Source organism: Abramis brama (genome assembly GCF_963993115.1).
Source record: "Abramis brama genome assembly, chromosome: 7".
NCBI classification, from domain to species: domain Eukaryota; kingdom Metazoa; phylum Chordata; class Actinopteri; order Cypriniformes; family Leuciscidae; genus Abramis; species Abramis brama.
Genome location: NC_139969.1, coordinates 20,380,776 through 20,452,864, shown reverse-complemented (window position 1 = coordinate 20,452,864; position 72,089 = coordinate 20,380,776). Strand labels below are relative to the sequence as shown.

Sequence of the window (72,089 nt, the reverse complement as noted above, 5' to 3'; positions counted from 1 at the left end):
ATTACACTCCGCTTCATCGTTCAATGGCTCTGTGAGTTGTTTATTTGATGTGAGTTTTCTTATTGAAAGATGTTGTTTTGTCACTCAAGGCTATCCAGTATGGACACACTTTATCTTGTTTCACCAACCCAGAGTGGATACATGAATCCAGCTGATGGGTGACTCAGTTCATGTGTCTCTCCCAAAGCACTACACATCCTTTTATCCAAGCCTTGCTTAATCCCAACAAGAAGAGAAGGCCTCTGAACTGTACTGGGCTGCTGATGATAGATAGTGGGGATGATAAAATAATGCGAGCATGATGCCAAGAGCACATTTAGCCCCATAGAGGCCGTACACAAATGAGAGGGGAGGAGGATATGAGAGGGTCCTGATGGATGAGGCTTAGGGGGTGGACCAACATCAGGACAGTGATGGAGGGGGAGATGTGAGCCACAGCAGGTTCAGGTAGCGTTGTACGAAGTAAAATAAATAAGGGGTGTTTGCCATGGTCTGTGCATCTGCGGGTGACCACCCATGGTTATCTAATCCCAAAAGTCAAGACTTATATCGAGGGCTGCGCACAAATCAACAGATGACAAATGAGTGTCACCTGCAGTGTTTTTTGCTCAGTGACAGTCTGTGATCTGTTTCCTATTATACTTGTCAATAACAGGAAGTATAATAGAAATTAAACATTGCAAACACATTCGGGATGCATAAAATATCAGCACCTTATCAATTATCGGCCAATGTTAGAGTTTTTTTTTTTTAAATGCATCAGTATCGTTGATATTTAATATGAATTTTTTCATGATAATTCACCTAGTTTTTACAATTAGATTACCTTTACTGCCATCTAATGCTCATTTAATCTTTAAAAATATTACTGTTAATTATATCCTTATTAAAATGAATGTATAAAATATTTATTTTAGATACTGTACATTATAATGCTGTGATGCCTAAATTAACTTGTAGCATTTAAATTATTGATTTAAGTTTTTAGTGTTTTAGTGAATTTTAATATCGATTTACCCATAAACTACATTCCAGCAAACAATTATGTTTTTACATTTTTTACCAAATATTCTCAATAAGTTATAAAAAACATTATTTTCTAAAAGTGAACAAAAAAGTGAAGTCTTTTCTAGAAATGTTCTTTGGTTATATCATGAAGGTCAAGGAAAACATTAACATAACAACTGCTGTAATTGTATTTTTTTATGCCAAGCATCATTTAGAGGAATTGAAAACATGTACAATAAACATTCAAAAATGTATGTTACTCTTTTAACCAAAGTGACCTACAGTACATTCCACATGAATTGAGCCCATGACCTTGGCATTAGTACAGTGCACAATCAGTGGAGCTACAGAAATCAAGGGTATATGTTCATGAAAATATATGAAGTCTGAATAAAATATGATTCAAATTAGAAATTCTGTTGAAGACAAGCAATCTTTTTGCACAATAGTTTTCAATGTCACCGATCACAATATTACCATTCTTTTCCAGATTTCTGTGTTCATGATGTATAGGAGCAGTGTTTATTGAGAGCGGCATGTTTGATATTCCTGTATTTTATGAGTGGACAAAAAAAAAAGTCAGTTCTGTTCTCCTGCAATTTGAGGTTTTGCATCTGTTACTACAACAACAGGAAACCTTTAAATTTGCCTGCTGGCACAAACCCTTCACCCCTGACATTACGTTAACCCCTTCTTTACAGTTCAGTGACCCTGTGTTGACTTATAGACAGCTTCAGAGAAGTGACATGGGAAGACTGCTTATGACTAAATGTCATATGGCGTCATGGTTAGTAACATTTTAAATATCTGTGAAAAATATAGAGATATCAGTGAGCTGATTGCAGCAAAAGAGGCAAGCAAATGCTTTCAGAGAGCGACGTAGTCACAACTGAGCTGTGCTAACCCTCACAACTGTCAGGAAACTGTTTGGCAAAGAAGATGGAAAACTAGATTGAGGCTTCTGGAGGAGTATAAAGATTGTGATATAAAAGGTGATGCGGGTTAATTTGACTTTTTGCTTCTCCGTTCACCTGCAGTCATTCATAGATTCTTTTGAAATGGTAATAAAATAATCAAAGAGCAGGAAAATTTCAGGACACAGTCTCGTTTCCTGACAGTATTAGGTGTCCATATAAAGCAACTGCCTGATTGCAAGACAGATTTCGGGTTCCCCACCCCGCGGTCCCCTTTGCCTCCTCCCAGCGCACTCCTGTCTTTGAGCAGACCACCACCCTTCCTCAAATCTTCATCAATCTGCTTCATTCCTGATGAGATTATAGCCAAACTTTGATCTCTCCCCTCCTGAGGATTCAGCCTCACTTTGATGTGTTCCCTTCTTGTTAACGACAGAGCCGATAGTAGATGACAGAATCCCTTCTGGGTGAGAGAAAGAGATTGAACGGCATAGAGGAGGGGAGCAAAAGTATAGGAGCCGGGGTGGAGTGGACATGGATGAGGGATGCTCTCTGGCTTGGCATAAAGGAAGAAAACAGGACAGGCTGTCAGAGTAGATTGATAGGTGCTCCTCTGCTCTCTTTGAGCCTCCACCTCACCCACCCCCCATTACCCCAGGCTCCATAGCCATGCCTGTGCATTGAGCTTTTGTGGAGATGAGAGATTGGTGCCCTCATTTATTTCCTCTTCTATAGGAGATGTTTTAAGTGGTCCTCCGGGGTAATAGAGAGAGAGGATTTTTTTCCTCATTCCCTCTTCTTGCTCGTACGGGCCCATTGCAGCGATGCGCCGGGAGAGGAGCAGGTTTATTAAGCTATCCGTTACTAGTATCCAACCTCAAATTGAATTCAATGATGGCAGTGAGGATGTAAATAAAACTCAGGCAATACCGTGTACATTTATTTGAAAGGGAGTGAATTGTAGGCGATGTAGATGTGTGAAGATTGGAATGGTTTCACTCAAAAATTTTCATTTCATCATAGCATATAAGCATCAGGCTTAATTTCCATAGCAATATAGTGACATTAATATCAATATCCATCCAATTTCTATATTACTGTAACAAACATTTTATATTTCTTCTCATATTTTTTGGCCTTGTCATACTGTTACATTTAATATGGGCCTATATATCAGTTCCCTTTCGTGGTCACTACGAGTTACGTCACTTAGAAAGCCTCTCATCTTCGAGTATACAAAATGAGCCAATGGCAAGAAAATGCCATGGGTCTGCGGAATTTGCATAGCGTAACTCCGCCCCACCTTGTGGGTATATAAGGAAGTACGCTGGCAACATGCAGTTATGTTTTCGCTTCGGAGCCAAGAGTTTTCTTCACTCCACAAGCCATTCTGAATTATCTTCGCTCTACGAGACGAGCAGCTCTCCAGTGTGTTGGTGCAACGGTTCCAGCGAGATCACATTGCCTGCTGCTGATCTGTGCAGTGATCTGCCGACAGTGTGTGTGCTTCTCCCTGGGCGCTTCAGCACTCTGCTGAGCTTTTTCCTCTCTCTAAAAGAGCTGCACGTGGCACGTCTTTTTCAAGACGGCTCGCCCGTGTGTTTTCTGGATGTGCGCGCGTGATCCATCTGCCTCGTGGATGAGTCATGTTTTCATTGCGGGAACATGACCATTGCGATGTTTAGATCGAGACTCAATGATCTCCGTGTGGGTAGAGTACCCTCTGCCACACCCCAATCTATCTCTTCCTCGAGAGGGGATACTTTGGCTGGTGGCCAGGGTGATCTGAGGGCTCAGTGTGGCATAATACCGACGAGTCATTCTTCGGGCCACGCCTCCCTCCACATTGCAAACCGTGGAGCTTCCATGTGTGCCTGGTTCCTCTCGGGGACCCAGTGTTTTCATTCGGTGCTACGGCGGATGATGTCATGTCACTCACAGCATCACAAGGCTGGCTTGATTCCTCTTGAAATGAGGATTCTACTGCGTTGCCTCCCTCGGGAGTGCCAGCGTTAGCCGAGTCAGATCCAGAGCTGACGGCCATGCTTTCCCAGGCAGCTGAAAGCATCGGTTGGAGTGACGCCGCTGTGTGCAGTGCTGTGTGTCGCCTTCGAGGTAGTGCTGACCTGGGAGTTCTGTCAGACCAGGCCGCTGTGGAACGCTGGTCCTTCCCTGGCCAACACTGACAGAACGCGGAAACTCGACCACGCCCCCACACAGGGACGCTATGCCTCCCATGTCCGGGCTAGTCGATCCGCCGCACACTGTACTGACCTCGCTCTGCGGGCGGCATCGGTACCTGTGTGATCCCTGGGTCAGGTGATGTCCACAAGTGTGGTCCAGGAATGGGCTCAGCCAGGTTGATGTGAGGTTGTCTGAGAACTCGTTTTCTCAGCTCCCCCATGTCCCAGGCCCCCGTGGAATGCTGGTCCTTCCCTGGCCTCCTCTGTCAGGACGCAGCAAATGACTGCACCCCCACACCAGGATGCTACACCTCCCCTGTCCGGGCTGGTCATTCCGCCTCGCTGCCCCACCGAGAGTATGTCTGGTTCGCATGACCCCGCTGGTACAGTTCTTGGGAGCCTGGTTAGAGCTTCCCAACCTGTTCCACTGGGTTTCGAGAGCCATCAGGCTCAGCTATGCGATTCAGTTCGCACGGTCTCCTCCCCGCTTCCGGGGAGTCCGCTACACCTTGGTCAGTGGCAATTGCCCCGATCATGCGTACGGAGATCGGTTTGCTTTCGGAGGGGCGGGCATATCAGTACGCCGTTCTCCACATATCAGTATGCCAGTCTCCTCGCGTCTTCTCCAAAGTCATCGAGGCAGCCCTTGTGCCGCTACGGCAACCTGGACAGGACCCCAGCGCCTTTCGCATGTCAATTGCCTCGAGTTGCTAGCGGTACGTTTGGCTCTGCACCGCTTCCGTGTGTTGCTCTAAAACCAACATGTACTAGTCCGCTCAGACAATACCGCAACAGTAGCGTACATCAACCGACAAGGTTTATCTGCGCTCCCGCCGTATTTCGCAACTCGCCCGCCACATCCTCCTATGGAGTCAGAAGCATCTGAGGTCACTTCGAGCCATTTATATCCCGGGACACCTGAATCGAGCTCTCTGACGAGCTCTCACGGTTTTAGCCTCTCCCTGGAGAATGGAGACTCCATCCCCAGGCGGTTCAGCTGATTTGGGAACAGTTCGGCGACGCACAGGTAGATCTGTTTGCCTCCCACGACTCTTCCCAATGCAGCCTGTTTTACACCCTGACCGAGGGCACACTCGGCACGGACGCACTGGTGCACAGCTGGCCGCAGGGCCTCCGCAAGTATGCGTTTCCCCTAGTGAGCCTTCTTGCACAGACCCTGTGCAAGATCAGGGAGGACGAGGAGCAGGTCATTTTGGTTGCGCCTCATTGGCCCACCCGGACCATAGTTCTCCGAACTAGTACTCCTCGCGACAGCACCTCCCTGGCCAGTACCTCTGAGGCACCCTTTGGCACCCTTGTCCCGATCTGTGGAACCTCCACGTGTGGCTCCTGGACGGGACGCGGCAGGTTTGAGTACCCTACCACCACCGGTGGTTGCTACCATCACTTCCGCTAGAGCATCGTCCACGAGACATGCCTACGCATTGAAGTGGAACCTTTTCTTCACCTGGTGCTCTTCTCGCCGAGAAGACCCTAGAAAATGCCCGATCAGTGTTGTGCTTTCCTTCCTGCAAGATGGGTTGGAGCAAAAGCTGTCTCCCTCCACCCTCAAAGTGTATGTTGCCGCTATCGCCGCACATCACAACGCAGTCGAAGGTAAGTCCATGGGGAAGCACGACCTGGTCATCAGGTTCCTGAGAGGAGCGAGGAGACTGAATCCTCCTCGCCCTCCTCTCGTACCCTCTTGGGACCACTCAGTGGTTCTAAAGCGCCCTGCAGAGTGCTCCCTTTGAGCTTTTGCAATTAATGGAGCTTAAGTCCTGTCAATGAAGACAGCGCTCCTGGTTGCATTGGTCTCCATCAAGAGGCTAGAGGACCTGCAGGCATTTTCTGTTGACGAAGCATGCCTGGGATTTGGGCCGGCCTACTCTCACGTGATCCTGAGACCCTGGCCTGGATACGTGCCCAAGGTTCCCACCACTCCCTTTCGAGATCAGGTGGTGAACCTGCAAGCGCTGCCCTCGGAGGAGGCAGACCCAGCTTTGGCACTGCTCTGTCCAGTACGCGCCCTCCGTGCTTACGTAGACAGAACGCAGTGTTTCAGGATCTCAGACCAGCTCTTTGTCTGTTATGGTGGGAAGCTGAAGGGAAAGGCTCTCTCCAAGTAAAGGTTATCTCAGTGGATAGTGGACGCCATTGCTTGGCATACCAGTAGCAAGGTCGACCATGCTCCCTTGGTGTGAAGGCACACTCCACCCGGAGTGTGGCTTCCTCTTGGGCTCTAGCGCATGGCGCCTCGCTAACAGACATCTGCAGAGCTGCAGGCTGGGCGACACCCAACACATTTGCGAGATTCTACTATCTCCGAGTGGAGCCAGTGTCCTCTCGTGTACTAGCTTCAACTAGCCGGTACTAGGATCTGCTCAGGTGTCTTCGCTTGATCGCCATTCCACTCCTCGGACTGGATACATGCGATATTCTCCTCTGGTGAGCTTTCCCGAGAAGCCCTGAGTTCCTCCAGTTATGCCACCGGCAGCTTTCGCGTTGGCTAGGTGCCTCCATGTGCATTGGGCGACCCCCACATGTATATTTCCACTGTAAACCTCTCTGATCATGTGTCTTTCCCTTGGCAAGCCACCTTGCCATCCCTGGGGTTGAAACATTCCACCCTGCGGGCTGGACAGCCCAGTGTTTCTCCATATGCAGCCCGCTCGCAGGTCATATGTGTATTCTGTAAGTCCCCCCCCTTCGGGCAGGCACTATTTGTATATTTCCACTGAGATATACTTCCCAGTGTACCTTGGTATTCCTGTGTTAAGTAGGAGTCCCTCGTCCGTGCTAGTCTCATGACAGGGAGCTCAGACTTACGCAGGGCACTGGAAGACAGCCGAGGTGGCATGATTAGACTGGGAACCCCATTGGTCGTCACGATGTAACTCGTAGTGACCACGAAAGGGAACGTCTCAGTTACGTATGTAACCCTCGTTCCTTGAGTAGGGAACGGAGACGATACGTCTCCCTGCCACTTCCGCTGTACCGCTGGAACTGAGTTCAGTCTCGGCTCCTCAGTGAGAAAACATAACTGCATGTTGCCAGCGTACTTCCTTATATACCCACAAGGTAGGGCGGAGTTACGCTATGCAAATTCCGCAGACCCATGGCATTTTCTTGCCATTGGCTCATTTTGTATACTCGAAGGTGAGAGGCTTTCTATGCGAAACCCCATTCGTCGTCACGACGTAACGTCTCCGTTCCCTACTCAGGGAATGAGGGTTACATATGTAACCGAGACGTTTCATTGCTTTGAGGCCTATATGATTAGCAATACTATTAGAATATGAATACATGACTTTGCGGTATGTAGAATACATAAAACGAGACTACAGTTTCGCTCTCCTCATGTTAATAATAATACAAAAATAATAATACAGTACAATAATATTATTGCAATAATACTTCTTTATTGATTTAATTTGTATAATTTAATTAATAATGAAAAAACTAAAATATTATATTTGGGGATATAAAAGTAATAATAATACTTTATTGTATTGTGTATTATTATTATTAAATATTTTTATTTTATTTTACAATACAATAGTATTTTGCAATAGTATTATATTTCTTTATTGATGTTTAATCCTTATAATTTAAATAATAAAAAATATTATTTTGAAATATTATTCTCATGGTAATAATAATATTTTTGTTTAATAATATTTTTATTTAAATTAATATTATTAATAATTATATATATATATATATATATGGTCTCATTTGTTAACATTAATGTATTAACTAAGATGAACTAACAATGAGAAATACATTTGTTACAGTATTTATTAATTTTTGTTAATGTTAGTTAATAAGAATACAGTCGTTTGTTGTTTGTTCATGTTATGTCACAGTGCATTAACTATGTTAACAAATACAACTTTTGATTTTAATAATGTATTAGTAAATGTTGGAATTAACATTAACTAAGATTAATAAATGTTTTAGAAATATTGTTCAGTTTTAGTTTGTTAACTAATGTTAACTAATGAAACCTTAGTAAAATGTTACCATATGTGACCGTGGACCACAAAACCAGTCACATGGATAATTTTTTTGAAAGTGAGATTTATACATCATCTGAAAGCTGAATAAGCTTTCCATTGATGTATGATTTGGGATAGGGCAATATTTGGCCGAGATACAAAAAAAAAAATCAAAACATTGAGAAAATCGCCTTTAAAGTTGTCCATGTTCGCGATTGTGCTGCATTCACTCACAAAAATAAATGTTTTATATATTTATGGTAGGACATTTACAAAACATCTTCATGGAACATGATCTTTACTTAATATCCAAATGATTTTTGGCATAAAAGAAAAATCGATAATTTTGACCCATACAATGTATTGTTGGCTATTGCCACAAATACCCGTGTGACTTGTGACTGGTTTGGTGATCCAGGGTCACATATATGAATGTATATATGAACTTTAACTTGCATATTATTTGTTTCCTTTTTTTTTCCTATAATTGTTTTTGTTGTATAGTCATATTGAATGTTTTCCTTCCTTTTTTGTCCTTAGCTGCTCACATGCCTGATTCATACAGCATCCACATGCAGACATGATCACATTGCTGACAGCTTCATGGATTGTCCTTAATTTACTGTTACTAGAAGAAGGTAAACTTGATTTTAGACTGATTTTCCTTCAGGGCTTAATCTGTCTTTTAGCAGTACATCAACTCATCAAATACAGCTGGGATTTTATCATTTACCTTGGATTTATGATATAAAACCACTCTGAAACAGAGAATCTGTTATTTTCCACCCAGATAGCTAGGTTAACAGCACATACTGTAGAAGCAGCTGCCAGTCTATCCAGCCTGTTCAGATGGATGTACATGTTCTCCAGTCCAGAGCACAATGATCAATATAAAACTGGTGGAGCTCTTTTGTTTGTTTCCATCAGTAAATCCACAGTATTGAAAATGCACTACTGTTTGCTCTCTTAAATAATCAAACAATCCTCTAAAATAAAGTATTTTTGTTAGCTATCTAATGACGATGTTTTATCAGGGGAGTTTTCATGTATTAGCGGACTTATTCCATTCATTCCTTTTCTTGGCATCACAGCATGCCTAATGAGGTGTGTGTCTTTTGAGAGTTGAAAATTCAAATGTGGAGCCTAACACAATGTGCCCAAGAAAGTGGGACAGCCGTGCTTTATGGCAGCCAATTTAAATGTATTTTCCACTTATGGCCTTTCCCAGTGGGATGTGATGTGAAGCATATTACTTTATTACGTATGTCATTGCTGTCAAACAAAAGCATTTTTTAAACAAAAAACCTGATATATTATTAATTTGACAAACGTAGATTCTTAAAAATCTGGATAATCATTCAGAGAATAGTCTCAACCCATGTGATATACCCTTGAAACAATATGTTTTAGTTGGCACTCAATGAATACAGAGCAAAAATGTTCTCTTTCTTTCTTAAAAGCCCTTAAGACGAAGTATGGTCTCATTTGAAGTGATGCAGGTGAAGCCATCGGCCCCATGTCTAAGAGCGCCTTGGAGCCTCTGAGAATGAGCGGTGTGGAGAAGATCAGACCAAAGCAGAAGTGGCTGAAGTACCATAGATGATTTAGAGGGCCCTCAATATCTGAAATAATCATGAATGAAGGTGAGTGTGGAGATTAGATCATTCATGCTTGAAATGAACCATAGATCTAAATGCAAGACTGCAGTTGCTTGAAATCTGGGACAGAAACTCCAAATGCCTGAAATTGGATTTTTTATTTTATTTTTTATAATATGCTGATGGTCAACATATCTGCTTGGGCATTGTTCAGTCTTCAAAAGTGTTTAAGTGTTAGGAAGTAAAACAGCACCAGGTCCATTTACAGTTTTTTTTATTATTTTTTTATTTATTTGGAGGATGTTTTTGGGTATCTTGCTCTGAAGTGAGTGACTTCTATCCATTTTTAATGATTGGGGAATACGAAAGTACCAAAAATGTGAGAATACCAAAAATACCAAAGTTAATCCTTTAAATGTTCATTTATAAATCTTAAAAAACAGCAGATACTTAAATACAAATATGCTGTATCCACTTCATTAATGCACAATGATGCATCTGCTGTAGGTGTCAAACACATTCAAGCAGTTAACCATTACATACAAATGTATTTGACTCTAAAATTAGTAGAAAATCAATAAAAAAATATGCTTTTCTGAAAGCAGTTCTCCAGAACACAAATGTGGTACATGGTGCATCATGACAGAAAAATACATTACAGTGACTACTGTGATGTGACCAAGAAAACTCTTTACTGGTTCACTCTGCTTTATTATTAACCATTTTATTGCTATTTTATATGCATCATGTGGTTGCAAGTTGAAGAAAATTGGTTTGTTATTGGTTTGTTAAGCCAAATAGTGAAAGCGCATAGATCGAATCAAGAACTCAGATCCACGATGAAGAACAGTATCAATTGTAGTTTGAAAGCATATCTATTCAGTAAAGTTTTTCTGTAGTTATTTCAATTCTGCATTTCCATCAAAAGGCAAGAGATGATCTGCAATAGCCAGTATTTAATTTTCTCTGTTTTGTCGGTTTCTTTACAATCTTGTCCTAGAAAGGTCTTTACAATGAGTTATACTCAGGAGAAGCGATTGCGTCGTTCTCCGTTCGCAACAAGGATTATTAATAGGTAACTGGACTGGTTAAGAGAGGCTCTTGAGCTAAATCAATGAAGTGCTTGAGAAGGAAGCTATGCAAGAAGACCTAATGGCCACTTGTGATCAAACTTGAAAGGACTAGCACTCAACATGAAAAGGTCTGTAATCCTGTTGGAACTAGTGCAATTTTTATATCTCCCATTTCTGAGCAAAAAGCCTGTTTAGTACACTTAAGTCTTAGACTTGGTAAAGTGCCTCTAAGACGAAAATGGAACCATTTTCATATTGCTATGTGTTAGCCACTAAAGTGAATTCAGTGACATTTGGGCGATTGAATTGAAAACAGAGATACACTTACATTTGAAAAAAAGAAACATCTACAAATGCACAAGACCCTAAAATAGACTAAAAGTAAAAGTTCAGTTAAAAGGGCCAAAACAAACATTTCAGAGGGCAGGAATATTTTAAAGAAAAGGTTCCTGCTAATGGACTTTGCTTTTAGATGCCCCCATCGGAATGCGGGTCCAATCTTGTGGACACGAGGGAGATTCCATACCACCGTATGTCTTCTAAGTAGTCTGTGATCTGTACTCATCCCTTTTTTCATGTCCATTGAATTATAAATATGGGCATCATCTATGCTGGAGCCGAGTGACCTCAAAGTCCAATGCCTCTGTGGGGTTGTTCAGCTGAGAGGGCCGAGAAGTGGAAATCACATTCTACAGGCAACGCTGGAGCACATGAATTATTCTGATCATTTTAGGGGCAGGAAAATGAATACTGAGGGTGAAATGAAATGTAGAAAAGCGGATGAGATGCGGCAGACCCGATGATCTCTCATTTCTTCTCCTTCGGACCCCTCCATCCCCCCTTCGAGTAAACATAAAGTCATAGACTTGGCAGATAGAGGCATATTGGAAAATCTCAATTTGACAACAGCTTCACATTTCCGCCGATAATCCACCAACTGATGACAAAGCAATAGCCGTGCTTTTTGGAGCCACACCGGGGCAGGTAAGCGCTAAGCTGTGGGAAAATGGGAATTTGGGGTAAAAATTTAATGCCTTCTTTGCTTTCTCGTATTGGCCCGTGATGACGGCCAATGTTCCTTGCTTCCACTGGTGTGCGGTAAAGGCTGCATTTTCCGGCCCATTGGAGAGAGATGTAAGCACCTCAGGTGTGCGTTGTTTTGAAGTGAACATTCACGTCCTCTCTAGCAGGAAACAGCGTTTTCCTAATGTGGCTGCAAAGGTTCAGAAGTTCAAAAGAAGAGCACCGTGACCCCCCTTCCGCACACAAAATAGGGGTGTCCTTACAGATCTGGATCCTCGCATGGCTTCACATTTGCTACAGACATGAAAAACTAGACATGAAACCCAGTGGGAGATTGTTACTTGGTGCCTTACAGGTTCAATATTTCAAGCTCTAATGAATTTTTGCTGGCCTTTTTGACATCAGCTGTCCTCCAGACCGCTCACTCTTCAACGTGCTGTGTTGTTCTGATGGGCAGACAGTGATTACCAAATACCTGTCATGTACCCAGATAAGCAGGGTGAAAGGACAGAAAAAATATTGAAGGCCCTGTGATGGGACTAGTGTAATGCCATCTAGTATTAGGACTTTTGGTTTGGAATTTACAGTGGTTGACGTTAAAGTACTGATACCCTAATAAATAAAATAAAAATGGTGATATATATATATAGTTGTAATCAAAATTATTCAACTATATATTCAATCGACTATTATTGATTGATTGAACTATTATTCAATCAACTTATTCAACTATGCTCATGAGGAACATTTTTGTTCCTCATGAGCAATGGCCTCCAGTTTTGTAATATTTTTGGGTTTGTGTGCTGCAACCGCCTTCTTCAAATCCCACCCATGGGGTTCAAGTCAGGTGACTGTGATGGCCACTGTAGAATCTTCCACGACTTCTTCTGCAACCAAGCCTTGGTGGAATTTGAGGAATGCTTAAGATAATTATTCTGTTGGAAGGTCCAATGATGCCCAAGCTTCAACTTCCTCACTGACGGCATGACGTTTTCTCCTAAAATTTTCTGATACTTCAATGAATCAATCTTGCCTTCCACACGCTGCAGGTTTCCAGTGCCCGAGGATGCAAAGCAGCCCCAGAGCATCACCGAGCCACACCATGCTTAACTGTAGGCAGTGTTCTTTTCAGCATATGCTTCATTCTTCTTCCTCCAAACAAACCGCTGATCCATCGAACATCCACAGAACAGAATCCCAAAACTTCTGTGGCTGATTTGATTTGATTTTGATCACTCTTCTTGTGCTTTTGAGTGAGTAGTGGTGAACGTCTTGGAGTTCTGGCATGGAAACCGCATGCGTTTAGTACAGTGCAAGCTGAAACCTCAGTGCCTGTTGCCACCAGGTCTTGCTGCAGGTCTTTTGCAGTCACTCAAGGTTTTTTTTTTTTTAACCTGCCTTCTCAGAAATCTAGTTGCAGCCATTGAAATCTTCGTTTTTCTGCCCCATCAGTGTAACCACTGTTTCTTTAACTTTGAATTTGCGTGCTATGCTTTCAACAGTGTCTCTAGGAACATGCAGTGCCTTCGATATCTTTTTGTATCCTGTTCCTTGTTTGTGAAGGGCGATGATATCTTATCTTAGCTTTTTGGACCATTCTTTTGACTTAGCTATAATGACATGCAGTCAATTGTGACTCTCAACAAACCTAGCCAGTTCAGATATTTCATGTGTTCTAGCTCAAACACACCTAATGAAGCGCTTGATTTTGCATCAGGTGTGCTTGAGACAACACCTGTTTTGCAGATTTGTGCTATTGTAAAGGATTCTATTCAGGGGGTTGAATGATTTTGAGACAGCAGAAGTCATTAAAAGTTGCATTTTCAGTTGAATTTGGGGAAACCGCTTAAAACATTTGTTGTGTTGAGCTATTTCAATTATTTTTGTTTGATTTCTTCATTGCAAACAGCTGAAAGTCTGTAATTTTTGCCAATAAACCTGATTTGCAATGGGGGATGAATAATTTTGATTACAACTGTATAAAATATGCTTGAAATACCTAAAGGTTCTTTATTGGCATTTAATATCTATGAAACACTTCCATTCCACAAAAGGTTCTTTATAGTAGAAAAAGGTTCTTTTGATTATTAAAATGTTTCCTTGCATGAATAAAAAAATGGTTTTCACTAAAAGGTTCTTTGGGGAGCAAAAAGGGGTTCTTCTATGGCATCGCTGCAAAAAACACCCTTTTGGAACCTTTATTTTTAAGAGTGTATTTAAGCAGACAGGTCTTATGTCCTAAACACACTTTTAGGTCAGTATGGAATAATTATAAATTATTGTTATTAGAAAACTAGTCCTCAAAATTCAAGTATTTCACACAATTAACGTAAATAGCTCTTCCATTTACAGCAGATTTAGTTCACATATAACTTACAGTTGTATAATGATTTCATATACAATAAACCTGAATTAAGCATTAACTTTTTTTGTGAAATGTCATGAGTAAAAAGTAAGATTTGTAATAGGCTATAGTGGTAAAAGTATTAAAGTAAAGATAGCCTGCTTGAAAATACACTTAAGTAAAATTACTTCATTACCACCACTGGCAACTCATAGCTCAAAAGCTATACAACACCTTTCATATTTTCATTATACATTTTCTAAATGGTTTAAATTTTACACATACAGTTTCTTGTAGTTTTCCCCACAAGCTTTTTTCATCAATTTTATGGAGGCTTTCAGATAAAAAAAAAAAAAAAAAAGAAACCATGGGGGAAGATCATGTTGCATTAATGCTGACAACATTTTTTTCTTCAGAGACTCAAAGAGTTTTCTATCAATGCATATTAGACTGAAAAGTTCAGGAAGTTTGGACACTTTTGAAACATGAGATGTGTTGGACTCCGAGATAAGAGACTTCCCATCAGTACCATTCCAAGAAAAGCGCATGAGTCCATATATTAATTAGAATAATCCATCAAAAGCACTCACTGTATCAGAGTCTAATGATGGCTATGTAAAGTTTTAACCGTCACTGTTGCTTAAACTGTTGAACGATAGTATAAAACATGCTGTTCGGGAGATTATTTTGAGCCATAGCTAAATGTCTTTTGTATGGCAAATAAACAGCCTATTGCTTGTTAAATGAGTCAGAACTACAAGTAACCGAAATGAGTGTACAAGTGAATGGGACTCATTCGGTGAATGACTGGAAAATAGGCCATGACACAACGCATTCAAAACAACATCAGGAGCTCTTAGATAACACAGACAACAGACCTTCAGTGCTCTTCACAACATTTGCAGCTTGACAGACTGAATATAAACATCATTTTTGGCACAAAAGAGAGCGGGAACGGTGCTTTAGAACTCTCTGGAGTAAAGTTTAATCCGAAAATTTTACATCTTTTTGTGAATAACAATGAAAACTGTCTGCGTCATCATCTGTCAGCGATGATGGCAACAGCGGAGGATACGGCACCCCATGAAAGCGTGGAGTAGAAAGAGAAGAAAATCAAAGCCCAAGATGAGGTAGATTGGTGTTTAGCATTTCCCCTAACATGACATGCCCATTACAGATTAAGGCTAAAGAGACAGGCGAGTCTAATGGGAAGCGACGCAGCGTTTTAAGCCTCGGCCATGATGAGTTACAACCCTCAGCAGCAGCACGGCTGCGGTGACATGTTGACTGCCCTTGATTCAGGCACGACCGCCACGGATCCCCAGCGTACATCCAGCGCGGGCCTGAAGCACAACCAACCTTTAGTCGGCTTAATGTTACAGAGATTAAAACACACTTGAGTGTACATTTTTCTTCTGCTTCGTGCCGCCCTTGCTTTCATTACTGCGTATTTCATGTAATCTTGTCTTCGGGGCTTATCCTACGATTACCAGCTGTATTTGATTCGAGATATACACTTGTAATGAACTCAAGTCTAGAGAGACGTCTTTAGAGTTTGCAACATTTTAGTGCAACATAACTTAATGTCTTATGCAAATCAGGTAAAAGCTGTTAGGTTTTGCTCAGGCTCCATTATACTAAAAAGCTGTGCCTTATGACTGAGCATGTATTAAGCTATACGTTAACGAATAGTTGACCCATTATTTACTCGCCCTCATGTCATTCAAACCTGTAAGCTGTTGTTTCTTTTGAACATGGAACATATCATTTTCCCATAGATTCCCATAGATTTGTTTTCCCATACAACAACAGTTCGTAATGACCGCAGTGGGACAACAACAACAAATCAATATAAAAACAACACAGAACCATTATCACTGAATTTGAACTGAGATGTGGGTCAGTTGTTCATTTAAAGCTATATCATAGCTTCAGAAGGATTGGAATATAGCTTCTATGGATGAGTTTTATGGTGCCTTAAATGCAAATTACATTTATAGAAAACCATACAAGAAATATTTTTTTATTGACTAAAGACAAACAACAGACAATATTTGTGTGTTCAAATTTGTATTACTTTATATTATTATTTATTATTATTAAATTATTTTATATTATTTTATTTTATTAAAACAGCATATAGAAGGTAAATGTAAATTAAAATATTAAAATGATTTACATGGGGCCAAACTATTCCTTTAAACTTGGAATCCTTTATTTAGTTTTCAGATTTATCTGTGCTTCCGCTTTTTCAGTAGTGCATAAACCTCAACCAATTTCTCTTATAAGCAAAAGCCCTTCTGCTAGAGTACAATTTTTCCATATTTTTTTTTCCAAGATATGCATACTGACCCTTCTAAATGAGTTTAGCGCACCTGAAACCTGGAGTGTTGCTTAAGCCCTTAATGGCCTTGTAGACACACAGAGACCAGATGAGACTAGTGTCTACGTACATATTTGCAGAGAGCGCTGGATGGCAGGGTGATTGAGTTAACATCGGCATTGTTTGAAATGTCACCATCTGCCTCACAACAGCTCATCCCCAATCAATTTAAAATGAATACTGTTTCCTCTCCCTCCAAATCCAGTAGCGAGCTTTGAGATCATTATAGATTGGCCTAATGAGCTGACGATCTTGGGCAGACACTGGAAATTTTCTGTTAACGATAATGACATTTGGCCTCTAAGAATCATGTAAAAGTCATGCCCATATATTGAGCATTAAAGTATAATACTAATATGTGACCCTGGATCACAAAACCAGTCACAAGTCACACGGGTATTTGTGGCAATAGCCAACAATGCATTGTATGGGTCAAAATGATAGATTTTTCTTTTATGCCAAAGATCATTAGGATATTAAGTAAAGATCATGTTCCATGAAGATATTTTGTAAATCTCCTACCGTAAATATATAAAACATTTATTTTTGTGAGTGAATGCAGCAAAATCGCGAACATAAATGGACAACTTTAAAGGCGATTTTCTCAATGTTTAGATTTTTTTGCACCCTCAGATTCCAGATTTTCAATAGTTGTATCTCGACCAAATATTGTAATATCCTAACAAACAATACATCAATGGAAAGCTTATTTATTCAGTATAAATAAGTATATATAGATGTATAAATCTCAATAAAAAAAAAGACCCATTTTGTGGTCTAGGCTCACATATATACTTGCATGATTCTCTCTCTCTCTCTCTCTATATATATATATATCTATTATAAAAAATACATTTATTTTAGGTTGATTGAACTTATCTTAGCTCACAAAATAGGCAGCAGACCAACTGTAATTTGCTAAATAAATAAATAAATACAAATTGCTTGTGATAAGTCAAAAGCTTAACGCAATGCATTTGTAAGTGTTTTCTGGGTGTGCAAAGAATTGCAAAGGTTTTCTGTAAAAGAGAACATTTATTTTAATGAAAGTTTGATTCCATTTGCACATCATCAAATGAACTGCAACCAGCTCACATTTATAGTTGAACACGTTCAAAACACGGGAACAATAATAGCGAATGTACATATTTCAAGAATATTTAGTCATCATTGTGGTATATAAATATTTGGTACAAAATTTCACAAGATATAAAGTAAAGTAGTACATGGACATAATCTACTCTCCCAAACCACTGGTACAAAGCACTGTTCATTAAACCAAGTTTTTACAGCATGAGTAACCATCTTTTTCTTTTTTTTCTTTTTTACAGCATATCAGTGACAAAGAATGGAAATTCTGCTTCTAAAACACAAATATTTACCAGCTCGAGCACTGTTCGGAGCTGACCCACCCCCTCCTGAGCGAAGAGGTGAAGGCAATCTCAAGGCTCATTTTCTGGTCTGAAGAGAGGGCGCAATCATTGCGGAGTGATTTACTTTAAGATTTGACTCGCACCTCAATACAACACTGTTGTGGTTAACATTCAGCCGAGGAATAAATCAGTTGAGCTTTTATTACTTCCCTGGCTATTCGTTTGCAGCATGGCATTAAGGGACCGTGTGGAAGTGTGTCTCTCACAAGAAGAAAGTCATACTAAGCAGTTCTGAGTTCAACTAAACGTTAGTCAGACTGCTAAAAGAAGAAAAAACACATTTACGTCCAATGACATAGCAGATAATTGTAAGCTTCTGGCATTTTTTTTTCATGTGGATGATGAAAACCAGTGCCAACCATGAAACATCTTCTGACCCATTTTCTAGATGGGTTTCACACAACCAGTCTTGATTCCGGGTAACAGGACAACACATATTTTCTTGAGTGCGTAAGTAGATTAATAAAATTATGCAAATGGTTAATAGTAAGAGTTTGAAAATTCCTCCCAGTTATTTGACAACTCCTATGATGTTGAATTGTTTGATTCTAAGCCGCCCGCAACACATTGAGGTCTGATGGTGAATTCACAGGCCCGAGTTTGGCGGTGGTTTCATTACTTTCATAAAGTACTCGGCCTCGGCCTTTTAGTCAATGACCTGCTCAAGTTCACTTCAAGTGTTTCATAGGCTCACAGTCAACTGATAAACTGTTCTTTGCAGCAGTGTTTGAACAGCGCCTCCGCATCAGATGCTTGGCTTTTCAGTGATGGTTACAGATATGAAAAACCGTAGACATTTCCAGAAAAATCTGGGATTATGCAGAAAGATGTCACCGCAGATGATCTTTCTGATGAGAAGTCCGCAGACAGAGTTTTGTCCTCCTCACGGAGCGTTAAGTTCGTCTCCTCTTTTGAGAAAACGCACAGCCAATCACGACAGAGAAATCGGCTGCCTGATTGTAGGACAAAGAGAAGGATAAAAGGGCACTTTGTAAAAGAAATTAGGCTGCCTCATTCTGCCACTCCAGTCTTCATGTAGAAGCAGATCAGCAAATGAGTCTTGTTCCGCAGTCTGTCCATTAGGAGTCCCAGTCACTGTCCTCCCCGCCGTACATGTCTGCTAGCTTCCTGAAGCGTGGCCCCCACTCACTGAGGTAGTTATAGTCCTGCGCCCCCTCCGAGGACACGGACCCCAGTGAGCTGAGCGAGTCGGCCACCGATCCGTTACCTTCGTACGCGTAGGTAGCCAACGAGTCATAAGGAGGAGCCGTGGGGTTGCCGTCATTTTCCTCCACGCGCTGGTTGATAAAGTCCATCACGTCTGTGTTCTCTCGGGACGGCACAATGGTCCTGCGGAGCGGCGGAGGGGGGTAGACTGACTCGGAGGGCAGGATGTCCCGACGCATTTTGCTGTCCTCCATTGCTTCCGGATGCCGAAGCGCTCCGATGTCAAAGGCCTGCGTGTCCTCCTCGCCGCCACCCTCATCATTGTAGCTGACGACATTGTCCCTCACGTCCTCCTTGGAGATGATCAGGGGCTCTTTCTTCTTCTGACGTTTCAGGGCAGCAAACAGCACTACAATCACTACAGAACAAGAGAAAAAAAAGGTAAATATTAGTGATGCACCAGAATGAAAAAGATTGACTGCTATTATGTAAACTCATAAATGTATAAAAGGTTTGTCAGTTAGATTTTTAAAAAATAAATTCATGCTATTATTCAGCAAGGATGCATTCAAATGATCAAAAGTGACAATAATGACTTTTACAAGTGCACAACTGTTTTCAACATTGATAACAATAAGAAATGTTTCTTGAGCACCAAATCAGCATATTAGAACGATTTCTGAAGGATCATGTGACACTGAAGACAATTCAGTAATTATGCTGAAAATTCAGATTTGCAGTTTAGTTTCCTGTGGTTGAGTTTGGTTTCCTTGGTTTTTCATGGACTAATTATGATCTGTAAGTGTTCTCTATTTCATTGATTAATTTGATTTGTTACTTAAACCTTAAACTTAAAAAAAAAGTTAATTGTCCGTTCTCTGCAATATTATGTTGGTTGTTCAGTTCTACGTGTTTTTGTATCCAGTATTCTGAAGTATTATTTTGAGTTTGTTTTCAATAAACATTCACTGCTTGCAATTAAATCCAGCCTTTTATTGCATCGCGTTTGCAACCAGCACTGACAACTTTTTAAAGATATTGAAATACAAAATATTTATTTTAAATAGTAATAATATTTCACCATATTAATGTTTTTACTGTATTTTTTATTAAAAATAAAATTAAGCATTGGTGAGTGTTAGATATAGAATTACACCAACTTCCTTTTGGTGTGGCTTTACAATAAGACATACTGTCTTCAACAAATTTTCAATATATATATTTTTACATTTCTACCAGATCCGATTTATATATATATATATATAAAGATATATATATATATATATATATATATAAAGATATATATATATAAAAATCGGATCTGGTAGAAATGTGGTCATAAATAAATTAGGCTTAATTATATATTGTGCTTTGTTCACAAAAACTCTTACTCTGTAGCTATAACCACCTACAGAAAGCAGATGGTAAACAAAATGTCATTTAAAAATGTGTACATTGTGTAAACTTTCCCTTTGATCTTTGCAGCAGATATTCATCAAATGATGTAGAAGAGCATTATAAACAGCCATATTTCCAGATGTGTTGTGTAGTAATGTATGCTTTTGGCATTTTGAAGAGGTGATTCAGATAGCATGTGGTAATTAACCACACTATCAGTGGGAGCAATTCATTTTTCAGTAACCCCCCCCCCCCCCCCCCCCCCCCCTTAGTACCATTTGGTTGCTTTTATCAGTGATCTTTCACTGCAATGGAGTAGGAAGAGTTTCATACATGATGCATTACCCTGTGGGTGACACCTACTGTAGGTGTCAGGTCATCAACATCTACTGCACACAGTTCACAGATGAGAACTGCGAGTAGCTGATGTTAACAGATAGCAAAACTCTATTAAGCAAGCTTTTCTATAGCAATTCAAATGCACTGTCAAAAAATGACAGTAAATTGATCAATTACACATGCATGTTAGTTATATGACAAGAAGTGTTTCAATTAAAATTAAGTCTAGAACTCAAATGTGATATTCCATTTTTTGTTGAATTAAAACAAGACTGGATTCATTTTCATTTAATTGAAATGTAGCCCTTGTTTTTCAGTTTCCTGATTAAATAACCAACACGTTTTATCAGTTCAGCCATCTGAGCATGTCAGAAACTGTTTCCTTTATTTTCTTTTTTCCCCTTATTGCTAATTATTTTACATGCAGATCAGGCGTACACACTTCAAACCACTGGAATTGTAATTAATCAAATGGCAGCGCAGACAAAAGTGCTAACTGACAGGAAGACAGGTGGGAAAATGAACTGAAAAGTCTCGCTAACAAAGGGCTTGAATGATGAACAGTCAGATGAATTCACAGATGAAGGAACCGGGCATCAGACAGATGGACGTATGAGAAGTGATCTGATTGTCAAAGGAGAGAACTGAAGGCTACTTACAGAGCAGGATGAGGATGCAGAGCAGGATGGCCACCAGCGCCCCTGTGCTGAGCCCCGCAGAGCTGGTCAGAGCCTCTGCATTGCACATCTCCATGTTGCCATCTCGGTCACACGTGCACACCCGAACTGTGAGCGTGCCCGTGCTAGTCTGCATGGGAAAGGTTCCATCGGAGATCACCACCGCCACTAGATGGGTGCTCTTGTGCATTCGGCCAAATCCGGCGCGTCGTGTAAAGATTCCAGCTGTGTTATCTGTGGAGAGTTGAGCGCTTAGCTTATTAACCCTTAAACGCATACCCTTTTTCGACCCGGGACGTCATTCACTACCCTCCCCCTCATTCATTTTTTTTAAGTTAGACATCCACATTCTTAGGATTCCTCAATCGATTCATTATAATCAATGTAACAATAGTTATTTTTTTCTTATAAAAGAATGTCTGTTTTCTAATTCATTTTTGTAAAAAGTGTACAGGTATTTTTTTGTGTATCAATTGAATCTCTGACGACCCAATAAGTGCAATTCACCTTTTTTCCTCAAGGTGGCAATGTCTGATACACAGTGATGACGTGATGTTTCACTCATAATTACCGCAGACATAAAACAAAAGAATACACAAATATAATCAGCAAAACTTTAAATGGCTTATTAATTTATTTCAGAGCAAGTTCTGTACGCAATCAATTAGTGTCACTGTCACTTGATGGTGGATCTGGTGGGGAAGCTGTCAGTTTTGAAGACGTTGAAAATGATCGTTTTGAGAATATGGTTGAGATCGCAAATATGAGCCAGAAGCTGAATGTACTGGGGAAATGAGCTTTGACAATGACAGTGATGATAGTAAAAAGCATCTGCTCAAATCGAACCCTTCCAAATTAAAAGGTAACGAAACATGCTTTAATTTACTTTTTTTTGTAATTGTTTATCAGGAGAGTTTTATACTATTGCAGCAGTTAAAGACCGCAAGACACGAATATGTATTAATGATTAGATACATTTTTATGCATGTAAGGGTTAAAGTGCCCCATTATGCTTTTTCAGATATTACCTTCTTATGCAGAGTGTAATAATGTAGCTGTTTGTGAATGTAAAAGGTCTGCAAAATTCAAAGTGTGCAATAAATATAGTTATTGTCTCTCAAAAACAAAACAAAAAAGTTCTGCTAATCAACTGTGGGCCACTATTACCTAAAATTGTGTCCATTAATGCCGATTGTCTGTTGTTCTCACTACTTTGAGTAATGATAAAGGATGGAGCAAGATCTTTACAAACTTTAGTGCTCAGCTAAAGTATGCACCGTTATTATTGATACAGTTAATGATACAGTTCCCACGTGTGCACCGCATTAAATATACACATCGGTTTGTTGACTGACATACACTTGTAAATGCTGATACTGAGGAATTACAGTTGCAACATCTCATAATGTACATCAAAATTGAGTAGCTTATCACTGAGAAACGTCTTGCTCAACTCATCCTTGTGATAGAGGTTCGGGTTCTTCCAGTGTTTCATAATTGGACTTGCGCTCGGATTGATATGGGAAAATCGGCGGAAGCCTTCGGAGCTGAAATTCAGTTATAGTAATGGGCTTTTTGTTTATGACACATGCTGTGAGCAGTAGACCGATCACAACAGACTGGGCCATCTGGCCAATCAGAGCACTGTAGGCTCTCGGGAAAGGAGGGATTAGAGAGACTGAATCTTTGAACGAGTCGTTTGAGAATCTTTGAAAGTCTTTTTTGACCTTTTATGCATGTAAACTTGATGTAAGAGACCTCTAAAACAAAATTAGGAACCTTTAAAATAGCATAATTGGGGCACTTTAAGGAATGAGGCAACTGTCCTCTCTGCAGACCACAACAGGCCTAGAAAGACCTAAAGTTATGGCTACTGCAAAACAACATGGCTCAGTTTAAACAGCTAGATGTGAAAAGGCCATGTGTCCTAAAGATTTCTCCTGTTTGATTGGTCTGTGTTGTCATGAAGAGAGACAGTGAGCTAGTTAGAGAGCCAGAGAGTGTGAGAGGGCACCCACCTCCATTATCTCGGACTGAGAAGTTTGCTCGCACTGAGCTCTCTGGTGCCAAGGAGAACAAGAAGCGATGTCCACCGACCGGGTCATCTAGATCCACTGCACTTATTGTCTGGATTTTCTGTGGGAAAGAAGCAAATGATGAAAATCACGTATTTGCCAAAAATCATAGGACATGCGTTACAAACTATGTTTGGTTTGTTTTTTAGAAAGTCCACATTAAAAATGTATTTTATAAATTATATTTGAGATTAAAATCATATTAGTTTCTATCATCACTGTTATCTATATAACAAATTTGGTTTAAGGAGATGTTGTCATTTTTGTCAACATCTAATATCAAAACCTGGCATTTTCTGAAGAAGTATTTGTGTTTTTTTCTTCATTTCTCACACTCAAATAATGATATGCATAGAGCAAACAAAAAAGCTCTTTTTATTCTATTCTCTTTTTCTCAGATGCATCAAACAAAAATAAATAAATAAAAATAATAAATTACAAGAGCAGTTTAGTTACACGATGATATGTTTTTATTAAATGTAGCAAAAAAAGGAATATCCTTTTTAATTTAAATCTTTTCTTTTTTATCAAACAAATATAAAATATACATATATATATATATATATACACATACATACACACACACAGTATATACAATATTATTCTAAAACAATTTTATCCTGTTAGTTTTATTGTAGTCTGAATTTAGATAACATTAGCAATGGCTAACTTTTGCTCCATATCACTATCCTGTTAAGCCTCCTGTTAATTATCTTGACATTATGTAAATGTTGTGAAGTTATAATTAATAACATGTAATTGCATGAGCTTGACAGGCACATATTCATGTAATAACTACTTTTTTTTTAATTTTTTATTTATTTAAGTTACAGAGCTGGAAAGGTAATGCATAACATGAATGACCTATTCACAATGTCATCTTTCAGACCTTACAAGTGTTTACATGTAAACACTATAATCATGTTTACAGCAAGGAAAGATGTTGGCTCAGTGATAGAGGCGCATGGTTATCTTTAGTTGTCACCAAGGGCAATTTTAGTTTAAATGCATCTCTCAAGGGTGCACTGGCAACACGCTGTGACCAAAATGTAATCATCCATTGTGTGCTTCATGATTTTTTTCTCTACCAGGCTTACGCACTGGCCAGATTTCTTGCTTGTGTGTTGCTGGCTGGCTTCCCTTTCCTCTGGGCTTTACTTCAGTCTGTTAGAATATAACTGCTGAATCAAAATCCCAGCCTTATCTCACACTGCTGTCGCTGAAATATAGCTAATAAACACAATACTAATTAATGATTGTTTGGTTTCATCATGCAAGTAACAGAATTGCCAGTCTCCTTTACCTATAGTCTCTTTTACCAAAATGTAATTAAATTGAATTATTACAATTATTATAAAATTTTTATAGATGTAGTTGATAGTATATGCACTTTATCTTAAAAAAAAAAAAAGTGACAAAATTTGTGTACAATAAATAGTTAAATTGTTCTTATTTTGAATATAAACCTCACTAAATTGTATTGCTTAAAATAGGGGGAAAATGCAAGACATCTATAGTATTTTATGTAATTTTGCTTCTCAAGGAAAAAGACCAAAATACTTCTGTATTATGCATGTATGTACAGTATACATAGTCTTGGTTCTTTTTGTACCCAACAACTAAACCATGGCAAACACCAGGTTGAACAATTCTGCCAGGCGCTGAGGTGGGCGGGTCAGTGAGGTGGGTGATGACGGACAACGAGGGATACAAGAAGAGTCAGGAAATGGAGGAGAGGTGGACAGTTATTATGAAGTGCCTGTGATATGTGACAGCCCCTGTCATCCACCATGACACATAATCTCATCAAGCCTGACAGAAAAAGGCTCTGCCGTCTAATCCATGAAGGAGAAATACTCATCACTGATCTCTATCTCGCTCTGGAGGTGTGAGTTCTGTAGAGGTCACACACTGTTTAACAGACGCCCCTGCTTTAAATCAACACATCCATCCACCGGCCGAACAGGAGAAGTGGACTTATTCCTCCTTATCTTACATCGAAATTGACAATGTGGCAGATAAATGGGAAACGTATACTAAAATGCTCTTTACCTGTCCGACTTTGGCGTTTTCACAGACGAAGGTCTCGTAGAAGGATGCCAGCATAGGGGGGTTATCGTTGACATCCAGTATGCGGATGTACACAGGCACTCGGCTGGTCTGCTCTGGGTTGTCTAAGTGTCCTTAAAAAGATGTGGCAGATGATGGTTGACTACTTGAGACGATAGAAGCTCACATTATTGGAGCCACGAGAGGAAACTGGATTTCTAATTTAAAAAAGTAAACTAATATATTTAGTCAATATAAGCTGTCATGGTAAATGAAAATGTGGAAATCTTATTGGAGAAATTTAATGCCGGATGACTTGAACGTAGCAACCTAAATTCATTCCAAATTAACTGCGGCTGTGAGCCGCGTGGAGTTACTTACTGAACTCGGTTGCGATCACTGAAATGTTGTGCCAAGAGAATTCCTCTCGGTCCAGAGGCCTCTGCAGGAATATAGATCCATTCCCAGCATAGACACCAAAAACCCGGTCCACATCTGTGTGCCGATCAATTGAATACCTGCAAGTCAAACCATTCAGCTCAATTGTCACCAGTTCCAATGTGTTTACGACAGTGTTCTTTTCAAAATAGTGTAGAGCAGTTAAACTATGATCTGTGACAAATTGGTTTGGCTCAATTATGCTCAGAGAAAATAGAGTGTGAAAATCATTAAAAATTCAGGAAAAAATGCAAGACTGTCAGTGTTGTCATAATCATCGTTTTGTAGGGAAGAATAATAAGATCCCCACTCCTCCCATACTTGTCCCTGTCATTCTCATATGTAGCGTTGAAAAGTCCAATTCATTCTAGTGAGTATCAGTAATTGAAACTATTTGATTTGAGTCCCTGTGCAAAAATCCTTGGTGGCATTTTAGGTCTTCTTTATTTTATTTCAACAAAAATATTTAGTTAAATATAACTAAATATAGATTTTAGTTGTAATTAGTTTAAATTGATCAGCTTAAGTAAAAATCTTTCAGCCTAGTTGAGTTTCCACTGTCATAGAAAACCTGGAAATGCCAAGGAATTTTTAGTCATCAAAAATCATTACAAAAGTATTTAAAATAAAAAGTCATAGACATCTCTATAGTGACAGTAAAACTTAATTGACGTTTGTTGAAAAAAACCCTCATTGTTTTGTGCCAGACAAATAGAAATGATAAAGGTTACTGTATACATTTCAAAAGATATTGCACCATCTTTTTCTGTAGTGAGCTCTTTTTGTTAGTATCTTATAAAGTAAACTACTTTTTCAAAAGGGTGCATTTACTAGTTTGACTTCTTTAAATTCTAATTTAGCCTGTAACTTGGCAAAACAGCTTCCCCAACACTGGTTTACAAAACCGTTAAGCCAACTGAACCTTTAGAGCAGGAGACACTTGAGGACGCTTGATGCACACCACAGCTATAACTGCATGAAATCCCAGTGCCTTGAGCCCACACATGCCCAGTTCCCATTTGTTCTTCTTTCACCAGAAGATCACAATATTGCCCTTTCAAATGTAATCAATCAGTGGGATTGTTCAATTTCCTAATTAGCCTCCTGATGTTCAGAGCGACAGTGTTGCCCGTGCTTCAGATGTCCCTGATAATTACCAGCCCTGAAGTCCTGTTCTCTGCTGCAGAGGGCTTTTTAATTGCACTTCCATTCTGCGTTCTTATTTACTGTGTTCTCCGGAGGGAAAAACATCCATTTATTGTCCTCCTGAGCCTTCTGCATCAGATTTATCATTAGGGCGCTTTGGACAGTGATAATATCCTCATTTATTCTCATAATCGTAGTTTATTACAATTATCTCATAAAAATGCTGCGACTGAAGGACCTCTTGAATTAAATGTGAATTTAATAAACACGCTCCGAGGAAGCAGTCCATCTAAACTCATATTGCTATAGCTTCAGACAGATTATTCAGGGTTTTGCAGATATCAAAAGGTCAAGAGAAGAAACAGGCAGAGGTTTAAGAGGCTTGCAAGCTACTGTCAGGCTACTGTGTGTTGGGCAAAGTGCATTTAAATAAATTTATGGTGATCTTGTAAATCTAGATGATGAAAACAATGTGATGGGATGATATTAATGCAAAGCCCTTACTTGACCGGACTGCGGCGTATGTCAGGATCCATGGCACTGACCGATCCTATCACTGTGCCCACAGCCGCGTCCTCTTTCACCTCCAAAATATAGCTGATTTTCTCAAATTGTGGGGGCTCATCCACATCCTCAATGCTGACCCTGACAGTTGCCATGTCCTTAGAGTCCGGGCTCAGAAAGCGTGAGTCTGGATGAGTGTTTTGGACCTTGATCTGAAGCAAGTATGATTTCTTCTTCTCGTAGTCCAGAGGCTGCAACGGAAACACATTCACAGGAATAAACAACCCACTCCGAGTCGAATTTAAATTTAAATTGTAAATTTTAAAAAACAAGCTTCTTAAAGGAGAAGTTCACTTTCAAAAAAACTTTTGCTGATAATTTACTCACCCCCATGTCATCCAAGATGTCCATGTCTTTCTTTCTTCAGTCGCAAAGAAATTAAGGTTTTTGATGAAAACATTCCAGGATTTCCCCCCATGTAATGGATTCTATTGGGACCCAAACGGTAGAAGGTCAAAATGACAGTTTCAGTGCAGCTTCAAAGGGCTTTAAACGATACCAGACGGTGAATAAGGGTCTTATCTAGCGAAACGATCGGTCATTTCCAAAATAAATAAAAAAGTTTAAGTTTTATAAGCACAAACGCTCGCCTTGCTCTGTTCTGTGATGCGCGTTGAAGACGTCACGTAATACGCAATTACGTTGAAAAGGTCACGCTTGACGTGTTTACAAATGTGCGGAAGGAGGACCATATACACATTTTCAAATGTATTTGTGTCAGTTTATCGTTTAAAATGCCCATTCGTGTGCGTATCCTGGGTGTTTTAATATTAAAAAGCCAAAAAGAACATTTTCTTCAGGACAGAAATTTTTCAAGCGTGACCTTTTCAACGTAATTGCGTATTACGTGACGTCACGAACGCGCATCACAGAACAGAGCAAGGCGAACATTTGTGCTTATAAAACTTAAACTTTTTTATTTATTTTGGAAATGACCGATCGTTTCGCTAGATAAGACCCTTATTCATCGTCTGGTATCGTTTAAAGCCCTTTGAAGCTGCACTTAAACTGTCATTTGGACCTTCTACCGTTTGGGTCCCAATAGAATCCATTACATGGGGGGAAATCCTGGAATGTTTTCATCAAAAACCTTAATTTCTTTGCGACTGAAGAAAGAAAGACATGGACATCTTGGATGACATGGGGGTGAGTAAATTATCAGCAAAAGTTTTTTTGAAAGTGAACTTCTCCTTTAAACTTGCATGAGTGAAAATTCTGTTTTTCAAACTCAAAGTTTTTCTTTGTACCTTCTTTACAATAAGTATGCCTTCTTGGGTGTTCCTGTCAGTGCTGATGTCGAACACATCATGACCGTCTCCGCCAACAACGGTGTAGTCCATCTCTGCATTTCTGCCGACGTCGGCATCCACAGCCTGGATCCTGCCAACTGGTGATCCTATGTTGGTGAGCTCTGGAACGCTGAACTGATATATACCTGGGGAACATAATGTTAATGTCAGGATTTGTGCTTGAATCTGTGAATTCTCTTGAGAGAGGATCTACACTATATAGTGCAACAAGAGACCATTTACTTGTTCAAGAGAACATAAAAGAAGAGTTGAGGAACAAATCTCATTTGACCATTTGCAAATCTACATATCCGATCCCTGTATCTAACACTGTAGCCAATTAAAGTGCTTTTTAAAGCTTTTTCACCTACTCTTGGTGTTCTCTTTACTGTAAAAAATGGCGAACGTGACCGATATTGTGCTGCCTGCTATAAATCCGCTTTGTGTAGATAGCCTACATTCCTCTAATTAACATGACAGAAATTCCAAGCATTTTCTATTTGCATGCAGGCTAAAAGAATAGATTATTTTAAGAGAGACACAAAAGAGTAAGTGAACTGAGCCCACTCTGTCCATTTAATCAGGATTAACACACAGACCTCACGCAGTTGGTAAAGCTTTCCCACTAACCGTTTTCCTTCTCATAATGACAAAAAAAAAAAAAAATATATATATATATATATATATATATATATATATATATATATATATATATATATTGTCTTTGTTTTTTTATTTGTGTATTGTATTTGTTGTTTATTTTAAATATAAGACTCATGCAAATGAAAAGAATCATTTGAATTACGGAACAAATGTCTTGTGCAAATATCAATTTGTTGATATTTACAAATTGACATATATATTTTCTATCTATTAAATGCATGCTTACCCTGTGTGAAATGAGGGGGGTTGTCGTTGACATCGGTGAGGCTGATGTTTACTGTGGTGATGCCTGTTAAGCCCCCCTTCTGGCCGGCCATGTCCTTGGCTTCGATCACCACCTGGTAGTGCTCCCTCTGCTCTCTGTCCATATCGGAAGGTCCCAAAGCTGTCCGGATTATACCTGAGGGAAAGATGACTTAGTTTGTTAACATCCAATCCAGCCCAGTTCCTTACTCTAGGAGATGGACGACACCAGACCGCAGTTGCAGCTGAGTCTTTGTTGTGTTTGAACAGTGCAGAACTAATTGCGTACATGCACTGAGACTGACATTTTGCCGCAGAGATTATTACAGGCAGCAGCTGCTGATTGAGAGATCGCTGCAGGTTCTGAAGAAACAAGACCTTAGATTATTAAAACCGGTGTTTTACAAGCTAAACCAATTTGGTGACAAGCAATTTCAGAGTAAGACACTGTTGGATTTGCTTGACAGTGTTGGACCAGTAATTTTTTTTGCAATAATTATTTTAGATTCACAGCAAGAATTCTAAAATAATACAAGACATAATGTACAAGTTGAATTGAATTGTTCAATTGAAATTGAAATAAATAAATAAAATAAAAAATAAAAAAAATAAACAGCAAGTAATCATAATTCAGTGTTAATCAGGCATAAAAATGCATATATATATATATATATATATATATATATATATATATATATATATATATATATATATATATATATAGGAAATGCAAGCTACTGGATAATGTTAACCAATAGCCAAATAGCTTTAATGGGATTGATTAGCAAACTTACTTTCTTATATGTAACGACCACTTTTCATGACCCAATTAATTTTGTGTTGGATAAAATCATGTCCCATCCTACATTCTTTCTTATTGAACATCCTGTTATATCACATTACAGAAGTAAAATGGCTTGCAAACAGTGATTCACGTTGACTTTGAACATAAGTATGCCTGATGTCCCGGTTAGAGCCAAAAAAGGCAAAAGACAAATCCAGTAATTCACGTAAAGAAGAATCCAAGCCCTGCTGCTTCTTTGAATGGCACAAATGTTCTCAGATTAACCCCCAACTCTAATGAATATCCCTTTTTTTCAGTCTTAGGATTTCATGTGCTCATGGACATCATCGTTCGTGTCCCATCTGGGCTAAAGCATATCAGTGTTAAGCTGGACACTAATCTGCCATGGGAGCTTTTGTGTTTCTATTTCTCTTTTGTTTAAACAAAGACCTCTGCGGGAAATGTTCCAGGGCACACATTAGCAATGATTAAACTCGCTGGGCGAATTTGCCCGGCTAAATTGCTTGAACGACAGAGCTGCAGTGCAACCCTTGCCCCATTTCAAATCATACAGATACACATTCTCTCTTTCTATTTCGCCATTTCTGTCTATTATATAATAGTTCAACATGGACTGACCTGTGTTTGGCTCTACTGAGAAGTACGGATGACCCTGGCTGATGCTGTAGGCTAGCTTTGCACTGTAGCCAAACATTTCATCGTCTGCATCCTGGGCGGTAACTTGAGTGACATAGGTGCCTGAAAAACAAGAAATTAGTTCAAGAAAGAGTTCACCTATAGTCATTATGTACTTGCTCTCATGATGTTTGTTATGACTTTCGTTCTTCAGTGGAAAGCATAAAGGAGGAAATGACTAAGGAATTGAATTTCTGAATGATTCATTCACGAATCTGGCTGTTTTGGTTCTCAAGTTCAACTTACTGATTCAGTGATCCAGTTTCAGCAGTTAATAGTTCTCCAGGGGAAGATTATCAGTGAATAAAGACTAAAATGAGTAAATTTGGATCCTTTTTTAAAAAACATTTATTAAACTGCATGGAAAATAGTGACCTGCACATTCTTCAAAATATCTCCTTAGGTGTTCACAGAAGAAAGAAACTCATACAGGTTTGGAACCAGATGCAGGAGAGTAAATAATAAGACTCAAAAAGTGAAAGACTTCATTTAAGTTACAATTGTTTTATATTGCTATACTAAGCAATAGATTGTTTTGTAATATTTCTACAATATTGATATACTTCATATGCACCCACAAGACTTTCAGTGGTTGTTTTTGAAGCTGCCGAATCTTACCACTGTGTGACCTCTCAGGTACGGACGCTGTATAAACCTCCTGGTCAAACTTGGGCTCATTGTCATTGATGTCGTGTAGTTTCACAATAAACTCGGTCTCTGGCTCCAGTGGGACGCCGGTCTTCTTGTTGACAGCCTGAGCTCGGAGCGAGTAGAGAGGTTTCTCCTCTCTGTCCAGGCTCCTGGTAGCATGCAGATCTCCTGAGTTGGCATCTATCACAAAGATCGTCCCCGCACCTTCACCTGAGAGAACGTACATCACTGTGCCGTCTCCTTTATCCATATCTGAGTGAAGCTGTTGAGAGGAAGCAATTCAAGCATTTCATCAGCACCTCCGCTCATTCTGCCGTTGATATGGCTCATGAATATGTATTGCATTCGATATCCTGAATGTATTCAATGTCCGTTGATTTTGAAGGAATAAAACAATAACGAAATACTACAGGGGGAATGTAGCAATAGACAGGTACTCCATGGCAAATATGTGAAAATGAGTCCTTGTGGAATTGAATTCTGATGGCATATCAGATGAAAGTACAGCACCCTGAATATGCAATCAAGCTGAATGCCTGTCTATTATGAACAGTGACACTGCTGCATGGTATCTTTTGGTGCAACCACTTTTGTCAGATATTTATGAGGTAATCAAACTTTTTTACTTCTCGTCTCTATGTGTGTATAAAGCAGTTTTGAATTTGTGTTATTCACTATTGTTACACAAAATGATTAAATTGAGTGATAGGAACATCTCATTTTAGCGCTGAAGGTGGGATGTGATTAGCTTTGACAATTACATCTGATAGAAGAGTGAGAGAATGATTTGACACTTCTTTCCACTTGAATAAGCCGCTTTGTTACAGTAAAATAGGGTAGTAAAATACAAAAGACCATTCAAACAGAATGGCTCTTATGCTCTGAACATTATAGAAATGGCTGCTTCTACTCCACACTGACTGCTACATGATCCAGGCACATAATGTCCATAACAACAAAGAGAGCTTTGTGAATTATGCGCTTGCAACATCTCACATGAATAATCCACTGGTTGGTGATCCTTTGCAAGGCTTTCGAGTCTCTGAACCAGTGGTTCTCAGACTTTTCAGGCCAAGTACCACCAGATCAAATCAGAACATCCAAGAACCACAAACTCTATGCAAGTTTAAGTTTATATTTAGATTCCACTATTCCTGTAAAGACCATTATCAGTTCCTTGACTGGCCTCATGCAGAACAGCCTCTACAAACACACAGCACGACATAACATGTTATTGCACTTGTTAATATACATATTTTACAATCAAATTCAAACTAATAAATATTCAATATTGTATAGCATACACTACTGTTTAGAGGTTTGGGGTTGGTAAGAAGTCTCATGAGTCATGAGTTCACCAAAACTTTTAATAAAACTTTTTAAATAAAAAATACAGTAAAAACAGTAATAGTGAAATATAATTACAGCAGGAATTTTCAGCAGTCATTACTTTAGTCTTCAGTTCCACAAGATCCTTTGAAAACAGCTTTAAATTTTTGTGGAAACATGATACCATTTTTTCAAGATTAGAAAAAACTGCATTACTTTGAAATATAAATCTTTTGTAAAATGTCTTTACTGTCACTTTTGATCAATTTAATGTGTACTTATATATATATATGGAATTATATAAAAATCTTACTAACCACAAACCTTTGAATGATAGTGTATATTTAGGGATGCACAATATATCGGTACTACTGTATGTTTTTTTTTTTTTGCCAATTATTTTATGTAATTGTATATGTTAATTTCCCCTATTTTTACATTGAGATTACATTTACATCATCCAATCTTTAATAAATCTAATAATTTAATAACACTGTTAAATGAAATCTTATTATACATTTTTCATATTGTACATTATAAAGCGTAAAATTGATTTTAGCTTTAAATCTTTTAATTTTTATTTATTTAGATATAGTAGTACAGAGCTTTAATATGGGCTATTTATCAGTTTTCAGCCATAAAATGAAAACTACGATCCACTTATTAGTATCTTCAGATTTTTAACACTGGTGTGATATTTCATTTAAATTTGAAACACTGCCACAATAATATGAAGTGTCTTGCGCCTTCATGTTCTGTTTGCAATAAATAATTTTTTAAAGGAACTTTTTAATGGATTAACAGGTTCATCTAACAACCTTACTTAGTGTAAATCCTGAGGTGTGTCGCCTACCACCTGATGGCCAAAGTTTGAGATCTTCTGCAATAAGAAACAGTAGCATACTGTTATACTTTATTTTAATATTTGATCCTCTACAGCTCTGAGCTTCAGAGCTGGTGTGAAGTACCAGGGAGGTCAGATTTCACCCAGCTCCTTATCTCAAATCCAGCAGGCTCTATGCTGGAGATCCCTACATATGACTTGGCAACAGTTTTGATCATTCTCTGTTTCTTAACCTCAGAAGACAGAATTAGAAGGAGTGATGAAACCAAATCTATCTCTGAAATCGACTCTATCAACATTACTCCAGCATTGCTCAGACCACATTTATACACTGAAATAGAAACATGATCTCTCTTACCTTGCCAATATATTGGTGTTCCGTTCCTGTGTATTCCTCTTGCAGAAAAAACTGTCTCCACATCCATCCTCTCTTTGAACGTCTGAGCAACTCTTTGTCTTGCGGTCCTTCAATTTCTTTGGTTTTCCTTCGAACCGGCCCTCTTGAAAGGGCAACTGCATTCACGGTTTTGTGTGCACATGCCCACAGAAGAAGTACAATCCAAGTCCTCATCTTTCCGGCTCTTAGGGTGTCTTACAGGGGGATAATGATCCTATCTGCCAAAGTTACAGAGCTCTGCAGTGCAGGCGGCAGCCACCCTCATAGTCCTTCCTGCTGCCAGCGAGCCACACAGTACCTGCAATAAGAGATAGAAACTAATTGAAAAACAATCAGTTATTGGGCAAAGTCTCAGTGTTATCCTAGGGCTGCTGGGAATGCTTCTCTTCCTAATTAAAGGCAACTTCAGCTCCTGTACCATATGACAGCCATCCCCTTATTAAAGATATCTTTGAAACATTCTCCATGAGATACCAATTCCACTGCAAGTCTTGTAGCCGATGCTCTGATATCTATATAATTGGCGTCCCACATTCACGAAGTATAAAAGCAGAGGCCATTCGAAGGGCTGCAGCCATCATGATAAAAAGGCAGAAAGGCTTTTTTCCCCACCTAGCCATTAACCCCCGACTTTTAAAATACTGCAAAGCAGGCCAATGGGCGAGATCTCACAAATCTGTAATCAATGAATCAATACGCATGCTCTCTAAATGCCCTGCTTTAAAGATCTAACCACTCACAGAGCTATTAATTCAGAGTTTCTTTGAAAAAACAACAACAACAACAACCAATGTGTGTTGGGTTTTATCAGCATGCATGGTCACAATAGCCTGCTGGCTCTGAACTGACCTGCTGGAATGACAGTCTGATAGACAAAAGCTTCCTGCCACCACATAATAATCAGCAATCAGCACGTTTCCTGTTTCCACATCAATCTGAGGCTTTGTCTGCGACTGAACGCATGCCCTCACTCCCTCTCACACTTTATCAAGCAGATTGCAAATGTGATTGCACAAAGTGGTGAAGGGGAGACGTGGGCCTCTCAATGAATCGCATTTAAGTACCTCTGCTTTTTTGATTTACAACATTGCTTGCGACATTGGCGCACCTCTCTCCGTCAGTGTAAAAATGCATCAGGTCAACATCACCCTTCATCCAGAAAGAGCGACGGCTGAGGGCCAGCGATTCAGATGGAAATGCACAATTGCGATGCCGAATTGACTTTCATAGTTCCGTGTATGACTTAAATGGTGCAGCTATTCCCCTAATAACATTTTCCATTAGCTCCATTATGTTCTGCTTTATGAATTGGCCTAATTGAATTAGGTAACAATAGATAGTACAGGATATTGATTTACTGTCAAAGTCAATGAGCTAGAAATTATTATGGGGGCTCTACGTATGTATAAACATACTGTATGTGTGTGCATGATTCTATGTGTGCATTTCAGTAAAAACAGGGAAGCAAAATGGGAGATGTGGGCCCCGATATGTCCAACAATTGTAGTTTACGGATGCTGCTCTTTAATGAATTTCAGCCACCCAAAACTCCTGGGCAAAGAGAACGGGCTCCTGGAGCACATTAGTCAAACTCGGGCAGCCATTTTGCTCAGCTCTGTGACCTGGCAAATCCCTTGACACAGTCCTGCCGGGGGAACTCAGCTGGATCTAAAGCGGTTTTGTTACATGGTGTGTCAGACTGAACAGACACAGTTTCCAGCACAAAATGTCTGCTCGTTCATTTACAAGTCCATCCTGCTGGGAGGGAGATGGATAGTGAAGGATGAAAATTCCCCTGCTGTCTTTAAATATAAGCACAAACCTAAGACAACTCAATGGGACACTATGGTTTCACATAGTGTCTCGCACAGCACTTCATTTTACAGCCTCACCAATGTGTCATTTGATACATGCTGATCCACATCACTACAGACTCTTTATATCAGTCTAATACTGTGAAAGTCATGACTGAGTTCCTAAAAAATAGAATACACACAAAAATGAAAAAAAATCTGTCATCATCGTTCCAAACCAAGGTCATAATCGTAAACTAAAAAAAGAAGACAAAATAACATTACTGGGAAAACTTAATAAAATATATTTTCATGACTCTAAACCTAACTAAAATAAAATAAAAAAATTAAAATAACATTTTATATAAAATAATAATTTTTAATTATAATTATAAATATTTTTTTTTTGCACCATATACTTAAACCCGCCATTGCCATTATGTAAAAGTGTCACTAGAGGGTGATAATACATGCCTATTAACCTCATCCTGTAAGATTTTTTATTTTTTATTTAAATGTAATAAGATCTTTGCTTAATTTGTTTGCATTGGAGTGACTTCCGATTTCCAATTTAAAATGAAAAAAAGGGGTAAACATGTTTTTTATGATTTTAATGGATTTAGAAAACTTTATGTTGGTTGTCGGTTATTTTATCATTATTATTATTATTATTATTATTATTATTATTATTATTACATGACTATCGAAGCCCAAATAAAATGATAATATATTATTTTGGTAAACTAACAATTAACTTAAAGCTGTAGTGTGTAATGTTCTCTTACGAGAGTTCTCTCGTACTGCGTTTGAAAAACGCTGCGGGAAAGGTCTCTTTTCACGAAATACTGAAGCAAAATTATCCTTAATTTTCATAAATGTAAAACGCATTGCAGCAGTGCACAGCTATGGCGAGACGGCTCGCTCGCTCATAGGCTGTTCTGCGGCAACTGCATTAGCCTATCGAGCGAGGGCTGATGCAACATCAGGCCAATGAGAGCGCTTCGCGCGCTCCTCGCCACATCCCGCCGAAACGGGTGTGGCAGTCCCCTATAAAAGGAGCTCGAGTAGGCTGATTCAACTGATTTTCATCTCTTCAGCGAAGCGCACGCATCGCTGGATCACGAAGAAGCTAACGCCGTCGAGAACAAGCATCTCAGCGGGACGAGCCCTTGAAGCTGCTGGCCTTCGCCGCCTTCTACAAGCCGTACCTGCTGCGCTTTCCGGCGCTACATATCCTTTTCTGCTCTGTTTGTGTGTGTGTGTGTTGTGTTCTCCGAACACTCACCCTCTAAAAGAGCCGCGTCTTTTTTAAGATGCCATCCTGTGGTTCGTGCCGAGCCCCACTCACCGAGGGAGACCGCCATGTCATCTGCGTCTCCTGTCTGGGTGAGGATCACGCAGCGCTCGCGCTCGCTGACGGCGGCTGCCCTCACTGCGAGCTTCTGCCGATGGTGACTCTGAGGACTCGCCTCGCGCACTTCTCCGAGCCTGCACGCCCTGCCGCGATGCCGCGCCGTAAAAAGCGGCGCTCGCAACGGGCCCCGGAACCAGTTCCGTCCCGACAAAGCTCGCCGGTTCGCCCGCCTGCTTCGCCAGCTTCCCCCGAAGCACTTCCCAGTACACAGCGACCGCAGTCTGCCGCCGCTTCATCCGAGGGAGCCGCTTCTGAAGCTGAGTCGGTGGATAAAGATTCCTGCTCTCTGCTAGCATCGGGCAGTGAGGATTGGGCGAGCTCTGCGGATCTCACGCCTCCTGCTTGTAAGCCCTCGGCTAGAGCTAGCATCGAGAGGGAGCTCATGCGGGTACTCGCGCTGGCCGCGGCGAGCCTCGGCCTCGAGTGGTCTGCACCGAAGCTCCCCTCTCGCACCCGGCTGGATGGTAGCTTCCTCCCTGGCGAGCGTACTTCTCCGGAGTCTAAGCCCGCACCCTTTCTTCCTGAGCTTCACGAAGAAGTGGCTAAGGCATGGAACGCTCCGTTTTCCACACGGACACGATCCTCGGTTTCACCAGCTTTCGCTTCCGTGGATGGTGCTCAGGACCGAGGCTACCTCTCCCTTCCGCCGGTGGAACAGGCGATAGCGACCCACCTTTGTCCGCCCTCTGCTGGACGGCGGACTAAACCGGTGTTGCCATCCAAAGCCTGTCGAACAACGTCGACGCTGCTCACGCGGATCTTCTCCGCCGCTGGGCAGGCTGCATCGGCTCTACACACCATGGCCACGCTACAGATCTTTCAGGGCGATCTCCTCCGTCGACTGGACGAGATAGGACCTGAGGATGTCTGCATCGCGGACCTGAGAAGCGCGTCGGATCTCTCCCTCCGCGCTACAAAGGCTGCAGCACAGGCCGTGGGACGGTGTATGGCTTCCGCTACCGTAGCAGAAAGGCATCTCTGGCTGACGCTCACGGAAATGGGTGACTCAGAGCGCAACGCGTTCCTCGACGCCCCGCTTTCCCCCGCTGGCCTCTTCGGATCTTCTCTCTCCGAGTTCGTGGAGAGATTTTCCGAAGCCCAGAAAGCGTCTCAGGCTTTTAAGCACTTCCTGCCGAAGCGCTCCAGCTCTACAGCGGCCCGTGAAAAACCGGCCTCACGGAGCTCTCAGCCTCAGCCCCCGCCTTCTGCATCCTCTTCACAGCGACAGCAGCGCAGCTCTCAGCCCCGCTCTCGCTCTACCAGCCGCCGCCCCACACACCGCGGGCCGCGGCCGAGGATCACGTTGAAGCCGGAAGCCCCAAAGAAGTCCTAGCACGCCTAGGAAAGCGCAGGTGTGTAAGCCCCGTTGCGGCCGGGCCCTCACCAAAGCGCACCGCTGTCTTAGTCCCAAGATTTGCGACTGCTTCAGTGTTTTCTGCAGTACACAAGCCCGCACAGCTGCCCGCTTGCCTGCACACAAAAGCCGTTTTTACGGCTACCCAGATAAATCCCGAAAAGAGTGTATTTTCTGGTGTCCCGGCCACGGCCGATGGTGCTATAAACGTAGTGCTGATGCCCACTCCTTTGTGCCCATCCCTACACAAAAGCACAGCCCCGCACACGGGGCCCGCGCTCATAAGATCGACTCAGGTCGATCGCGCTCTAAACATAGTCAAAGTGCCCACTTCCCAGTGCCCACAAACACTATGTCTGGCAGATCACAGTCTCCCCGTAAAAGCGGGATCTGTGCGCGCCCGCGCTGCTCACACAGACAGCGCGACCAAAGCAGTGAACGTGCCCGGTCCCCGCCCACGTCCACCTGCAGGCTACATGAGTCCCATGCGACCTTCTCAGACCTCCCTCGCTCAGTTAAGCACTGTAACGCGGTCGAGGATGAGCGCTATGCCCGCTGTGTTAAGCGCGCTCCCCGCCTCATATGTCACAGGCGTAACGCCTATGTTATCGCACCCCGAAGCACCACTGCCGCACTGCGGACAGAGCGAGCTTCGCATTCAGCCCCTAGCCGGCCATGCAGATGCGTGGGCCGCGCTTCCAGGGGTTTCAGACTGGGTGCTAGACATTATAAAGAGAGGCTTCTCGCTACAGTTTTGCCGACGCCCCCCCCGCTTCACAGCGCGCGTCGAAACCACGGTGAATTCAGAAGCAGCACACCTGCTTCGTGCCGAAATATCAAAACTGTTGAGCAAAGGGGCGATACAGCATGTACCCCCAGCTCAAAGCGAAAGGGGGCTATACAGCAGATACTTTCTAGTCCCGAAAAAGGACGGAGGTATCAGACCCATTCTGGATCTAAGACGACTAAACAGAGCTTTAGTGAAACGCAGTTTCAAAATGCTCACGACCAGAAAAATCCTCGCGCATATTCGCCGAGAAGACTGGTTTATGTCGATAGATCTGAAGGACGCGTATTTCCAGATACAGATAGCGTCACGTCACAGGCGATTCTTGAGATTCGCCTTCGAAGGTCGGGCATACCAGTACACAGTCCTGCCTTTCGGCTTGTCCCTGGCACCTCGTACGTTTACGAAATGCATGGACGCAGCGCTCGCCCCCCTCAGACTCAGAGGCATGCGAGTGCTGAACTATTTGGACGACTGGCTGATCATAGCTCAATCGCGATCACAGCTCGTGGAGCACAGAACCATGTTACTCGATCACCTCGAGAATCTTGGTATTATGATCAATTGGACAAAGAGCTCCCTGAACCCCAGTCAAACTATCTCGTTTCTGGGTGTCGTTCTGGACTCGCAGTCCATGACGGCGCGGCTGTCAACACAGCGCGCGCTGCACATTCAGCACACAGCGAGAGCCTTTCGCTGCGGTGCGACTACCACGCTCAAAAAGTTTCAGAGGCTGCTGGGTCTTATGGCCTCAGCAGCATCGGTTCTCCAGTTGGGCTTGCTTCGCATGCGCCCTCTGCAGTTCTGGCTAAAAGCGCGAGTGCCTCTCAGAGCGTGGGCACTTGGCCGATTACGCCTCAGAGTCGATCAGGACTGCGTGGCAGCCCTGAGACCTTGGGCGGCGAGCGATTGGTACCGTTCGGGTGTAAGCCTGGGGACTCCCTCGAGGGTGAAGGTGGTGTCTACGGACGCATCCACCTCGGGATGGGGAGCGCTGCTCGAGGGCAGACCGTTCTTTGGCCAGTGGTCAGAACGAGAGAAGCTCCATCACATCAACTGCCTAGAAATGCTAGCAGTTCACAACGCGCTGACGCGCTTTTGTCCCCAAATCAAGGACCAGCACGTCGTAGTCCGCTCGGACAACACGGCCGTGGTGTCCTACATAAATCGCCAGGGCGGTCTCAGATCCAATATTCTGTACAGGCTGGCCAAGCGCCTCCTGACATGGGCTCAGCGCAACTTGCGCTCGCTGAGAGCAGTGCATGTGCCTGGGGTCCACAACCTGGGTCCAGACAGACTGTCCAGGAACAACGTTCCCACGGGCGAATGGTCTCTACACCCACAAACAGTCCAGCTGCTGTGGCAGAGATTCGGCAGGGCGGAGGTGGACCTATTCGCGTCCCCAGAAAACGCTCATTGCCCCGTGTTCTTTTCAAAGAACGACAGCGCGCTGTCTCACATGTGGCCGCACTGCCCGCTATACGCGTTTCCCCCAGTCTCCCTCCTGCCTCAGGTATTAGAGCGAGTCAGGGAAGTGAAATGCCCAGTACTGCTTGTAGCACCGTTCTGGGCCAGCCAAGCCTGGTTTCCAGCCCTGATGCAGTTAGCAGACTCCGCCCCGTGGCCGATACCTTTGAGGAGAGATCTCCTCTCGCAGGCCAAGGGCTCGATTTGGCACCCACATCCGGAGTTGTGGTCCCTTCATGTGTGGGCGCTCAACGGGTATCCGTTGACCTCACGGAGGGAGTGCTGAATACCATCACTCAGGCTAGAGCACCGTCGACCAGGCGGCTTTATGCCTCGAAGTGGTCGGTTTTCTCCAGCTGGTGTGCTGCTCGGGGCCTGTCACCCCTCGATTGTGAGGTGACGGAGGTTCTCTCCTTCCTACAAGAGCTGTTGGATAAGGGCAGGTCCCCCTCCACGCTCAAAGTCTATGTGGCGGCTATCGCAGCGTTCTCGACAGCAACGCTAAGCCAGTCACTAGGAAGGAACGATTTAGTCATCCGCTTCCTCAGAGGAGCTAGGAGGCTGAATCCCCCCAGACCTCCTTCAGTCCCGATGTGGGACCTTTCTACGGTCTTGGCGGCCATGAAAGGTGCCCCTTTTGAGCCTATTCAAACTGTCAGCCTCAAACATCTGTCGTTCAAAACAGTGTTTTTGCTGGCCCTAGCTTCAGTGAAGCGCATAGGCGATCTGCACGCGCTCTCTGTGAGCCCAGCGTGCTTAGAGTTTGGGCCTAATGACTCCAAGGTCATACTCAAACCTAGACACGGTTACGTGCCAAAATCCCTCAACACACCGTTTAGGGCTCAGGTTATCTCCCTGTCCGCCCTACCGAGTGAGGAAGGGGACTCGAGCTGTCTTTGCCCCGTTAGGGCTTTAAGAGCTTATGTGTCCCGCTCTGCTGTCTTCAGACAGACTGAGCAGCTCTTTGTCTCGTTCAGCGGTCGTTCCAAGGGAGCAGCTGTTTCGAAACAGAGTCTATCCAGATGGGTAGTTGACGCCATAGCGCTGGCTTACACCACCAAGGGCCTTCAGTGCCCCTTGGGCGTGAGAGCGCACTCCACGAGGGGCGTCGCCTCATCGTGGGCCTGGTCTAGCGGGATTTCCTTACAGGAAATATGTATGGCGGCAGGCTGGGCCTCACCGTCTACATTCATAAGGTTTTACAACCTAGAGGTTCCCGCCTTGCAGGCAAAGCTGCTTTCGGTATAGTCGAGTCAGCTGTCTAGCCCGGACACTGATTTCGCAGGCGCACAGCGCCCCGGAAAATTCTGGGCAGAATTGTGTAAGACCCACATTTCCCACATTAGCCAGGCCTTCCCCTGCCTATGTGACGTTATATCGCGTCTGAGGACGCAACCTTTAAGGGCGGATGTCCCCCCCCCCTTTTTTATCTCCAGACTCTCTGAGTCTACCTGGTGATTATGCACTGTATATCTGGACTGGCTTCCAGTGATCGGTGTCTTATCCCAGCACGCACGGCGTCTTACAAGTGGTTCCCGCAGCGTTTTTCAAACGCAGTACGAGAGAACTCTCGTAAGAGAACGTACTCGGTTACTAACGTAACCTCGGTTCTCTCTAGAAGAGGGAACGAGTACTGCGTTCCCTGCCGTGCGTACGGTTCGCTCTGGTTCGCTTCGGCGATGAAAACCAGTTGAATCAGCCTACTCGAGCTCCTTTTATAGGGGACTGCCACACCCGTTTCGGCGGGATGTGGCGAGGAGCGCGCGAAGCGCTCTCATTGGCCTGATGTTGCATCAGCCCTCGCTCGATAGGCTAATGCAGTTGCCGCAGAACAGCCTATGAGCGAGCGAGCCGTCTCGCCATAGCTGTGCACTGCTGCAATGCGTTTTACATTTATGAAAATTAAGGATAATTTTGCTTCAGTATTTCGTGAAAAGAGACCTTTCCCGCAGCGTTTTTCAAACGCAGTACTCGTTCCCTCTTCTAGAGAGAACCGAGGTTACGTTAGTAACCGAGTACGTTTGTGTCACTAGCATCACTAAATCGAACTGCAAAAATAATAACAGTTTATCCAAACACTCCCCGTCAGCAATTGGTCGCAAACCAAATAGTCCCGCCCCAAACTCACCCCATTGGTTAAGACAATGTTGCAGTGTCAAATTGGTGTGGAATCTCAAACAACCAGATGCTACCAGTTCAACTTCACACTTTTCTGAGAAATCAGCCCACATGGAATAAATGACACACATCACCTTTAAACTGACTCCGTTACACTAGCATGTTTACATTTTTCATGTTTCAATTAATGCAACGATAAAGTAATTAACTCTCAGGGTGCCTGCCATAAACTGCGCCACGGTTGTCTGCCATCCAAAACACAGACAAAACAAATTAACCTCAACGGCACCTCACTCGCGTCTGCCTGAACGTAATCTGCTTTTGTTTTCAGATCAGACAATTTACCATGCAGTCTGACCTTGAGACATCACATGTCCTATTTGTATTCTATTTTTTTTTAATATATATATATATATTTCTCTCAAAGACACAGTACCCTCAGAGGCCCTTTGGGAACGCGAGCGAAGTGGGGGCTGACAGGTGAGGGAGGAAGAGGAAGACCGGCGACACCTGTGGAGGACGCGGGGAGTCGGTCAGGCGGCAGAAGTGCCAGAGAGAAAGAGAGAGAGGCGGGGGCCCTCGCACGGCCCTCGCTGAAAGCTCTGCCACGCTGCAGACAGCCACAGCAGCCCTGATAAGTCCCACAGGGGCAATTAGGAGTGAGAGAAGGAGAATGTCAGCCACGGGCAGCGAGAAGGGAGGCGACAGGTAACAATTCTTGCTGCAGGAACACAGACCAGCAGAGCAGAGAGAAACAGAGCTAGCTAATGCCACACACTGTCTCCAGGCTCTCTATTAAAATGAATAAGTCACCGGACCACCAGCCATTAACTAGAAGGACTAGACGTCACGCTTTTTAAATAGGTCATTCTTGTTTGCATAGCCAAGGTACATGATATAGCGTCTCATGATAGCGATAGCATAAATGTTTGATTTCTTTGAGCTGTGTGAATCTGTTATTTTTTATTTATTTTTTTGGTCTCTGCAAAGAAATTCTCACGTAGCTTCTGGCTACATCACATCTTAGTGAAAACACCAAGAGAAAACTCTCTAGCTAGTACTCATCTCTCTCGAGCAAATGGTAGGAGACATGTGCCATGTTTGATTGTGGTTCTCTTCCTACCACTGAGCAACAGTGCATGAGAGGCAAAGTCGAGATCAGGTGAACACAAATTCAGTCAGGGTGGCACACTTAAACAGATTCGAGCTCCTCTCGGTCCGCTCAGTGCACTTGCCTGCCAAGCAGCGTATCCGTGTCATTCCCCAGGGCATAGCGGGTAATCAATATATATTGATTTGTCTGTTTGGGGGGAAAGGGCTGTCTAGACAGCTGGGTTTTCGAATGCTAAGGTATCACTTATCCTGCAACACTCTAGCTCGGCTGTAAGCGATGATTGATTTATTCATTTTAGACATACGTTTTTTTCCCCATATCTGACCTACCCTACATTTGCCAGGGCTATTTATACACATCACTTGAGGTTTAAATGCAATGACACGTTTACCTGATGGCAAAAAGGCTAAGATGTGAAATAAATCAGTGATAGTAAGAAGATAAATATACTGTATACTGTGGGACTGGAGTATCATACAACAGCACACAATCAGCTGATATACTGTTTTTATGATCGATACTGATGGATTTTTTAATGTTAAGAATTAAGTATGCAAACTAAATTTGAAATAGACTATTGTATTTCTGCTATTTGACGCAAATGAACTAAAATTATAACATATGCATTATTATTTTTATTATAATTATTATTATTATGATAAAAATATAATTCATATGATTTTGCCAATAATTATAACAATAATATTTTATATTTTATTATTATCATCACTTTTTTATTTTCATTTTCATTTGCAATAAGAATAATTATTTTTATATTACAAATATAATGCATAGTATTTAGCTATAATAATAAAAATAATTATTATTATTTGTATCACTGTTTTTATTTCCATTTTTATTTGCAATAATAATAATAATACAATATAATGCACATTATTTAGCTATAACAATACAAAAATAATAATGACAAAAATTATTGTTATTATCATAATGAAAAAACTGAAATGTCACATTTTTGCTGTAATATTACTACAACTACTACAACTACTACTAATAATAATAATAATACATGAAATTGCATTACCTATTGTTGGGTGCTATTCTTTGGAGACTTGCCAAACAAACCCAATGTTAAAGCATACCTGTCAACATTTGGGTACCAAAATATGGGAGACCTCTGGGGGTTTCAGTTCAGCCTCATGTGGTTTCATGTCATCTATACATTACACACCCTATCGCCAAATCATAGAAAAATTCATCTTAACAATATACAACAAATCAATATACAGAAAAACAGATTTCTAAAATAAGGTATAGGCCACACATCTGTGAGTACAGTTTGCAAAACTGAGGTGATGTTGTGTAATATTCAGTTACTGTAAGAAACTGTTCCAGCGGGTGGAGTTTACTGGTACTGAATATTACACATCAACTGTGTATACTCCATTAACTGCAACAGATTTTCACTGGAACTGAATATTACATCCAAATATTATGTAATCAATCAGCTTATTGTTGTGTAACTTCACCTATTGGAACAGTATTTCACAGGAACTGAATATTACAAACAACTATTGCGAAAGAACGATTTACAAAACAACGATTACGAAAGAACTATTTACAAAACAACAATTGCGAAAGAACTATTTACAAAACAACAATTGCGAAAGTTATGAATTTGTTCACTGTTACCTTGTATGTAGGTTTTTTTTCTGTATAGTTCTATTTTGTTAATACATTTTGCATTCTATTTTGGCTTTCTCGTGTGTCCCTATTTTTGTTGTGTCCCTTTTGAGCCACGGGGTGAAAGCAACTGTACGGTTTACAAATCTGAGCACAGCTGAGACTTTTTCTCTGGTACTTTTGGCGTAGGATATTTATTTCCGTCAAGGTCAGGCTGTGATGTCAAATGTATTCCCAGGAATGAGTGATGTGCTTTCCGCTTTTAAAGTTTTATAAATTAAGTAAGATAGCCTATGGCTTGCATGGTTTAAAAGCATAGCAAGAATAAAAGCGCATCATATAATGTAACACCATGCAGCCAAACGATGACAGGAAGAAAAGGGACGCTGCGTTAATTGCGTTAAATATTTACTTACCACTGAGTCTTTTCCATCGTGATTTCTACCAGTAGCCTAACGCTTATTCAACTTCCCGCGTCTACTACCTGCGAGGGATATCGACGGCACAACTGGGTTGTAGGTTGCCTGGTTGAGCTCACAATGGTTGAAATTTGTATGATGTGTTGATTGCGCGAGTAGGATGGGTTTCATACAAGATCTGGCAACTGGACAACCTTGGAACGGGTTGATTATTCATATAACGACGTTTGGGCCATACAAATTACGGGAGTTTCACGGGAGAAATAACAAAACGGGAGGGGGGCGGGAGATGGGTGTGAAATACGGGAGACTCCCGGGGAAAACGGGAGTGTTGACAGGTATGTGTTAAAGTCCCCCTGTAGTCAGTCATTTTATCCCTTAAAAAATCTTTGATGACCAAAACTACATATTTAAAGTTTTTTTTTCCTAATTCTTCATACCTTAAAACAGTTTGAATATAACTCTACAACCTTGCCCCATTTAGTATGTGTGTTTCTATGAATATGCAAATTAGCCAGGCCTCCACTCATGCCAGCTCAGACATCCACTCGTTGACGATCACACACTGATGTGATTGGTTACAAGGTAGTTTGTTCAAAACGCGTTTTTGAGTCTGTCTTTAGATCACTGCAGGTTTAAAGAGAAAATACTCAGCAATGGTGTTGACATGCATTTGCACATGGTTTGTCTTAAAGCATATTAAAACACCACATAGACATATAAACAACATTAACAGCTTGATTTTCACCACAGGGGGAATTTAAAGAACCCCCTAACATTTTCATAAAAAGTATGAAAGTATGAATATCGGCCAAAACCGATTATCTCTAGTCTACACACACATAAAAGGAGTCACTTGATATAACAGCACATTGTAACATACTCCCGGCATGTGACTAGATTGTTGGAAGTGCTTAACCAACAGGGCTACCACACCATAGACTTAATCCTCAAGTCTCGACCCTACAAGACACAAGCGTCCCCCGAGCCTCCACCATAATCTCCCTGGAAACATGTGCACCCTAATCTGAACAGTAGGAGATAATGGATTCATATGTTGGAGGTCTTTTTTTGCTCAATGGGATGGCCATGTGCACACCAACACAATTAGTGTCAGGGAGCGCTGCCCGTACCAGATGGGTCCTCTTAATTACGTAACGAGAGAGGCCATAATGTGATCTGGAAGCAATGTTGTGCCACTGACTTAGAATCTGCTTTTCCTGGTCGGCCATAAAGACGGTGAAAGCGTGTGTTTTTGCTGCACAAATTGCCTGGAGCGGACCGTCCTGTGTGCTGAATTAAAGCAATTTAGCCAAACCTGCTAAAATCAAATGCGCCTCAAATCCCCATTTAGCCGCATATAACATTCATTTGCTCACGAGAGCGTCGCGTTATAGACTGCAGCTTGTCCTTCCTGACAATTCGTGCAGACTGTTCAAATAGATAGCACAAAACACCTGTTGACCTTTGTGTCAGTGTGGCCCTGGCGTTTACAGTGGAGCTGGAAAGGTTTCCCTGTAATCCCATAACAGCATAGTGGGGTGTTTGTTTAGGGTTTCCCTCATGAGGCAAAGGAGAAGCCGTGGGAACAGCAGTTTTACGGCGTGTGTAACGAACTCCGCGGGAGCCTACGAGACAGAAGCCTCCCTTCAGCATTGTGATTCAGCCTTGGAATGCAGCTCCCATTGCAATGCAAATGTATCCGCGTCTGGTTGTTTTGTGCGTGCGCGTTTACATGCGTGCTTGTTTACTTGTCACTTCCATGACTGACAAATACGCAGATCACAAACATGGTGCTAATGGAGTTTTTGCAGAGGCTGTCAAAGTCAAACAGACTCTTTCTCGGATCATAGTTTATATTTATTGTGTGTTCTACCCTGAAGGCCCTTTTACAACTTGACAATGCCATTAACTCATCCTCAGACTCACAACATCTTGTAAGTGTGGCACCTTTACCTTGGTAAACACAAGAGACTTGTGTTTCAGACAGAATGAGATGTGGTTGTTTAACCCCCAGACTGTGTTTCAATTTATGGCCGTGATTTTCATGAAGGTATCTAAATGGAACCGTTCCTGACTAGGTCGTAATTCACTGTTGTTTTATGCCTTTAACTCTTGCTTTGAGGAAAGAAGGATTTTTACAATCAAGGTAACAATGCTTCCATTTCAAAAGGTCACAAGAAGTCATCGTGATTGCAATCACAACATACTCTGACATTTGATTCTGCATCTTTGTTGATATAGTTCAGGCCCCACACGACAAAGAAAGAAAAAAATATATATCAACAGAAATAATCAATAATGACATTTATTGACATTAACAAACGCAACAATACAATTGAAAATCTCAATGCTCTGTGACCACAAATAAATAAACCCAGTGACTGGCAACTGGAAAATTCTTTGGATTAAAAGCCACCATATATGCCGAAGGCAAGCAGAGAGCAAAGGTTAAAGGCTGTTGATTAAACTGACTTCTTTTCATTTATACTTTCTTTGGACCAAGCTATATAACGGTGGAAAAGCTGTACTCTGGCGGCCCTGGATTTGTCAACTGTTACGATAAGCCTTATAAAATAAGATTTTTATGCTAGTATGGACAATAAACAATAAATGGCTGATATTAAAATGCTACAATAGTTTGTCTAGATAATTAAAATAATAATAATAATAATTGTTTTATTGCTAGGTGCTACAAGTGAATATATTAATATTGTATATTATAATTAATATGAAAAATGGATATACATTTTGAGAAATGCTAAATATTACATTTAACAGTAATTTTAAAGGTTAACTTTAAGTGAGTGCAAAGGTAATCTAAATGAAGAAATACGAGAAATTAGTATGCACAATTAAATATCCAATATCAGCCAATTAAAAACAAACTGATAAGCCGATTATTTTTTATGTTATGGAACAATAAACAATAAATATTGTATATAACAATTCTACAATAGTTTGTCTAAATGAATATATATATATATATATATATATATATATATATAATTTAAGTTAATTAATTTATATTGTGTATTACAATGAATATAATTTTTTTATATACAGTACGGTACATTTACAGATTTGTTAAAGATTACTTCAAGTGACCAAAGGTAATGCATAAAAAAAATAGGAGATGCACAATTAAATATCATGCACAATTTAACAACAAATTTAAAAGTAACTGATAAGCTCATAATTAAAAAACAATTAGCCGATAACTGATGTAGGGGATTTTACTGCTACAGACCCAGATATGATGAAGGAAAACTAGGAGTCAGAAAATGCAATCTTCAAAAGAAGAGTTTGCAGTTTCATCAACAAAAGCCAGCTTCAACACTCAGCAGGACCTTAGACATAGTTGTCTTGTACAGCTGTTATGAATCTTGGCTAATTTGGTTCTATCATCATATTAATTAATTGCAAAGCAAATACATATTTATTATCTGGAAGCCGGGCTAAATGAGCAAGCACTGTATTACTAAAATGGATCAGACCCTCAGTCACCTCTCTGATGCCAAATACAGATATTACCTGTAACACAAATACCAGGATATATATATACATTTTTTTTAAACTATGATTTCCAATTCATTATTGAATAAAAGAAAAGGAATTGTAAATCCACTCCTTTCACTGATTAGGGACAAAGATATTTGTGCATACCTACTTCTTAAAAAAAAAAAAAGAAAGCATATTCTTCCAATAACAGATTGTACCTCATTTGCCATTAAATACATCAGCCATACAGTAATCTGTATGTAGCTTGTATTTCTTGCTCTTTGCTCTTGGGGCCTGTGCCCTTTCTGTGACCACACTCTGACTGTGTCGTCTTCCAGTTAATAACTATTTGCTTTTGGGCCATGCTGCTTGTATGACAGTTTGTTTTTCCAAGGGTAAATATATCAGTATTGCAGTTTCGGTGTGAGATGTCACCGTCAGAAAATATCCAGGCTAGATTGTCTGACCAATCTAGGTTTGAGACAACTGTGATTCCTCAACAGAATGGACATTTTCGGTGCTGGTGTAATTCATTTCACACATGTCCAGGGAAGGTTTGAAAATTGGAGAGCTGTAATACATTCTGCCTCATTTTGGACTGACTCGCGCGTAATAAGAGAAAGCAATCAATTGAAAGAACCATGACAACTGAAAAGAACATTAATGACATTAGGCCTATTATTGTGCCTGAAAGTGGACTACATGATTGGATGCTGCCTGCGCAGATAGCCCATTTTTGACAACTCAGCTCTGGTGAGTAATTAGGTGCCGCCACATTTTGTGGACACAGTTTCAACTTCCAAAGGGGGGAAGCTTCTCAGTTATGCAAATCTAGACTGTTACAAGCTATGCTGAAGGAGATATATCGCCACACAGTGAGCACTATAGAGTTCAATGGGGCTGAATTTCAAACACCAGCCACCAGATGATTAGCCACACGCAAAATTTCCATGCACATGGGACTTGTTCCCTCCTAGTGTAAAATGGTGGACATATGGAGACAGTTAGAGATGTCTTGTATATGACAATATAAAAAATGTATATAGCGGACTCATGTTTCTCTGCATACATGGGTGGAGAACTCCGCTTCGACATGTACCAGCCAGAGCAGATCACATCAGCAGAGACAGCCGAGCTGAGTCACTGCGAACATGAATCAAGTCACTTCAAACACAAATAAAAAACTTTGAGGAGGATTTACGATTAAAGGATCTCCAGACTCGCAAAATCAAATTTGTGCTGAACTACTAATAACGCTTTATCAAAGCAACCATCTCTAAATCTTAACGTTGATGACTGAATGATACATAAATGATGCAAACGTTTAATTCAAAAAGTGCCCCGCCCTTCTGATTAACCGTACACACACTCAGAAGATTCAGAACTGAAGTTTAGCTAATTCACCAGGGTCACTGTGATTAAGGAGAGTCACAGGTCACATTCAGAGCAGTCATGCGCTGACCGAATAAATCATCTTACATAAACGCAGGACCGCCAGCATGGTGTCTCTGTCATCTGCATTCTTATTACACGCTGCACTCAGCACAAAGAAAGCAAGCGATCCTTATTTATTCTTAAGCACCAGCATGAATGGCAGAAATATTCATTGTGCATAGCAAATTCTGTTTCAAGTTTGTTTTTCATCATCAATGCTATTTTTTCCCCCCAAATTCCCTCCAACTCGCACTCTCTGTGATCTGCCCTGTCATCTTACACACTGACTGATGTGTTGAGTATCTATGGAGGACGTCCAGAGCTCTCATATCCCAATTTCCTATAGGGATATGTGGATGAAAGAAAATAACAACACCCTGCTGGAAGATGCAAACTTATTATCATAGACAAAAATGTTGAAGAATATTTTCCTTTGCGAGCCCATTTAAAGATTCACTTGAGACACGGTTTCAGTCGCCAGGCCCTCCGTTCCCATCCGTTCAAATTAGCAAACAACAAGAACAACAAGCCAGGAAACTGAAAACAGATAGCGGACGATGAATTGGTAAAGAAAATCAATCGCCTCGTATTGGACTAAAGCGGCTGTAGATAAACACTGTTCTATTGATTTTGGAAGTGTTCTACACATAAGAACAGCAAATTACCCATTCCTTGGAAAAATAGGCTTAAACTCCAAGTCATGCTTTTCTTGAGAATAGGGTTTTTTTTTTAGTTTTTTTTTTAGTTCAATTGTCTGAAAGTATCATTTTTGTAGGTATTATGTGGTATTCCATTATTGAGGTAAAAGCATGATGGAGGTTCATAAATCACTCTTGGGTGAAATGAATCATGTGCATGTGCTAATCAATGTTATCCTGCTTCATCTCCTGCGAGCAAACACAGCTTTTACTGGGCCATTGTCATGTCAGGTGACAGATAGCTCTGATCTAATTATCATACAGAGACTACTGAAACATTTGCATACAGGCTTCCTCACAATCTGAGAACGCAAAACTCTCAAACTATTAAGACTGTCAAAGTGTGAAACTTTTGATCAAAAAAGAAATTCTATTGTTTGTTAGAACATCATATTTTAAAATCTGTTTGTTTGAATGTAGCATGACAGCTATGACAATTGCCATTAAAATGCTTTTATTGTTGTGTTTTTTAATAAATAAATAACCTCTCAGACAGACTCTCAGATTTAATTAAAATGGCCATAATAAAAACAACAACTAATATGCACTTGATTCTCCATCCAGTTGTAATGTGGCTTGTTGTTAAAGAATTTCAGCAATCAAAGGTCATATGGCCTTACTATCTATCTATGTACAATTTGGCAATCTATATCTGAACCCAAACAGAATTGCAAGCATTTTCTAACCCTTTGATTATTAGGTGACATATTATGTTTGTATTTTAAAGAGCTGTTGGATGTTGTAGGCTTTCCATTATCTCTTAAAAGACCCATGTTTAACATTAAAAAAATTAAATAAAGGAGAACTTAAACTTGCATATCGTTGCATCCAGTATGCTATTAACTAACATCAGCTTGAATAAACCCATCTAGCAGTTGCCTTATTATTTCTCAAAAATAATCTTAACATTCGAATTGTCATAAATAACCAAGTCTGCTGTTTATTACGTACACTATGGCCTAAAATCCAACCAAAGTATGAGCAGAACACCTTAGAAGCAACCATATCTTCTGAAGACCACAGTTGTTCAACCAGTATTTGCCAGACTAAGATTTTTTACAGTGTGTCAAATCCAGCAATTTAGTGGATTAAAAACTGCATTGCCGCAATGACTGGAAAGTATAAATATTAATATATTTTTGTACAAGTACAACTAAATAATAACATTGGCAAAAAAAAAAAAAAAAAAAAAAAAAAAACTCTGACACATTTTAGACATTTTTTGCAACTACTGTGGATCTTTCTCAGAATAAAATCTGAAGAAGTCCTTGAATTTATGAATAATTTACATAATATAGAACAACTTTAATCAGTCCACCAAAAAATCTACAGGTGCCTGACATAAAAGGCCTTGAACAGTACTACAGTCTGAACATGTTCCCACACCTTTTGATCATTGAATTCCCATGACTTCTCCATTAATTTTTCAGTCATTCATAATTACTGAATGAGGATTTTAAAATAATTTTATAGAGATTGTACTCACAAAGAGTAATGTCTAGCATATATATATATATATATATATATATATATATGACTTTTTCAGATCTGGTAATCACATTTTTTTTTTTTTTTACTCAGTTTTAACAGGCCTGACACTGAAATACGATGAATGCTGGAACAGGTTTACAAATAAATACAATAAATACACTTATTGTTTGGTTGTTATCACCTCTGAAAAAAAAAAAAAAAGGCATTGAAACAAAAATAACCAATGACATTACTTTCTGCCATGCCACACAACAGATGGACAGTGAATAAACTGTACAAAATGTCAACCCACTAAAACTAAAAAAAAAAAAAAAAGAAAAAAAGTTTAATAGCTAAATTGTTAAGTAAAACCATCAGGTCACAATATGCAGTGATACATTCATTGCACCTTTCCCCACTTTGTATTTAATTACTTGTTAAGAAAATCAAGTTGAAACCATTAAAAAAATATATGAAAAAGTTATTATTTTGACAAGTTAAATGAACAGATGGAAACAAACATGGCAACATTTTTACAGTAGGTTGTAGCTTATAGACAACTACAATAGTCCGAACTTTCCTCAAGAAATCATATTAACATTTTGCATTAAAATATTAAGTTGCGCATTTAAATAAAACAAGAGTAAATAAACAGCAGTTCCAAGAGGGTCCTCGCACCTGGGTGTTCGGGCCCTGACAACACTATCGCGGGGAGTATTATATCTGGGCGTGTAAAACTAAAAACAGAAAATTGGAAATACAATGAACAGGAAATAATATGGTACAAATGTTTTGATGCTATGATACGTATCACGCTGCGATACAAATCACTTAAAAGTAGCTTAGTAGTTTGCAAAAAAAAAAAAAAAAAAAAAAAGTATCCCGGCAAATTTTGACAGCCATCATCATCATCCACGCGCATCCACTAAAGTCAACCTACGGCATATGCTAAGATCTAACTGTTGAGGTCACACGTTAAATGTTAAATGCAGAGCCGTTACATTAAACGCAAAATGAGGTAAGTAGGCTACAGTTAATTTCCTCCACTCACCTCAGTGCTGAGGAGTCGACAGTAGTCCTGGTTTCGATGTGTATCCTCTGAGCGCTGTGAAGACACTACTGTGTGGACTGAGTCAGGACTGCCTGTGTCCCCTCCACTGTGCGGAGCATCTCTCTCTCTCTCTCTCTCTCTCTCTCTCTCTCTCTCTCTCTCTCGTGCGGTCTAAGCGACAGAGCCGCTGATTGGCTGTCACATAGCGCGGTGACTGAGAGGGATCATGAACATTAAGGGATACGAAAGTAGTTTGGAAATTAAGCCTGCATTATTTGATATCGTCTCGTCTGTTTGGAGATTTGGGTCACTAGCTGCTATTACTTCTACTTTAATTCAGTTTATCATGAATCTATTTTATTTATTTATTTTGGCCGTAGAGGAAAATTTATTTGTATTTCTGAAATACATTATGAAAGTTCATTGCGTTTACCTGGCTTTTAAATAGATATTTCTTAAAAAAAAAAAAAAAAAAATGTTATTTAAAATGTTATTTTAAACCTGACTTATTTTCTGAAGAGCTCAAAAAGAGATGTTAGGGACTGGCAGCCTTAGTCATCATTCACTTTCATCCTTTTTTATTTTTATTTTATTTTATTTTATCTATAGGCTATAATGAAAGTGAATGGTGACTGAGGCTGTCATTCTTACATCTCCTTTTGTGTTCCACTGAACAAAGACAGTCATATGGGTTTGGAACAACATGAGGGTGAGTACAGGATTTTTATTTTTTTTCTGAGTGAACTATCCCTTTAAGTCTTCAGAAACATGTTATGTGAGATGGAGAACAAGCTTTTTAGTTCATTTTTCAAAGACTCTGACTTGGTGTCATAAATCTGTTGACCCCGTGAAGCAGTTGTGGGCATGAAGCCTACCATTTTACATTGAAGTTTTACCATCCATATACTTTTTCTGCTGAGAATCAAAACCCCCAGAAGACCCCAGCTGACTTCTTTTGCACTATGATGTTTTAGCACTTTTCTGACTAGTTACTGATGTATGATCTCTGGTTATAGAAGCAGCTACACGGTTAGTCTCCTCAATAAAGGAAATGCATCAGGCTGTCTTTATGAGAAGGATTCTTTTATTTACATCTAACTATTATGTGATGTTCTTGGCCTTCTTGCATTTAACTGAGCTCTAAATGAAAGAAGCAAGAAGAAGCTGCTCAGCTCACTTCACTGACAATTGTTCTCCGGCATCCTTTATTTTGTAGTATCTCTACTGAATATTCAATTATGTAGTCTCGGGTGGAAACTTGGAATTTGAGCGCTCCATTACGGACATTAGATAAGGGGTTACAAACTCAAAAGACTTGGGGGCACTAGCTGAACATTTGAAAAAACAACAAAAACAAATGGTTTACAACCATTACAACATTTTATCTATATAAAGTCATGGGCACATTTATACAGTTAACTTACAAACTGGCAAGTGTGTACAGGCTTGTTTGTTGCTGTCAACTAGACTTTTTCAAACTTGGGTCCAGGGGCCAAAAATGTATTTTTAGGGCTGTCAAAGTCACACATTTTCTAATCTGATATTCAATTTCCGAAATCATGATATTAATCAAAACTATTTTATTCTATTAACAGTAAAACTGTAAAAAATGATATATATATATAATTATAAATATTATATATTATAACATATTATATTATATAATTATGTATATATAAAACTGTAAGATATATATATATATATTTCTTACAGTTTTATATACAATATATATATATATATAGCATGTACTAAAAAAATATTTATACATATATATAGTATGTACATCCAACACTACTGTAATAGTAAGTAGAAAAAAAGATTGCAGTCAACATGCAAAGTATATCTCCATACAATATATGAAAAAATTAGCAAATTAATTTTGAAAAGATTTTGTCTTCATAATATCACACTTATTTTTTTCACAAAGCATAACAGAGTCATGAAATAAAGCTGCCTTTCTTTTACAGAGAGGAGTCCCAGTTGCATGAGAACGGTCATATGTGACAAATATGAAACTAGAGATTAATTGCTTCTAAGAATATAAATAAATATGTGTTTAATTCCTATAAACCATGTTGTACAATTTGTATCTACAAATGATTAGATAGAACGTGTGAACTGACTTGCTTTGATAACGTAAATAGCTAGCTATGCATCAAAAGTCAAGCCCTAAAGTCAAAAACCACATACCATGTTCAGTCATCAGTCAGACACCCCATGAAACCTGGTCACACTTTAACAAATTCAGCCCCCTTCCTGTTGACTCCAACAACTCCTAAACACAATGGGAATTCCTCTAGGCCTGATGATGCCTCATTAGTGGGTCTGTTGGTGGGGGCACAGAATAAAGTTATTGTTTAAGCAGCTTTATGACTCAGCATTTAGAAACAGACTTGAATGATGTGAATTTTTTCATTGCTTTGCTCACAAGACCCTGAGACATTTCACAACATCAGAAGACATTCTAAAAATTGACTTGAAAAATTGAAAAAAGAATGACCGAAACAGCACCAAAAATTTGAGTTACCAGGAATGTGACAAGTGCGCTTACAGGCATGATGCTTGACTCTGGAAATGGCATGCGTTTACACACACCAGCTGAATTCTAACTGATGAAATCCTGACATGACCTAAATGTATTCTTTGACATGGCTGATGCACATTCCACTTGACTGCTGACAAAGCAGAAAGTCTTGCTCAAGTCAGCGTGAATGAATCTATAATACTTGCGTGTATAAAAATGGAAAAAATGGGGAAAAAGTGCATATATTCAGTCATACACTTAATGCTGCATGTGCATGTGAATTAAAGAAAATGTTTGTCATGTACACAAATAGACTACTAATAATACAAATGGTTTTGAATCCAATAAACCGGCCTAATACTGAAAATTCTCAATCTTGCTGTCTCCAGTCTCATGCTAACAGAGATTACGGCTGTAATGTGAAGATGTGTATGAATGTGTTGACGGAGGACGGATGGATAGCACATGCCCTATGTAAACAGCCAATCACTCAGCAGATGTTTATGTTGCATTAAGTGTTTTCTAATCTAGCATTGCTACAACACACACTCCATCACTCATTAACTATGAAAATATCATGTGGGGATTGTAAAGAAGCTGAGTTTCATCCATACAATAAGTAAATATTGCATTAGAAAACGAAACAAGACTTTTTTTTTTTTTTTTACCCATGTAGATTGGTTATATATATATATATATATATATATATATATATATATGTATGTATGGTATGGTATTACATATCTTTTATTGATTTGCTTTTGTAATTGATTTAGTTTCTTCATGTTTGTTTATAATACATTTGTTATTTTATATATATATATATATATATATATATATATATATATATATATATATATATATATATATATATATATATATATATATAACCAATCTACATGGGTAAAAAAAAAAGTCTTGTTTCGTTTTCTAATCCAGGTCTGCCAATATGAATATTTTAAAGGATTTCACTGAGGCTTAGGACAGCAAACGATAATCCGCTTTAAATCAGTAACAGCATATTGGCTCAGGCTTATACCTTATACCACCCAAGACAGAGTCAAGGAGCAATGGGTGCTATGTAAAATAATAAGCAGCCCAGATATGTCATGCAATGCTGTCAACATTTCAAAGTGGGGGGGGTGGGGGGGAATGCACCGAGCAAGCAGCGTTTTGTATAACATACATAATTATGGTGATGACTTCTTGTCACATCCGAGTCTTCGTATCTCCATGTTTCCGATTGCAAATGTCTGAATTTCTTTTAATGAATGTGGAAACTTCAAGGGCATCTTATTTGCATGTCCTGTAAGGCTGGTGTGTTGAAGAGAGGAACTGTAAAGTTTCTATTCCCTGAGGATCCAAATGTGAGTCATTTGAGGCCTAAGAAAGTAGTCCCGAGTGCTCTTGCTGAGCATGGCAAATCACAGGGGTTGACCCGTCTCCACCACTGGAATGTGATTTCCACCCTCAGCAAGAGAGCAGATCCCAAAGACCCAAGGCAACATCACTACAGCAGGGGGAAACATTTATTAGACGTGCTTCTCAATAGACTTTGTCATGTTGCATTTATAGGGCCACTCTCATGGGGAAACAAGAGTGAAAGAGACAAACACTGGCCTAAACAGTTCAAGAAGGACATACAAGTACGTGTGTGTGTGTGGGGGGGGGGGGGGGGTGTTTTCAAATAAAAACGACCAAAAAAATAGGGTAACTTTGCAATAACACAATTCATTGACAATGTATTAGGTATAAAAAACTAACAATGAACAATATTGTTACAGCATTACAACTTAATGTTAACTTCTAAATAATGCATTTTTAACATTATAAGATGTATATAATAAGTTAAATGTATTATAAACAAACATGAAGAAACTAAATAAATTACAAAAACAAATCAATAAAAGATATGTAATACCATACAAAAACAATTAAAACATTTACAATATTTTAAGATTTAAGATAACTCCTTTAATATTGATGATCACCTTATTTTGCATATGCATCTGCTTACATATCACATGTTTCTGCTTATTCTTCACCTGTGTTTTGATCAGGAGATTCAGTATTCTTTCAGAAGATGTGTAATAGCGCCCCCTATTACCGTATAACAGCGAAAACACAGAGAGCATGAAATTTCCGTCAATGGTGAGGAAAGAGTTAAACAGCATATAAATCAAAACTGCCTATATTGTTAAGAATGAAATGTCAAGCTTTGGGGGTGTTGATGGACTTTTATATTTACCCACATTCAAGTGTTGATAAAAAAGGAATGCATGAAGCTAGAATCAAACAGTTTATTTGTTGTTCTTTTTTAAAAATATATATTCAGATATTCATGAAAGAAAATATTCTGGAGGCCATGAAACCTTTGTAAAATTAATCAAAAATGCTGGCGCTGGCTGGCAACTTTTTTCAAAAACACTGGTGGGGAAAGAGTTAAAAATAGTTTATTTGAAATAAATATTAACCATGATTGATAAGTGCTGTAACAAACTGTTGTTTATTGCTAGTTCATACCTAATGCATTAAGTAATATGAATGAATTGAACCTTATTGCAATGTGTAACACTTAAAAGAGTAACAATAAAACACAAGTTCACACAAAACCCATTTACATTGTATATTTTTCACAACTGAATATATAATCAGTTCTAATTACGATTAACAGCCAAGACAGTGTTGATGACAGTCAAAATGTTTCTCATTGTTTATTTGATAATATGTTTGATGTGTATGAAACATTAGCATCAATTACCTCTGTTACCTCTTACCATTGTTTATACACTGATAAAGATGCTGACAGATGATAAAAGCGGTTGAAAAGCGAATTAACAGGCGGTTACGTTTGTATTTTGAATGAGATTTTCTGCTGAGGTGCTGAGCTAATCTAATCTTGTTTATATTCTACAAAGGCATCTCATGTGGGTTGGGGAAATTACTATTTGAAGGACGAAGGCAATCAAATCAATCATATTTCGAGCCGTAAGCCATTTCGTGCGATACAGAAACAGTTCTCTTTGCTTTCATTCTATTTAGACAGGTCCTTTTTCAACTGTTCATTCTCAATATCCCTCATACTGCACAGAGCTTCGGATTAATCAGCCCCCCCTCGCTGGCCCAGATGGACAGAGCCTGTTCACTGTTATTAAATCCCTAAGTGTTTTGTGCTTTAATAATCAACACATTTCACAGCCCCCGTCTTCATCAGATCACATATATACAGTCTGTATATTTCAAGTGAACAAACAGAGAGTGACATATATACTGTGAGCTAGATGGTCCAGCGATCTCTTTGTGGGTCCTCTGACGATCGCTCAGAAATCTGGGGTTGGCCCACTAATCTAGCTGCATTACTCTTTGCCAAGGGATTACGGAGTGACAATTTCAAGAGGAAGGAAAGATGTAATGCCGTGCTTAAGCCTCTGGCCCTATTAAAAGCCAAATTGTGCTGTGACATCAACACAAGCGCTGCTTCACAGTTGCTAAACATTTCATAAAGTTGATGCATTCTCTAAATGCAAATAAGGATATTTCCGTTCCGTCCCTCAGGAAAATCACTTTTCACACTTGTGCGGTTCCGGCTGTCTGAAGACTACCCTTAAGCACTTGGCATTTTATAAAGCTTTAGAGACTGTTCAGTCGATTAATCCAAGAGGTATGTTTAAATCCATCTTCAAATTAACAAGGCAAAAAATGAAAAAAATCTTTAGCCAGAGTCTGGCCCGTTTACAGGCCTTTTCAGGTGTTGGTGCTTTACAAAGCCAATGGACGTAATCCTCTTTTTTCTTTAAGTGCCCCAGAATCTGCTTTTTCGAAATGCTAAGGACTAGGTCTTAGGTTTAAAAAGAGGCAAAAGGTGATGTCCTACAGAACCTTTGTCTTGACAGAACAGAACACAATGAGAGGATTAGTCAAAACTACTGTTCACGTATAATAAAATGACAGGGCTACAATAAGCAGGAGTAGAACCTGCTGAAAACCTATGGTAACATTCCCTGGACATTGTTCCTTTTAATACGAGGTAAAGGGCTCCAGGAAATGGCATGAATTCGCAAGTTACTGCTTTATTTTTTTATTTATTTTTTTGCACTGAGAAAATCCCACAGGGAACACAAAATAACTTCAGTCTACGGTAATTAACTTTGGTGCAGCCTTTGGTTGGAGAGTGCACTCGACCCTGCAATTCTTTTGCCACAGCACTTCAACAGCTGCCTCAAACTAGACCTTCAGCAGTAGGCTAATGCTCTCATACAAACTAACCACACTGGTCCATGCAATTTGTAGCACATTCCTCATATCTAAAACACATTAAAGTTGTACAAAGACAAGCATTAATAAAATGTTAGGTGAAATCTCTTAAGATCAACAGTAGGTCAAGCAAATTCATTGAATTTCCATTCCTTGAACTGTATTTGCCACAGATTGCTCTACTGAAGGAGGATTTTGTCAAAGAGCGATTTGCTCTCCATGCTAAGTGATTTAGTCTTCTGTGCCAATATTTTGTTTTCCCAAACAAAATTCTCCTTTATTTCGCATCATAACCCATACAGCAAAAATGTATAATATATATATTACGGACAAAAATAATATATTCAGATTGAAAATATGTAAATATTGCCCAAAAAATATGTTAGGAAAAATAATACAATGCACCAAAAATAGTACAAATACATACATTTTAGCAATATATTTGCTGGACATTTTTTGTATATTTCTGTTTTATTATTCTAATATGCTGATTTGCTGCTCAATAAACATTTCTTATTATTATCAATGTTGAAAAAAGTTGTGCTGCTTAATACTGTTGTAGAAACCAAGACACATTTTTTTTTTTCCAGGATTCTTTGATGAATAAAAAGTTCAAAAGAACAGAGATAGAAGATAAGAAGATAGCCATCTTTTGTAACATTAAATGTCTTTACTCTCATTTTTGATTAATTTAATTCATCCTTGCTGAATAAAAGTATTACTTTCTACTATATCTTACTGACCCCAAACTTTTGAATGGTGGTGAATTAGTGGGTTTCAGTTCAGTTTAAATTGAAATGTACATTTTGTCTGTATAATTACTATGATTTACGGTGATGGCATCGCCAATCATTACATGACACCTGTGGTTTGGATTAGATGTTAATACTCAAAACATCATTAAATAAAAGACCAGCAACTTCAGTTGACCGGCGAGCTCAATTTAAGGAACTCTGCACTGAAATTAAAATAATTTTAATGTCATCTCATGGTCTGATTTTACTTTATTCATAGGTTGAATTCTGTTTGAAGGATTTCTCCTTTGATTGGTACCTCATTAGCAGGCCTGCAGGAATCTGAGTGTGAGGAACTCCGCAGAAATCTCTTTAAATTTGGAACACCAGCATTCAAAACGTTCTACACATCCCTGTTTGTTTATGAAACATTTTGGCTAATTTGATTATGCTTTCAGCTAGCAAAAAATATCTAATACTCTCAGCTGTTAACAGATCTTATTTAAATACTTCCTGTAGATTTCAGAAAATACAAGTCCACATTATGTGCAACTCTGCTCATTAGTGAGAGTGTGAACAGCAATGCTGAGCCAGCCATCTTAAAAATGAGCACTAGTTTAGGGCCAGTTACCACAGTGCAGACAATCACTCATTCATCTCTCTGTTGAAAAGGCTTCAGGGTCTAAAATATGGCGAGAGGGGATTGTGAGATGTAGGGCTTTCACTAAATTCAAAAGATAGCAGAAAACCGCTGAAGATGAAAAAAGACATGTAGCATTAAAAATTGAAGACATCAGAGGTTTGATTTCTTAATACCACTTCGTAATATGTAACATTAAATCATACTGTGTGTGTGTGTGTGTGTGTGTGTGTGTGTGTGTGTGTGTGTGTGTGTCGTTTTACGATATATTTTGTACATGGTTTATGTTTAAATGCCTATTATGTTCATTTACTGCTCAAGAACTTAAAAGTTTTCTGGTTCCTACCGGATGTGCTTTACATAAATTTAAATGCAATGGACAACAGTTTGTACTCTCTATTTCTTGATGTTACCTCGAAACTGGAACTTTTTCCCTGTTTATCATGATGAGACAGGCTGATTAATCTGCTGTTATGTGGTTTAGGAAAAGCCAGAGAAAGATCCTCTTGTTTCCTTCCACCTGCACATGTGTAGATATGGAGGCCGGGAGACAGGCTGGGCGAGGACACTCTGTGTCTGATGTCCACCATTATCAGTAGTGGCGTTCTGATGTCTGTGTACTTTTGTTCTCTGACAGGTGATTAGCATTGTCTCACTTATCTTCACTTGATGGCTGAACAATGGGGCCCTAAAATGGGAAAGATGAAACACAGTTAGGGCTACATGGGGTTCTCCCCTATCTAAATGAATCCTAAGCTAAATTGAACTGCTGTTTGGTATGGTTTAAAGAGTAACTCTTCTAACCATTAGCCATCTTGGCCAAAAAAAGAAGAAGCTATTTTAGCAGTATCTACTAGCAAAGCAACTAGATCATCCACGAATGTTAAATGTAATTTATGCTTTTAGCTCGGATTATAATTATACACTTGTACCAAATAAACCTTTAACTCAGATAAACCCTTAACTGATGGATGCAAATACCCAGCAGGAGATTTTTGAAGCAATGCGTCTGATTTGTTCTGTCAAAGTATTCATTGCAGCAAGTTTGCTTTAGCTGGTCTTGGTAGATCTAAGCTGGGTTCGCTGGCCAATCACCAACAGCACTGGAAATGGAGTCGGCACTTTCAAGGAACTTCAAAAAGAAGGTTCAATGAGAGTGCACTTTAATCAAGCACATCTCTTAGGAAGGTGTTTGTCAGGAGAGAAACTTCACTGATGTTAATTTTATGGTCCATATTTTACATCAGTTGCCCAGTAAAACGAACAAAATGTATATCTTGTTCGGTGAAAAAGGAGTCAGTCTAAAAGTATTAGTGGAGGTAATCATAGCAGTATCTTTATATTAGCATTAGCATAGTGTTTTGCATTACAATAACAACAAAAAGTATTTCGGAAAGCAGTAAGTTCACGGAAATATAAACTATGTATGGCCACCGAAAAAATTCACTGAGCCTGGGATGAAATGTTTTTGTTGTTGTTTTTTTTACATATTTTTATTGAAAACTGAATCGAGTTACATAGAATTGACAACTTTTACAATTTAGATTTTAAACAGATAACAGAAAACAAGAAAAGAAAAAGACATAAACAAACCACCTCCCTGGCTTACTTAATATATACAAATATAAAATATAACAGGACTTAGTCTGGTAAGACTTGCAAGTCTGCAAAATATGATAGAAAAGGCTGCCAGATATATATATATATATATATATATAAAAAAACTTGTCAGTGTTTCCTCTTATTGTGTACTTAATTTTATCAAGTTTTAAGAAATGCATAGCATCAGTAAGCTATGCATTTCTTAAGTAAGTTATATTATTGCAATGGACCCCCTTCCTAAAATAAAATGGCAGATAAATATGTTCATGGATGAAAAAGAAAAAAGAAAAACATTACTGTGTGAAAAGACAAAATAATTAAATAATTGCTTTTGATTAAATAATTTGATTTTTATTTACTACAGTAAGTTAAAATATATCTGTAACAAATACTGTTTTTCCCCTCACAAAAACAATATGCAGATTCGTTTTTTCTTTCTGTTCAAAACTAGAAAGTAGTGCTTTTATTGAATAAAATACTCACATATTCTCATTAATTATTGCAGAAATAGTAATATTATGTGTATGTATGACATGTATAAGTATACACACACGCACACACACACACACACACGCACGCACGCACGCACACACACACACACACACACACACACACACACACACACACACACACACACACGTCATATTTTATGGGGACTTTCCATAGATATAATGATTTTTATACTGTACAAACTGTATATTATATCCCTTTCCACTAGCCCTACCCCTATACCCATCACAGAAAACTTTATGCATTTTTACATTTACAAAAAACATCACTTACTATGATTTATAAGCTGTTTTCCTCATGGGGACCAAAAATGTCTCCACAAGGACAAGGATTTCCACAAGGACAAGGATCTTTGTGGGGGATTGCTATTTTGTCCCCATGATGTAGGGTTTACCAGGCCACACACACACACACACACACACACACACACACACACACACACACACACACACACACACACACACACACACACACACACACACACACACACACACACACACACACACACACACACACACACACACACACACACACACACACAAACAGGCGCACATATCTTTGTGGGGACTCTCCATAGACGTAATGGTTTTTATACAGTACAAACTGTATATTCTGTCCCCTTACACTAACCCTACCCCTAAACCTACCCATCACAGAAAACTTTCTGCATTTTTACATTTTCAAAAAAATATCATTTAGTATGTTTATTAACCCATTTCCCTCATGGGGACCGCTGGCTGGTCCCCACAATGGAGGTGATCTCAGGTTTTACTATCCTTGTGGGGCCATTTGGTTCCCACAATGTAATATAAACAAAAACACACACACACACACACACACACACACACACACACACACACACACACACACACACACACAAGGATTTCAGATATTGCTATCTTTGTGGGGGATTGCTATTTTGTCCCCATAATGTAGGGTTTACCAGGCCACTCACACACACACCCACACAACCACACCCACCCACCCACCCACACACACACACAATAATAATATAATATATTAATAATATATAATATATTACATCTAATAATATATTACATTATTAACTTGCCATGAAAATGCATTGTATACAATCTATTTTTTCACAAAAAAACATAGCTGGTTGGGAAACCCCTGTCCTCTTATGGGAGGCCCTCATCACAGTACTGTTGTCCCCCACTGTTAGCAGCTCTGCACTATATGTACTATACCATTACTGTAAAATAAATAGTGAAATAAAATGTGTGTTGGCCTCACAATGTATCAGTATTTCAAACCTGAGTAAATGGCAACCTGAGTAAATCTACTACTGTATTCTAGCAATACAGGCTTTGAAGAACCTTATTTAAATGAGTTTTGGTATACCATGTCAATAACCATTGACACATATAACATATTAGCTTGTGCCTTGTTAGTGAAGCATACAGAACCAGGCCCCACTACCTCACCTACACCAGAGGTGTACAGTCAGAGCATATCCCGTAAATAAAAGCGCAGGCTCTCTATTTTTGGAATATATTCTTCAAAGCCTTGTGGATAATATTGTGTTCCAGATCAATTTAGAGAGAAAAATGAACAGCATCACAGAACTGAAGCAAAACAATGCTAGTTCTCTGAGTGACTCCAACCACTCTGCAGCCCAATAATGAAGTGTGAAATTGAACTGTCAGTACACAGTGATTGTGTGTCTTCTCTTGCCAGAGGGATCACATTGTGGCTGATAAAGCTGCACACAATGCAGGTTCTGACACACGGTCGCAGAGAACATGTCCCCCCAACCTTCACTTATCTGCTCCTCATTTGTGGAGCTATACAATGACACCCCCGACACAAATCGGCTGTCATATCAGACGTGGTAAAAGGCTGATAATTCTGATTAAAACGGTGATAAACCACTGAAGAGTTAAGTGCTAAATGGTGTGTTGATTGGATTTTTCTTCTCTCACGTTTCTTCTAGGATTACAGTCACCATAGTGGCTTCATTTCTGAAACTAGCTCTTGCCACTGTTGCATGAATAACAGCTGCCTGAACAACAACCAACAAGGAAAGGTGACACATTCATCTAGTTACTTAATGAGGTGACACTGGGAGCCTTAATTGGAGATAAATTGATCATATTGTTGTGAAAATAATACAAATAATATGAAAGCATTTTTCCATGTTATTAGTTTGGGGGTCAGGTCAAGTACTTAATACTTTTATTGACCATATTGATCAAAAGTGACAGTAAAGACATTTATAATGCTATTACAATTATTTACAATAATGGTACAATATTTCTATTGCAAATAAATACTGTTTTTTCCCCACAAAAATATTTCGCAGTACAACTGTTTCCTGAGCACCAAATCAGTACATTAGAATCATTTCACCACGTGAATAAATTACATTTTTAAATATAATAAAATAGAAAGCAGTTATTTTAAATTGTAATAATATTTGACAATATTACTGTTTTTTACTGTATTTTTGATGAAATAAAATGCAGCCTAGGTGAGCATAAGATACTTCTTTCAAAAAATTGTACAGACACCAAACTTTTAAATGGTAGTGTATATTAATAAATTCATAAACCAATTCATATTCAAATAAAACAGCCATTTGCAATGACAATGTGACCTAGACTCATCAACTATCAATGACAGTTGGCGAGATTCAGTGACATGAGTAACAGTGAGCCTTGGGAACTAGATGTGGATGGATCCAGCAACAAAACAAATTTCCATTTATGCAAAGGCAGAGTTGATGCAATGACTACCAACAGGAGTGAAGACAAGGAAGCTCACATGATCCTGTCAGCTAATTTAATATAAAATGAAAAAACATGCTTGAGATCCTGTATTGCATTCATGACAACTTATTGTGTTTGACATTCATAACTGTTTCTAGGGCAACCCGTATTAAGAATGCCTACAAGTGACCAACTAGTACAGCGGCTGGTGACACGCAGCCAGAAAGACACTGGCACCGTGAATGGGGTTTTAGTGAGGCACATGCTGCTGCAGACTACAGAACTGTGTCTAGGTGATTATGTTGTTACTGATTAGAGGGGAAAATAATGTTTACTATAATAAACTGTAGTTCTGACCGAGTACACTTACTAAACAGAGGTAAAATGCATACACTGGATACAAAACACACAATCATACAGGAAATGGAATGGATTGACCAACATATCGAATTGAAGGTACTGGCACACTTTGCTGGATAATTCTGGCCCAGTTTAAGCCATAATCCATTACCCAGGACATATCAAATTCCTGAAGAAGAGACACTGACCTACATGCAAAGGAAAGGTGTGTGTGAGAGAGAGAGAGAGAGAGGACGAGCCATAGCTGGAGACAGAGTGAAAGTTAACGAGAGAGAGAGAGAATTATCACACTTCCTTCTGTTGGCTCATGGTCTCACCTGTCTAATCCCATTGTTACAGTCATGCACATTGTGCCATTATCCACAGTATGCACCAGTGGCCCAGAACCACAGGTGAGGTCCGTCTGTCCTCTTCCACCCAAGAAAACAGCACCGCAAAAGTCAATTTCCTCACACAACCTCAAATACGGTTAGGCCTGGTAGCAATTTTGAAGGAAAGTACAAGCAGAATTGATCAGTGCTGCTTGTGGGTGAGGGGTTTCGTTAGGGCGAATGAGGCGATATCGAGAAACCTGTCTCAGCCCGAGCCATTACTGTCTGTACAGGAGCGTTGTACGGAGATACATTCTGCCGAACACGTCAGCTGTCTCCTGTCGTTTAGTGGAGACAGATATGTCTGCATATACGGGGGTTTGGCTCAGGGGTCTCGGTGAGGCATAGGGATGAAATGAATTCTGCCTCTCACTCCTGCTTTAAATTGACTGTGACATTTAAAACGCTGCGTGAGACAAGATGTTTGCATTAATAAGTTGCGCGAGCTCCCGATTGGAGGGTTCCCTCTGGAACAGTACTCATTTGCACCCCTTTCCCTCAGCTCTAGGGAACCTATGAGGCCTCCCTGCTATATTGACAGATGTTGTTGTTATTGTTGTTGTTCTCATGTCAGCTTTACTTCTAATTTAACATTCTCTCCTATGATTAGAACAGGTTTGAGACCAAGCGATTTCTGACGGTGAAATAGGCTTGGCAATATTCATAGAAATGAAGAGATCTTATTATTATGCAGTCATAATTTTTTTTTCCAACACACACACAAACATTTAGAGGACTCACCTCATTTTAGATCTCATGTACGATTTTTCTATTTTTAAGTTTGGGTTCTTTATTTGAACAAACTTGAAATTGATTCTCAAAATCCTAAGATCGATTTTACTTTATGCAAGTGTTTTCTGAATCGAACGCCCAACTGCAAAAGGCATTATATTTTATTTTATTCAGATTTACAGTCTGGGATTCAATGGTAAATTAAAAGCTACATGAACAAATGACTCTTTTTAGCTGATCATTTTAATGAATTAATCAAAAAGACAAACTTTTCACACGCTTTAAAGTTTATATCTGAATGAATTATGATTTTATGATTAAATAATATAGCAAATGAAAACTATGTAGATTGTGTTCTGTTATTATTATTATTATTAAATTACTATTATTTGTAATGTCCCAAGTTAGAATGTTTCCTGCATAATCTACAGAATAGCTGACAGAGAATTTGTCATATGCAAGATAATAATATTATTATTAAAAAGAAAATCGGAAACTAATCAGATTGAGAGCTTATGAATTGAATTGGGAAATCATTATCGAGACGATACCCAGTCATAATAATGTGAGTGTGTAAAAGTAATAGTAATTTTGAAATTAATTTCATCAAAATTATTTTAGTAAGTTTCTCCCAGTAGGTTGATGACACTGCAAGCTCTATTTTAACAAGCTAATACATGCCTTATATATGAGATATATTATATATATATGATGTAAATTATATAAATAACTGTCTGTAAAAAATAAAACTCATTGAATTATTATTATTTATAATTTTATAATGTCTGAGACTCCAAACACACAATTAAATATACTTTTTTACATTTTAAGATTATCGAGTTGAATTTTTGTTTATAATCAGTCTCATAAGATTAGACAAAGTCAAAACATATGAACCCGGTACTTATGTTAAGTATGTTTTTGAGATATTAAAGGGCCTTGTGAGTCTCTCAGACCTCAAGGATAATATGAGGCTTAATAAACTGTTTATATCTTTTTCTTTTTTACAGTCTACACCCTCACTGTCCCACCAGATGTCTTCATTCAGAGAGCCGGTTACCCTAAACTGCTTACGCCCAACACATGATCCTCTCTCACATCTGTCAATTTATTTCCTCAAGGTTGCGATATGTATTTCCAGACCCTGTCAATTACAAAACTCTTCTCCTCTCCCCTGCCACATTCATAATTAAACTCTTGAGGTACAGTGCCTGAATGTGAGCACCGAACACATGGAAAGAAAACGAAAATAAGTGTTTTGGCTTAATGAGAAGCCTCGGCTTTGATCAGGTGGAATACGAGGGAAAATATTACAGGATCATCAGGCTTATATAAGCTGTCTGGTCCTCTCACTCACTGGACATCACGACACAGGCAGCTGTCAGTCAGACGTTTCACTGCAGTGTGCATTCATGTTTACGTGCACTTTTAGGTGCGTCTCTGTGCGCCCGAGTTCCACTGAGCATGTGCACACAACATTGTTTGTGCACAATACAAAATTAAAGAGCGATTTGGGAAATGTTGGGAAAGTGTGCGTCAGAATTTTTTGTCTCTGTCCTGGTTTTGATGCCATCCCTCCGCAGGAAACATCTGGCATGTGATGCTAGATTTATCGTGGGAACAATAATTAAATGCATCACAGATGACCCCATCAGCAGAACGAGATATGAGAAACACGAAAAACAAAACCAATAGATAATACAGCAAAAACTACACTCTTTTAGAATCAGAGAAACAAAACAGATACAAATAAATGACTCTTTAATTGAAGAATAATCACAAATAGAATTGTGAGAGTAGGCGAAAGGCCTAAATGAACACCTTTGTACGTTCATGATTTTTTATTTTATTTTTTATACCCGTTTTTATGTTTCTCTTTCCCTTTCTTTCACACATGCACACACACACACACACACACACACACACACACACACACACACACACACACACACACACACACACACACACACACACACACACACTGAAAGGCAATTGTTTGAAAGACCTTGATTCTTTTTATTAGCTTGGTAGCACACTTTGGCTCCAAATGATGCCAGGCTTTTGCTTTCAATAGTGTGGGTACGGGGTGGGGTGTACAACAAAAGCTTTTGCCAGCAAGAATGAGGGGAAAAAATGGAGAGTCTGTTCAAATGACCATGAAATGCAGGCCAAATGAAATGCCTTGTGAATAACTAGGCCCACAGAGAGTAGCCTTCACTTTCTAGGCTTGAGTTATAGGTTATATATCATCTCCTCGGGAGATCATAATTTTGGTAGCGGCGATGCTTTTCAAAGCACTGATGAAATGAAATCACTACGTTTTAAAGCAGTGGAGAGGCATGTTTAGCATATTGGCGTAAGGCATGTGTCTTTCACAGTTTGTGATTTCAGAAATCACCGACTAGAGTGAGTCATGGGCCTACGGGTCATTGTGCAGGGAATTAAAATGATTTCCAAATGGCAGCATCTTACTTGTCTTCACTGGTCATATTCCTCAATTTTACTACAGTCATTTTTTTTCCTGCACTAATTTGCATGTTGTTAACATGCACTGGCACAAACTATTTGTGGTAATTAGCTGGTGTTAGCTTACTAAATCACTACTGACAGCGATTTAATTTTACTCTTTACAGAAAATAACAGAAACATCAAAAACC

The 72,089-nt window shown here is 39.6% G+C and overlaps 1 protein-coding gene across 2 annotated transcripts; it reads right to left on the bottom strand.

Moving 5' to 3' along the window:
• Nucleotides 1-17,542: 17,542 nt before the first annotated feature.
• Nucleotides 17,543-55,083, bottom strand: cdh6 (cadherin 6). Of its 2 annotated transcripts, XM_084120032.1 has the most exons (12): nucleotides 54,974-55,083; nucleotides 34,671-35,007; nucleotides 32,107-32,401; nucleotides 31,432-31,551; nucleotides 29,992-30,165; nucleotides 29,061-29,248; nucleotides 27,754-28,004; nucleotides 26,047-26,183; nucleotides 25,669-25,799; nucleotides 23,560-23,677; nucleotides 21,524-21,775; nucleotides 17,543-19,545 (listed from the first exon to the last, which is right to left on the bottom strand). In XM_084120032.1, exons 2-12 carry the CDS (start codon nucleotides 34,881-34,883, stop codon nucleotides 19,040-19,042), a joined length of 2,385 nt encoding a protein of 794 aa, XP_083976158.1. In that variant the 5' UTR covers nucleotides 34,884-35,007; nucleotides 54,974-55,083; the 3' UTR covers nucleotides 17,543-19,039. The 2 variants fall into 2 exon arrangements, with proteins under 2 accessions (XP_083976158.1, XP_083976159.1); XM_084120033.1 differs by lacking the exons at nucleotides 23,560-23,677; nucleotides 25,669-25,799; nucleotides 26,047-26,183; ... (5 more) ...; nucleotides 34,671-35,007; nucleotides 54,974-55,083 and adding an exon at nucleotides 22,049-23,256.
• Between the last annotated feature and the right edge of the window lie 17,006 nt (nucleotides 55,084-72,089).

What these genes read in the sequence shown, in the direction of transcription:
- cdh6 (XM_084120032.1), bottom strand. Translation starts at nt 34,883, where the DNA reads ATGAGGACTTGGATTGTACTTCTTCTGTGGGCATGTGCACACAAAACC. An exon ending in AAAACGCCAAAGTCGGACAG is followed by an intron (nt 23,678 to 25,668) that starts GTAAAGAGCATT and finishes TCTTTCCCACAG; the next exon opens with AAAATCCAGACAATAAGTGC. An exon ending in CTCAGTCCGAGATAATGGAG is followed by an intron (nt 21,776 to 23,559) that starts GTGGGTGCCCTC and finishes AACTCTCCACAG; the next exon opens with ATAACACAGCTGGAATCTTT.